General features: G+C 49.5%; 1 protein-coding gene, 2 long non-coding RNA genes and 2 pseudogenes across 4 annotated transcripts; 3 read left to right on the forward strand and 2 right to left on the reverse strand.

The window, feature by feature from the left end:
• Window positions 1-6012: 6012 nt before the first annotated feature.
• LOC120691006 (expansin-A31-like) lies at window positions 6013-7269 on the reverse strand. The gene is made up of 2 exons (XM_039973953.1): window positions 7032-7269; window positions 6013-6909 (listed from the first exon to the last, which is right to left on the reverse strand). Exons 1-2 carry the CDS (start codon window positions 7156-7158, stop codon window positions 6278-6280), a joined length of 759 nt encoding a protein of 252 aa, XP_039829887.1. The 5' UTR covers window positions 7159-7269; the 3' UTR covers window positions 6013-6277.
• A 1921-nt stretch (window positions 7270-9190) lies between these two features.
• LOC120691008 lies at window positions 9191-10067 on the forward strand. The gene is made up of 2 exons (XR_005682071.1): window positions 9191-9632; window positions 9717-10067. It is a non-coding gene; the product is annotated as an uncharacterized LOC120691008 (long non-coding RNA).
• A 656-nt stretch (window positions 10068-10723) lies between these two features.
• On the reverse strand, window positions 10724-34614 carry LOC120691007. Of its 2 annotated transcripts, none has more exons than XR_005682070.1 (3): window positions 34079-34614; window positions 11154-11291; window positions 10724-11073 (listed from the first exon to the last, which is right to left on the reverse strand). It is a non-coding gene; the product is annotated as an uncharacterized LOC120691007 (long non-coding RNA). The 2 variants fall into 2 exon arrangements; XR_005682069.1 differs by lacking the exon at window positions 34079-34614 and adding an exon at window positions 12100-12271.
• A 14146-nt stretch (window positions 34615-48760) lies between these two features.
• Window positions 48761-51911, forward strand: LOC120688915 (annotated as a pseudogene).
• A 3316-nt stretch (window positions 51912-55227) lies between these two features.
• On the forward strand, window positions 55228-55991 carry LOC120691537 (annotated as a pseudogene).
• The last annotated feature ends 11790 nt before the right edge of the window (window positions 55992-67781 follow it).

A 67781-nucleotide genomic window follows, 5' to 3' on the forward strand; every position in this document is an offset into this window, starting at 1 on the left:
ATATCTCCTTACTAATTTGAGTACCGTTAGCGATAACGTTCAAAGGTGACAGCCTGATAGGATTCACTAATTCATTTGTTCAAAAAGATCTGTACTTCAGGATTAAGCTGACAGTGCTATATATTTTTAACACCATATTGACAGGTTGAGAATTAGTTTTAGACATGTGGTCGCCATGTTTGAAAGACTATATATTAAAATTTGAGCAAACTCGAGAACTAACCGTTACCAAAAAAAGAGAAAAAGTATAAAAATGTTCATATATTAGTGGTTAACATGTTGATTACCATGCTCTAATATTCAAAAAAGGAAAAAGAGTTAGTTGTCGTGAATAACTTCGATAACACTAACCTGCTTTCTTTGAAGCTTGGAAAATAGACAATGACCTGTGGATATCTCCTGGGCTAAGTGGAAAATAGAAGCGCAAGAGCAATTACCAAACATAAGTATAACACTAACCTATGATTTGTTCAGCACTTATTAGCTAGATCAATATAATTAAGCTACATACTAGAGCAACAATTCACTACTAGAAAACAACACATTGGTCCAACCCAAGAAAATTGGTATTTTTGGGTGGATAGATGGAAAAGTCTGGGAACCTTTAGTACCCAGCTATGCAACAGGTGCTACTGCCCGAGACTTTGTCTCGGCTGTGCAGTACCATTGCAGAAACTTCTCTAGCCGTGTGTTTGGTTGCGGGATGAATGGGTTGGGTTGGATCCAACCCGGATTTTGGGGACGGAGCCGACCCATTCATTGTTTGATTGTACTTCTAATTTTGGGGACGGAGTGAACCCATTTCATGTTTGGTTGAAGGAATTGGGAATACGGGTTGGATGACATGATAACACCGTTAATGAGGATCCCACTTGCCACCAATGGACCCACCTGTCAATCTCTCACTTTTTTCTTTTTATTTTTATTTTTTTTCTCTCCCTTATCTTCTTCCTCAACCCGACGGGAGGGGGGCGCCTGTCGCGCAGCTCGTCCCCCCCCCCCCCCCGCCTGCTGCGCCCGGCCCCCCGCCGCCGGCCTTCCGCCACCGGCCACGCTGCGCGGCCCCCGACGGCCTGCGCCCGGCCTCCTTCGCCCTCGGCCGCGGCCGGCCCGCCTCCTCTGCTTGCCGTCCCCGCCTCCTCCGCCTTGCCCTGCGGCCGCCGCCGTGGCCGGCCCGGCCTTGGCCTTGGCTCGCTCCGGGAGGGTGCCGGGTGGCCGGCCCGGCTTCCTCCGCCCGCCGCCGCCGCTGCCGGCCCCTCCTCTTTCGCCCTCCGCCGCGGCCGGCCCGCCTCCTCTGCTTGTCGCTGCGGCCCACCCCGCGCACCGTGGCCCCGGCCTCATCCGCCCGTCGACGTCGCCCCGGCCTCCTCCGCCCGTCACCTTCGCCGTCGCCGTGGCCGTCGCCCCGCCCGTCGCCCAGTCGTCCGCCCGTCACGGAACCCAGATGGAGGAAACGGGGTTGGACTCGTCCGCTCGATTTTGGCGGACGAGTCCGACCCGGATCTGAGCCGAATATTCCCCTCCGGGTCGGACCCAACCCCCTCCAACCTCCATCCAAACATCAGAAAAAGGGGTTCAACCCATCCGGGTTGGACCCTACCATTCAACCAAACACACGGTAGTAGTGTTTACATCCAAAAATGTGCATTTTGGATATACAAAGTACTTATGTACAATTTATTCTTGGTTGCTATGCCTCTGGATAGTCTCTTCGTGAATGTGTAAGTGTAAAAACGCAATGTGGGATGTGCGTTGTTCAATACAACAATTATCGCACGCTATCATTGCAATATTCTAGCATTAGCTAATGATTATTCCCGCCACCTCGTTTTGTTCATCTAATAAACTTGGCTTACAACACTTCTGTATCATTCCGCCCAATCCAAATTAAACTACCTTAACTCAAATAGTGGTTGATTACAATAATAGTAGAAATCGTCCAAGTGGAATGATTACCTAGGTATAAGCAGTTGCATATTGTGCTCTATTTTTATTAGAGTAAATGTCTGCATCACTATCCCGATATCTGAATTCATTAAAACTATCTTAATTTCAATGAACATAACCGTCACTATAAAAATAAAAACAGAAAAAGGGGCAAAGTCGTAATTTCAAGCACTATTAAACGCATGTTTGAAGCGGATGATTGGACATCATTCACAAGCTATTTTACTTACTGTTCCTACGAATTACATTTTTAGGGTTCTGGTTTAAAGAATTGTTTTAGGCCAAATTGAAGGGATGGCCTGGCCATGAATGTTCCCTACTACTTAACACATGCATGGCCCTGATTTCTTTGCTAAATATCTCCCATGAGAAGCAAAAACTTATAAACTCATACACCTAGCCTATGTTAGTTTCTTATATCTTGAACTTCTGTCTCCTGTTTCTTTCACTACTATAAAAAAATTTTAGAGGCGGGTAAAAATGTATTTTTAGGAGCGGGTGCAATACTCGTCCCTAGTTTTCATAGCTAAAAATCGATTTGTAGGGGCATGGCCTCACCCGTACAAATTATTTTCCTGAAAATAAAAAATAATTAAAAAACTTGTAAACAACAAAATAAAAGGAAAAACATATCCTAGTAGCTAACAGGCCACCACCACAAATCCCTCTACTATCGAGGTTAAATTTTGTGGTGAAATATGTATACTTGTGTAAGCCGGGGTTCGAACCGCTTACCTCAAGCCTCGCATGTACCCTTCTTTCCAACACACTACTATACACAGTCACTTGTGACTATATGATGTGCTATTCTTTTATATTAATTCTAAAATTGATATGTAGGGGACAGTGAGGCCATGACCTGCTCGTACAAATCCATTTCCAGGGCCGGGTGACGGTATCACCGGCCTCTAAAAATATTTTTCTATTTTATTACTAACAATCATTAATATATTTAATTATAGCTGAACAAAAAAAAAGTGAAATGTCACTATGGTTATTGTGAACTATAGACAAAGAAAAAATATGTCAAATATACTTCAGTGTATATAAGGTTAAAATTGTGGAAACTTGAAAATATGACTGAGTTGTATGAGATGCTATATAGTCATAGCTATATGTAGTACACAACTAGTAAATTATCTTGTGATACTTAACGTTCTTAAATGAATAATGTGTAAACTATAAAGTTTTAAGATGAAACAACTCTACATTCTACATCAGAGATTGTTTGAAAATAAATCAAAATTTATAGATTTTGAAACTATAAAACTTATAATAACTTATGGGACTATTAAATGACCTTAAATGAAAGGGTTATCAACTACAAAGTGTTAGATCTCATCACCCTCTACAATTTTGGCATAATGTTTGTCTTCATTTGAGATCATATGAAAAAGTTATGAAATTTTATGCATAAGAACATTTTTTATTGTCTTAAGTAAATTTCCAGGGGTAGATGATGGCGTCAGCTCTCCCTAAAAGTAAATTTCTAGGGCCGGGTGATGGCGTTACCTTTTGATCCGCCCCTAGGATGTTCCTATAAATTATTTTGTAGTAGTGTTTGAAGGCATTAAAATAATTTGCATGTACATATAATATGTTCCGTAAGAGTGTAGGTACCCCCTCCCCCCCCCAGCCCCCCTTTGTGTTAAGTGGAAAACAGAAGCATGTGATTCTATCAATTAGTCTAAGTAGTTAGTGCGCATGATTGGTTCGGTACTTAGCTAATGTAACACGCTACACTAATCTAAGTTTTTGAGAAAACTCCAGTCTTAGATCTAAAAATGTACTTTGTTCAGTTATGCACTTAGGTACAATGCACTTTATAAAGTAATGCCTCTAGATTGTCTTTGTGATGAAGTAATGCAATATTTAAATGATCGTTGTTCAAATCAACGATGGAAAGCTCAATATCATTGCAACGTTGAGCGTTGACTTGCACATTGGGATGATTGATTCACCAATCATTTATTCCCATCAAGGATGTCCAAAATGATCACGTAGAAAAAGAAAGATCAATCATCGCCTAACAACTGGTACATCGGTCTCCACCCAATCTAACTAGCTAGTTTAACAAAAATTTCAAGTGACGGTGGATTGCAAGAGCACAGGTCATCAAAATCACTACCACAAAAATGATTTTTAGGGATGGGTAAAAACTTATTTTTACCCGCCTCTAGTTTTCGCAGTTAAAAATCAGATTTGTAGGGACGGGTAATATGACCGCCCCTACAAATAATTTGTAGGGACGGGTCATGGGCTCACCCGCGCTTACAAATCGATTTGTAGGGGCGGGTGAGGCCATCACCTACCCCTACAAATCCTTTTCCAGGACATGAAAAAAATAGAAAAAAAACTTGAAAACAACAAAATAAAAAAATAAAAAATATCCATACTAACCAACCACCACCACAAGCTCCTCTCTATTGAATTACAATTTTTTTTGACGAGATATGCACACTTGCGTAAACCGGAATTCGAACCGCCAACCTCAAGCCTCGCGTTTACCTTCCTTACCGCCACACTACACAGTCACTTGTGACTTCAGTGTATACTACTCCCTCCATTCTCTATTGATAGTCCTATTTCACCTTGACACAATGACCAAGGAAAAGTAATCTTGCTTATCATCTAATTAATGTAACACAAGACTTTTTACTAGTCCTCCAATGCCTTTGCTAGAAACTCCTCGTTACTGGTGCTATTTATTGTCATGGTCCTTATCAATAGCAAATAGGACTATCATTTGTGAATATTTGAATTTTGGAAATAGGACTATCAAAAGAGAATGGAGGGAGTATTGTTTTATATTAATTCTAAAATTGATTTGTAGGTGCGGGTGATGCCATCACCCGTCCCTAAAAATCATTTGTAGGGGCGGGTGATGCCACCACTCGTCTCTAAAAATATTTTCTAATTTATCTTAAAATTTATTTAATTGTTTACATATAACAAAACAAATAAAAAAATTGTGAAACTTCTACACTATGGTTCTTATGGTTATTGTGAACTATAAAAATATAAAAAAAATATGCCAAGTATATTTAAGTGTATATAAAGGTTAAGATTGTGGAAACTTCAAAGTATGACTTGAGTTATATGAGATACTATATAATTAGTTATAGCTATTAGAGAACTTGTAATAATTTTTTGGACTATTAGATGACTTTAAATGAAAAAGTTGTCAACTACCAAGTTCTAGATCTCGTAATTCTCTACAATTTTATATAAAGTTTGACTTCATCTGAGATCATATGAAAAAGTTATAATTTTTTTACATGGAACTATGTGTAGGGGCGGGCCATGCCATCTCCCGCCCCTAAAAATGGATTCGTAGGAACGGGTGATGCCATGATCCGCCCCTATAAATGCCACCATTTTTAGGGAAAATGACGCTCATTTTTAAGAGCGGGTGAGGTGGTGACCCGCCTCTAAAAATATTTTTCTAGGAGCGGGTCGGATGCTACAGTAACCCCACTCTATTTGTAGCAACGGATAGAATTTTGGTCCTCCCCTGAAAAAGAATCGGGGCGTTCCTACAAATCGTTTATGTAGTAGTGAATCATGCGTTTTATCATATCTGTTAGAGTGCGCAGCGGAATCCGATCTAGGCCGCTATACCCACGAGCTGGCTCTCTACCAGGTCTCAGGTTCACCGGAGCCCAACTAACCCAGGCCTTAGGCCTAACTCAACCGAAAAAACTAGCCTATTGGGTGAGGACTGCCCCACATTATATGTTGTGCTCACCCACCATCAATTTTGATGTTGGACTAAATCTAACAATATCCAACTAGAAAAACTTGAAGGTAACATTCACCGTAAAGAGATGTGGGATCGTGTTTTGTTCAAAGGGAAAAACATAAAAGCGTAGTCTCCTTTTTGAATTATGACTTGCAGTGTTACTGACTAATTTATTGCCCCTTCTTACTAACTATATCAGAGAACATTGAGAGTTGTAGATCGAGGCTGGAATATTGAAAACTCATACATTGTTGCTTGTAGATCGAGACTAATTGAGTTTTACAAGCAACCCCAGTGCTAGACATATATGGTTGCTTGTAAAACCCAATTTTTCTTGATGAAAACAGAGGTCAGCCTTAATAAGGTCTATGCAACATTCCAAAGACCCTTGCCATTTCCTCCCGCAGTCGGAGCATCACGTAGGAGTCTAGGAGACAAGCCATTCAGGTGGCCAACTAGGATGCAATGGCACAAGTGCATTTAAATGGCTCCATCAAAATCAAGAGCACGCACTCGCCATTCGACACAACAACACCCCGAAATTGGTTGCAAAGGAGATACGAGAACTATGCTGCTTCCACGGTTCAGCTAGCGGACGAAATTCTTGTTGGTGGAGAAGGCCATGCCGAACTGCCACCAGCTCGGCACGACGTTCAGGAACTGAATGTACTGCCCACCGGTGCTGGTCACGGCGAAGCTGAGGCTCTGGCCGACGAGCCCGGAGAGCGCCTGCCAGTTGGCGCCCCAGTTCCTGGACATCTGGATCCACCCCGTCTTGTCGCCCTTGACCCAGGCCGCGGCCACGGAGCCGCTGCCGGCGAGGTTCTGGATGTTGACGAGCAGGAAGTAGTTGGAGCCGGCGATGCTGAAGCGCACGCCGCCGCTGCGCGAGCACTTGACCTGCTGGTAGAGGACGGGGACGACGCCGGCCTGGTAGACGCCGATGTGCTCCCACGCCGGCTGCGCCATGTCGAAGTGGGGGCGCCCCGGGCCGCACCAGCCGCCGTTGGGGAGCGCGTAGTTGGGCGGGCACAGGTTGGTGGCCGTGACGGTGATGCTGTTGCCGGGCTTGCAGTACTGGCCGCCCGAGCGTGACCGGTCGCAGATGATCTTGTAGCACTGCCCGCAAGACGCGCCGTCGTTGAACAGCGCCGTGCTCAGCGCCGCGTTGTTGACGCCGTACCCCGCGTTGTACAGGTTGTCGTAGCCGCACGCGCCGCCTATTCTTTGCCAAACACATGCACACATCAGCAAAGTACAAGAAGTAAAAATGTCCGAAACTGGGATGATGCATGTGTAGATTGCCATTTGAGCCGAAATGCACACAGAAATATCCACTTACCCATTGTGCCGGAGCCATCGGCTCCGCCGTAGAACGTGGCGGTGCCCGGAGACCAGCCAGCTGCGGCGAGCGCGAGGCACGCCGCAAGGACTGTGCATAGTAAGACCAGGGACTTGGTCGTTTCCATGGGCGTCAATGCAGAGCTAGCTCCAGAGAAGAAGGGGATGGAAGCCAAGCAGGTTTGTGTTGGTTAGTTGGCTGGGCAATCGAGGTTAACCGTCTTTGATCTGAGCTTCTGGGACGAGATTCATGGCGTTGCGGATACCCTTGCTGCTTATATAGGGGACGAGGAGGTACGGTAGGTACGGTGCTAACTGCTACCTCGTTTTGTCAAGAGAATTTGCGCGGCAACGAACGATCAACTAACCTAAATTCCTTCCAGATTAGTTGAAACCCTGTCATGTGCATGTTCTGCATGTGGTTGTGAGAATGTGAATGTTGATTGAGCAACCGATCAGAAACGCTGACTTGGTTGGCTCGTTCCGGAATAAGGAACTAGGAATCTGAAGTTTTTTAATAATTATATGTATCATATATAGACACTTAATCTATCATATCCCTCTACCCGAATAGAGGAGACTGCAGAGAAACCATGCGGTTCGCTAATTCGGAGTTAAGCTGCCGGCGCTAACATGCCAGTTGTAACTTCCATGTCGGTTGAGTATTTTAAAATTGCGAGGTGGTCGATGACAAGGAAGTCATGGCTTCTGAAAATTTTGAGGTAACGGCCTAGAAGAAAATTATTTGAGAACTACTTATTGAAAATTATTTAAGAATTACTTATTCTATTAATATCCAAGTCGTAATATTTTCATATGATCTCGGATAAAGTCAAACTTTATATCAAAAATTGTAGAACTTGATGAGACCTAAAATTTTGTAGCTAATATTTTATCATTTAAGGTCATTTAGGAGTTCAAAAAATTATTATAAGTTCTCTAATTTCAAACCTAGAAGTTTTGATTTTTTTTCAAACAACCTTGGATGTAGAGTAGTTCTATAGCAAAGTTCAGTGGTAAGATCTAAAATTTTATAGTTTATACATTATTTATTTAAGAACATTTAGAATCACAAGATCTTATCATAGTTGTGCCATATACTAGCTATGATTGTATAGTATCTCATACAACTCAAATTAGGTTTCCATAATCTTGACTTTTATATACACTAAAAGATATTTGATATATTTTTCAGGTATTTATAGTTCACAACAATCAAGGTGTAGAAGTTTTACATTTTTTATTTACTTCTGCTATACTTAAAGATTTAAATGAATTTTTGGGCTAAAATAGAAAAATATTTTTAGGGGTAGGTGATTGTAACACCCTAATTTTCAATTTAGGAACCCAAATAAATTTAATTTAATTTGCTATAGGTTCGATAAGATTTTATTTAAATTTATCTTGTTCTTAGAGCATTTATCGTGAATCGAATAAATTACTTAGCCATAAAAATAAATATAAGAAAAATAGGTTTTGTGCATTTCATGTTGCCTTTGCATCATTTATTGCTTGTTGTTCAATTTGGATTTGAATTCCCTAAATTTGAATTCAAATTGAATTTATTTGACTCTATTTCAAAAAAATGCAAAACTTTTCTCTCCCCCTCTCTCGTTTCTAGCCCTGCCCAAACTCCCTCACCTCTTTCCCTTTCTTTCTTTTCTTCCTTTTCCACAGCCCAAGTCCCGCCGACCCACTTCTCTTTCCCCTTCTCCCTTCCTTCCCCTTACTAGCCCGTTTTCCCGGCCCGATCCCCGCGCTCGGCCCGCTCCACCGCTCCCCTCTCCCACTCTCGCTGCCAGGTGGGACCCACCTGTCGGATCCGCCTTCTTCGCCGCGCCAGGCTCGAACTCGAGCCCGAGTCCGGCCATGCCTCGCGCCGCCTGAGTCCGCCCCTAGCATGCACGCCTAGGCCCCCTCTTGACCTCTTTAAAAGGAGGAATTTCGATATTTGAAACTCAATCGGATCGCCTCACTATTTTTTGACATTCAATTCGATCAATCTTCGAAATTTGACATCAAGACCATGAATTTCTTCAATCCAGGGGATTCTCCCCATTCTCCATCTTTTCATTTACTTTTCGTATTTCTTAATCCTTATTGCACATGTGACTGGACACATTTGCCCTTGGCTCTATTTACCCTGTACGGATCCGATCGGTCCCTTCCTCACCTCTCTGTTTTCTCAGTCGCCCTCCCCTATTCTCCGCTCTCAACTGGACAGGTCGCCGCTGGCCCCTCGTAAGAACAGCTCACCCCCGCCGCTAGCAAGAGAAGCCCGCTGCCGGCCGTCCACCCCTGCCACCGTCCTCTCCGAGGTGGCGCACCGCTCCCGACGCCGCCCCACACCCCATGTCTCAGGTATCTAGTTTGTCTGCAGGGATGTATAGGAGGGCACCTGCTAGGGTTCGTCCACCTCCTCTGCATGTGCTGTTTGGCGTAGCACCGCAGCCGCTGGAGGTTGTCCCGCCGCCTGTGATGGACGATATCACCGGATTGCCGCTCATGTTGTGTCCAAGCTGCAGGGATTTGAGGCTCGTTCCATTCACCTGTAAGTGGATTGAAAATCGTGGAAAGAGATTTTTCAAGTGCTTGTGATATGGTGAGTTAGTGAGAGTTCTCTGAATTTTCTTTTGATTGCTATTGATTTGTATGTAATATTGATGATTTGTTTAAAATCTTGCAGGGGGAAAAAGATGTGGCATTTACATGTTTCAAGACAAGTATGAATGGCACCTTAGGACCAATGGAGAATGTCGGGGCTGAGCGTGGGATGGATGCTGGCCTTGAGGCGATGGATGGTGGCCCTGATTTGGTGATGGAAGAAATTGAACAAGTGAAGGTCGGATTGCACGACATGCAGGATGAGTTGGCCAAGATAAAGCTGGAATTGGTTGAGTTGAAGAATGAAGGAATCAGAAATATGCTCGTGTTGTGTTGTTTTTATTGGCAGCCATCATTTTCATTGTAATGAAGTAGATGAACTTGTCTATGAATCCATGATGTTGTCTGTGTATCCATGAAATGAGTTGGTCTATGAACTCTTGTCTGTGCTTATTTGTTTTTTTTTGAGGGTCACCGGGGGGGAGAGCATCCCCACCTGAATTTCATTCCATGGGCCTTTTCAAGGCCAAAAGTCTTACAACAAGGATCTTTAGCAGGAAACATAGGGGGAGAAGAAAAACATGCTATAGTTGTCTACATATTGGAGAACACAGCGCACCAGGCATCACACACAATGTAGTCTTCCCTCTTCCATCTATAACTCCATTCCCGTGCCTCGCTCCGGCAGGCGTCCCAGAGCCTTCGATGTGAGGGTGGGAGGCTTCTGAATATCACCTCGTTCCTGTGCTTCCAGAGGTTCCAACAGATCAACAGAACAAAGCTGTCAAAGTGTTTTGATGGAATAGATGTCGGGCGGGGAAAGGCCCAGAGCCTTCGATGCTATAGTTGTCTGTGCTTATTTGTTGAAATGAATAGATGGTTTGTAATCCATGATGTTGTCTGTGTATCCATGAAATGAGTTGGTCTATGAGCCCTTGTATGTGCTTATTTGTTAAAATGAATAGATGGTTTGTAATCCATGATGTTATCTGTGTATCCATGAAATGAGTTGGTCTATGAGACCTTGTCTGTGCTTCTTTTTTGAAATGAATGAATGGGTTCTTAATTTTGACAGGCAATTCTTAAAAATTTGGGAACCAAATTTGTCCAGAAATTCATACGTCATCTAGTAATTGAGCTAAATAAGATTACAGGTTCATAGTTTCCTAACTTCCATCAAAAGCACGCATACATCATCCAGTAGTTAAGCTAAATAAGATTACAGGTTCATAGTTTCCTAACTTCCAACAAAAGCAGGCATACAGTTCCAACAAAAGATTCTAAGAAAGTTCCACCACGGCATCTATTTCTTTCCCTTCCTTGAGTCCAGCTTCTTTTTGATAGATTATTTTTTTGTTGGAGTAGCTACTTCCATATTCGGTGTGGTGCTAACCTCCTGACTTGTCCCTGCTTCAGCTTGCTTGCTTAGGGCCAGTTGCCTAATAAGTAGAATGGAAGAATTAGTTTACCCTCTAGTGTTCATGGATATGAAGGACTATGCATGGCAAAATTAGTTTACCTTCTAGTGTTCATTGCAGGACTAGTGTTCAGTGCAGCATCATCCCTTGCAACTTTCTTCCGTTTGGGTGTACTGGTGCTTGCATCAGCTTTGTTGGAAGCAGAACCCAATGGCCTTCCTGGTTTGGCACGGCTCTTCCTGCAAATGTCACAAGGAGGAGTTGTAATTGAAATGCACAACAAGCAAAATACAAGGCATTGGTGCATTTCAGATTATTATCTCTTTTTAGTTCCACTTAGAGGGCACTTAGATGAAGTAGTTCTATGTCCAAACTGTAAGCAATTACTACACTGCACTTGCCACATGCCTTTGTTCTTAGAGTTGTTTCCCTTCATCTCCAAGCAACTAGCTGTCCGATTCTTTCTATGTCTCTTAACTGGTCTCTTTTGCAAAGGTGGCTTTAGCTTGAACCCCAGCTCCACATGTGCCCAACGAGACTTGTCTGTCAGTGGCTTAATGACACCAGCGTATGCAAGCCTAAAATGGTTCACTGAGTATTAAGGATCCAAATACTCTTCCATTCTAGGACTAGTCCCTTGCGCGCGCGTTGCGCGCGCATAAATTCCTTGTAATTGATTAAATAACTGAAGTTGATGTAGAATACAGGTTAAAGAATATATAGGTACATTTGTAAAGAATATAGGTACATAAATAATTGATGTTGACTTATCTGGATATTATATTATATGATAACTAAAGATACATAAAAAGGCACTAATCTGCTTGTTAGAGATAATCCGTGATTATTTATGGATCCTTGGGTAACACTTGACCTGAATGAGCACACTGGAGTTAAAATATTGGGTTTTTATATTATTCACTTTGCAAATTAGTACATGCTTGGCGTGGGGAAGGTGGACAAACAGTAAAATTGACCTTTGGTGTACGAAGACAAGCAGAAATAGCAGGAGGAGCAGTGAGAAATTTCATGGAAGGAGAGTGATACCTTTTTGACTTATGAGAAACGGGCCGAAGCAGCGGCATTTTTTTCCCCTCGTAGTGGAGGGATGGCAGAGGCGACACAGTATGAGAGCATCTGACTTATGTGGAGGAGCTGGACAAGGAACAGTATGTGAACCAGAGACTCCATGGTCCAAGAGGCGGCCCCCCTTCCTTGCCTGCACCGGACCAATCATCATCGTAGCGAAGGAATAGTAGAAATTGTTTGACTATTTTTGGACATACCGTAATTCCATTTTTTCATTTTGTATTTTCAGTTCAATTCTTTAAAAGCTTGGAGATATTCAATAACATTGTATCAGTAATAAGAATCCAATGGACAAGGTAGGAAACCTGCTTGCTTAGATGTTTAAGGTCTCTTTCATCATAATCAATTTATCTCCAACATAAATGATGTGTCCACTGTTTTTCTTAGTACATGGAAACCATAATTCAGACCGTAAATTTATCAGCTGTGGACATGCTACCCATAGTCCAATCCAATAGGAGGTGCATACGTGAGGCAGCCTATTTAACGTTCAGACTTTTGGACATAAGATAAATATTTAAATATCCAAATGTCATGAATATTTTGAGCACCAATCAGTTCTAAACATGCAGAACTATCAGATCATCGCAAGTAGCATTAAATTTGAACCTTGCTTAACACGGGCAACACATGATAGCAAGAACATAATTTTAGGAGGAAGCTTATCGAAGATTTCAAGTGCAAGTAAAGAATTGCTCTCTCCATCTCAAGTGACAGACAACGAAATTAGCTTGGAACCCATATCTGATTTAGTAGGTTTACCTGCTTCTAGCGTAGGACACCTTGTATCACACTAATTCACTGAAGTCTGAAAATAATAGAAAGCAGGTAGAAGAAAATAAAGGCATATCTTTGTAGTCACAAAACTATTGTAATCAACTTTTTTTTTGCACTTATTCATATTGTAATCATGAAATAGGTAATATGTTTTTTTTGAAAGGAGAAACAGATCATAGTTGCATACCTGCATCAAGCAAATTTGGATATAACAACTCATATAATTTGTAAAAGGTCGAAAGATATTATATATGTCGTGGTACATGACAATGTTTTGACCGGCATAAGAGGAGAATAATGATATTACCGAGGACCTTTCTTCCAGAATCCCTCAATGCTGGGTCGCAAGGAAGACATTTGATTCCAGAAAAAGGAATCGATATAAGGTGAGTATCTAAAACACTAAATTCCGTTGCAAAGGCTCTATAGAATTCTATCTCTAAAGTCACTTGAGTTGTTGTCCTCTCGACACAAATTAGTGAGTCTAAATCAGAAGTGGAACAACTAACAAGACCAACACACAGTTAGGGGCAAGAAAGGAAGAACTCGAATGTATGAAATTGTAGACGAAATAGCAGTAGTGAGCAAATATGCTAACCCAGCTTCAACTTTGCAAACAGAGCTCCAAACATCATGTCGTCACTGGAGCATTCTATCGAGCACCTTGTAGGCAGCAATTATAGCGTGAGTTGAACTGCAAGTAGAAGCAGAAATGGATAAATTTTAGTAGGCTATGAACATGGGGATCAAGGGGGCATGGAGGAGGTCCGTCACTCCCATGGACCAGGTATGGCCGCTGTTGCCTGCTGCTTGGTCCTTAAGCACAACCATAATGGAGGGAAGGAGATGGTCGAGTGGTGGAAAAGGTCTAAATATTATGCAAACCTGAACTGTTGTTTGCTGAGTTGGATGCAGCAGCCGCCGGTGGATGAGCCTGCGGAGGAGAACCACCTCATCCGACCCGTGGGGTGGCGAGGCTGCATGCCTGGCCGCGTGACCATGCCTACGGGCCGCCGTGGAGGCAGCTAACGTGCTGGACGCTTGAGCTGCCCGCTCAGCCGCTGCGCACCGAGCCACCGCCGGAGTTCGACGCTGCATGGCACAGGCTACCAGCTAGGAGCTAGGGAGGGACCGATGCGTGCGGGCGGAGAGGAGATGGGGAGCCATGACCACCTGTGGAGCTGTGCGGTGCCGCCGTCGTTGCTGACTTGCTGTATATGCGCGCGAGGGCCGGCGCGCCGCCGCCACCACCTGCGTGCGCGGGCTTGCGCGCCGCCGCCCCTGTTGCCTAACCTGGCTCCTTGTCTTGCGGGGAGTGGAGCAGGGTGGTGGTGAGCATCAAGCGTCCGCTGGCCGCCAGCTGCTTGAGGGAGTCGAGTTGCGAGACGCCCAAGAAACCACATCTCGAGCTGCAGACACAGTTATTGGGGGACCCGAGCGTGGCGGCGGCGGTGTAGACCTCACTTGAGGCAGTCGAACTCGAGTGACGCTGGATGCGGCGAAGGCCGCGCAGTGAGACATTACCAGAGTCGGGTGCCGCCGAGGCCTCCGCGTCGCCGCCGCATCGGGCCGTGCCGACGGCCTTGATCTAACGCCAGTTATGGATGAGTGACGGCGACCGAATCTCGGCCATGGAGCTGCGAGACCACTAGGATGGATCGGCGTTTGGAGATCCGCAGGAAGCAGGAAGATGAAGACGCGGTGGGGAGGAGCGGAAGGTGCGAGAGTAAGGGGGCTTTTAGTTCTCAAAAACAAAAAATTTTGGGTGTCACATCAGCGTTTGACCAGATGTCGAGAGGGCTTTTCGAACACTAATTAAAAAACTAATTTCAGAACTCACTTGAAAACCGCAAGACGAATCTTTTGAGGTCTTTGACCGCATCATTAGCACATATGGGTTACTGTAGCACTTATGTCTAATGATGCCCTAATTAGGCTCAAAAGATTCGTCTCGTCGTGTACATCCAAACTGTGTAATTAGTTTTGTTATTTAATTACATTTAGTGCTTCATACATGTGTTTAAAAGGGAGTTGAAAATTTTTGGGAACTAAACGAGCTGCTTTTCTTTGACTTCCGTGGTACTGGAACACTGGTAGAGTATGAACGCTAGAAATCGTCTGCTAGTGTGACCGTTGAGACATCCTCAAGATATCATGCATCAGGAATGGTGAACATAAACAAAATCACAGCTGTTTATACCGGATCGAAGGGCCGCAACTTTTTTAAACCACGTGGCCATACCGAGAGGCTGCCGAGCCCAGCTGCTCTAAAGATTAGAAAATTTCTAATTGTTACTATAAGAACCAAAGCATGAGCACATGGTTTCCCTGAAATCTGACACTCTATGCATGTGCATGTATGGTTCCTAATATTGACCACATGTCTGATGACCTTATGGGTAGTTGTAACCTCTGTGACCTCTGCTTCATCTCTTCCACCTTCTTTCAGATTGAGGTGTCCCAATTACCTACTCATTGCATTGAGCTGGGGTACTACAATAGGCAGCATTACATATCCTTCTAATTTCTCACCAATTTTCCTTCTTTTTGCATACAGTTCCATGAACTTTGACCTTAAAGTGTCAGCCAGCTCTGCTATGGGAAGGTCCTTAATCTCCTTCACCCATTGTTCCAAACCTCAGCAACATTATTGGTAATATGATCACACTTGATATGTTCTGAAAACTTGCTCCTCATGCACAGTAGTTTGTGATATTTATCTAGATAAGGCTTAACCCTTCTATTTGCTTCATACATCTTGTTCATGCAATACTCATAATATTCAGGCTGGAAAGTCCTAGCTGCTGGATACATTCTTCCATACACAGGACCTTGAAACCTCTTGACAAAATTCCTCATCAAGTGAAAGAACACTCTCCATGCTCTGCCCAAGGGTACACTGCCTTCACAGCATTCTCCAAACCCTTGCAAGCATATGAACTAACTGCAAAATATGGTGGGTTTCCAATGGCCTTTTGCAACTGCTGCATAAACCATGTCCAATTATCAGTTGTCTCATTGTCAAAAAATCCAAAGGCAACTGGAAACATCCAATTGTGCTCATCCAAACCAGTAGCTAATGCAAGGTGTCCATTCCACCTTCCATTCAGAGCTGTAGAATCTATGCTCAAATATGGCCTACAACCATTTAAAAAACCATCTATATTGGCTTTGGAGCAACAAAAGAATCTATGAAAATACACTCCATCTTCTTTCTGTATGACATCTACTTCTACAACACTTCCAGGCCTCTGGAGTCAACCTCAGCCTTGAAATTAAATAAATATGCAAAACTTTCTACCCATGAACCAAATATCTGTTCAGCTGCTTTCTGCCTACCAAGCCACACTGTTGAGTATCCAATTGTGTCGGGTACCACGATTAGGGACACCCTAATCGGGGTACTAATATCGCCTTAAAACGCAAACACATGTTAAAGCAACTGGGCCCACGAAGGCCCACGACCTCCTTCCAATCTGAAAGAAAGGAAAGGACTCAAAGAAGCCCAGCGTGCGGCCCATTCGCATCCCTCTCGAACCCGCGGGACGATCCCCGCCTCGCTCGAGGGTCCCCGTCGAGACCCCTCGACTGCGCCCCGCATCTCCGATTCGATCGAGGGTAGGTCACCTACCCTTGAGCGGGCAAAACATCTCCGCCTCACTCGAGGGTGGCAAACCTACCCTCGAGGGTGTAACTCATCTCCACCTCGCTCGAGGCCACCTCTCGGCATAAGGGACAAACGGCCCTGCCGCTCACCCGCCCGTCGTACGAAGGCATTAAAGGCCAGCCACTCCACCACGCCACCCAGGACAGGCGGCGTCGGGCCGCCATTCCCACAGTGGATGTGACCGGGGTCCCACCCGCTGACTCCGGTCACCGCTCTGCCATCCCGGATGCTGTAGCAGCACTGTTGGACCTGCGACGCGAGACAAGACAGGCTCTGCACTGCTCCCGTTACTATTCTGCCTACACCGACCAACCGGACCCGCCTCCCGCTGAGGAAGGGGTCCGGCAACGTCACGTGTCCTTCAGAGAGGGGCGTTCAGCACACATGGACGGGGTCCCAGACTTCCCCCCTCGATGAGTCCGGGACCTCCACGTGTCCCCCGGACCTCCTAGTGTGCACGCCTGCACTCCGACCAGGGGGTCCGGGGCCGTCGCGCGCCCCGCTGTCGCTGGTGCATACAGGACTCTAGTCCGCAGGGCCCACTGAACGCCACCGCGCCGTATATAGAAGACCATACACCAGCGACGACCACGCCGCCTGAAGGGGCTGGCAGGACAACCGGCGCGATCTTCGCAGGACCAAGGACGATATCCAGGACGCCTGCCACGCCTGACGCCATGCCCCACAGTGTACTTCCTACAGTATTCGGTCACTGTACCCCGCGATTCGGGGAAAACTACGACTTCCACGCCCCCACCCATGTGCGCCGCCCCTCCTTGTGACTATAAAAGAAGGAGGCGGGCATTCTCTGCCCTCGGTGGACGCTCTCTCTCGGAGGACACTCAGACGCTTCCAGACGAGATCCATCATCACTTACGCTCCGGCATCCCTATTCGCCCCATTCAACCCCTCTTCTAGCAGAGACTTGGGAGCCTTCCTCCCTCTCTCGCCTCGCTTGTACCCCCTACTACAAGCACATTGGGTGCAAGATAGTACAGTGCCCTCGCACACCTCCTTTGCTGGACGTACGGCCCCGCGGCCGGAACCAGGATAAACCGTGCATTACTGTGTTGCCTCTTGCATCATCATCTGGGACGAGGAAACACGCAGCATTTACTAGTTGGGATCCAGGCCCCCGGGTCGGGACACCGACAGTTGGCGCGCCAGGTAGGGGCTATGCGTGACATTTTCTCTCTTGTTCCCATTTTGATCTCCAGGGATGGCAGGCAGATCCAACCCATACCCTATGGGTGTTTCGGATCCGCTCCCAGCGGGATTCATGATCTGGTTCGGGAGTCTCGAGTTCAGAGCGACCGGCAACGGTTACCTCATGCAGCTCCTCTCGCCCAGACGCGACCTCGTCGCTTCGACACCACCAGCCCAGCGCAACAGGCGTTCGGGCCACCGTTCGCGACAAGCACGCGCGGAGCGGCACCATGCGGCACGCCATAGCTCCCCCACGTGGGTTGAGGCTGGCATGTCGCAACCCAGCATTGCGCCCAACGGGGCCATCGCCTCATCATCACGTGTCTTGGCGTCATCTGCGCCGGCACTGTTATCTGCTGCAGCACTAGTGCCTCCCAGGGGGGCTCGACCTCGCCTTCGTCTTTCCCCTTTGGGATGCGCAGCACTGCCGCTCGCACCTACACCTCTTCGATCAACACTATCTTCACCAAGCATGAGGATCTGTCGGGTCCTCATCTTCTGTTCATCCGCAGCCTCATCGCATCGTCTCCCGACGAATCTTACTCCGAGACGGCGAGCTCAATCGCCGACGACATCAACTTCTTCATGAACAACTTCATGGCCGAGGAGGCCGAGGACTACTCCGGGGTCTGCGACCCCGACGCTCTCCGCTCATTCCAGCTGGCGACGGCTTACTGCCTCACCTGCTCCGAAGACTCCAGCGAGGGGGATTTCGATCCTTCCCGGGAGTGCTTCATGGTCCAACTCGCAGACGGGTGAGACGACAACACCCTGGGTAACGACGGGAATGGCGGGGCGGACGCGCAGGCGAACCCACCGGTGGTGCCACCTGCAGCCCCTTCTTCTTCGTCAAGCTCGGCGGCGCGGCAAGCACAGCTCAAGGAGCTTCAAGCCAAGCTTGACGAGCAGCGTCAGCAAACTCAGGAGCTGCGCACCGCACTCGAGCAGCAGCATACCGCGCGTGGCGCACATGCCCAGGCGGCGGGATGTGTTGCCCGGGAGCGCATCCTGGCCGATGACAACGTCGACAAACCCCCGGAACTGAAGACGGCCGTTGAAAAACTCGTCGCTGTGGCCTATCTACTCCAAGCTATGCCCGAGCCATCGACACCTTCGGGCCGCAACCTGCGCCGCGAGGCACAGGAGCTCATCGAGCAAGCTGCCGTGCAGCAGGCCGAGAGTTCTGCGTCTCGTATGCGCTCGAAAGCCCCGGAGCAGCCTGGTGGGATTGCGCACCAGGACCGCGAGGTTTCTGTGCACACACCACCAGCAGGGAAGGGCAAGGCAACCGTAGCGCCCGGTGCGAAGGCACCCTAAGTGCACGAGCGCGTCGGCAGAGTTCCTGTAAGGGAGCGAATCCGTGACACGCGCGGGCATGTCGGTGACGGCGACGCCCGCAACATCATCGATGACAGGAGGTACACCCCTCGACGGGGTGGACGCTTCGACCCTGATGACGATAGGGGTGAGTCACTGGAGCCTCCGGGCACCCGGGTGTTCAGCCGGGAAATCCGAACATCATCTTTTTCCCCGCGCTTTCGACAACCCAACACCCTCATCAAGTACTCGGGCGAGACTGACCCTGCAGTCTGGCTCAACGACTACCGCCTAGCGTGCCAGCTAGGCGGTGCGACGGAGGATGCGGTCATTATCCGCAACCTTGCTCTTCACCTTGCTGACGCCACACGAACGTGGCTCGAGCATCTGCCTGCGGATCAGATCCACAACTGGGCCGACTTGGTCCAGATCTTCGTGGGCAATTTCCAGGGCACATACGTGCGCCCTGGGAACTCCTGGGACCTCAAAGGGTGTCGCCAAAAGTCCAACGAGTCCCTGCGCAACTACGTGCGGCGCTTCTCCAAGCGATGCATCGAGCTCCCCAGCGTCACCCACGTCGAGGTCATCAACGCCTTCCTCGAGGGTACGACGTGCAGGAACCTGGTGCATGAGCTCGCGAGAAGCCGTCCGACCAACACCAACGAGCTGTTCGACGCTGCCACCAACTACGCCGCCGGCGAGGAGGCTGTTGGTGCCATCTTCGATGACAAGTCGAGCAAGCGCAAGGACGATGCGCCCGCGGAGGGCAGCAACGTCAAACCCAGGGCCCCCGCCAAGAAACAGAAGCGGGGGAGGAAGGGAAAGAAGCCGGTCCCACCGAACCAGTGCGGGTCGGGGCAGGCAGAGGACTCCGAGGAGGCTTTCGCTGCCGCCCCGGACCGCAAAGGACCTCGAGGCCCCCCTCGGGGCGGTGGTGGCTAGTTCGACGACATGCTTAAGAAGCCATGCCCTTACCACAAGGGCCCAGTCAACCACACTCTTGAGCAGTGTGAGATGCTCAAGAAATACTACAACCGCGTCGCGCATCGCGATGAAGATAAGAAGAAGGATGCGGACGACAAAGGTGGAGATGACGAGTTCCCCCCAGTGGAGAACGCTTTCTTCATCTTTGGAGGAGCAACGACAAACATGACATCTCGGCAACACAAGCGTGAGCGCCGGGAAGTTTTCTCCGTCACCAAGGCCACGCCATCCTACCTCGACTGGTCGAAGGACACCATTTCCTTTGGCCGCGAGGACCACCCCAACTACGTCCCGCATCCGGGATGGTATCCGCTCGTTGTCGATCCCATCATCGGCAACACCCGTTTCTCCAAGGTGCTCATGGACGGAGGTAGCAACCTCAACATCATGTACGCCCACACCTTGGAGCACATGGGGATCGGACTGGACAAGCTTCGCCCCAGCAAGTCGCCATTCCATGGCGTTGCGCCGGGGAAGCACGTCCAACCCCTCGGCCAGATCGATCTGCATGTATGCTTCGGTACGGCAGCCAACTTCTGCAAGGAGTTACTCACTTTTGAGGTGGTGGGGTTTCGAGGATCCTATCATGCCAACCTTGGCCGTCCTTGCTACGCCAAGTTCATGGCCGTCCCCAACTACACCTACCTCAAGCTCAAGATGCTGGGTCCAAAGGGCGTCATCACCATCGGCTCTTTGTTCGAACACGCCTACGAGTGCGACGTCGAGTGTTTTGAGCGCGCGGAGGCTCAAGCAGAGGACGAGGCCCTCGCAGCCACCCTCGACAAAATGGCGAGCGAGGCCTTGGACTCCACGCACCGACACGCCGGGAGCTTCGAACCCGCCGAGGGTATCAAGAAGGTGCCCCTTGACCCGAGCCATCCCTACGACAAGGCGTTGCAGATCAGCGCCACCCTCGACGGCAAATAGGAAGTGGTGCTCGTCGATTTTCTTCGCGCCAATGCTGACATCTTCGCGTGGAGCCCCTCGGATATGCCTGGCATACCGAGGGTGTTCACCGAGCAATCCCTTGATGTCCGACCCAACTCCAAGCCGGTGAAGCAGCGCCTGCGATGCTTCGACGAGCTCAAGCGCCGGGCGATCGGCGAGGAGTTGCAGAAACTTCTGGCGGCTGGATTCATCAAGGAGGTATTCCATCCCGAGTGGCTAGCTAATCAAGTATTAGTGAAGAAAAAGAGTGGAAACTGGAGGATGTGTGTAGATTACACTAGTTTAAATAAGACATGTCCGAAGGTTCCCTTTCTTTTGCCACGAATTGATCAGATTGTAGATTCTACTGCGGGATGCAAACTTCTATCCTTTCTTGATGCTTACTCCGGTTACCACCAAATCAAGATGAAAGAGTCCGACCAGCTCGCGACTTCTTTTATCACACCTTTCGGCATGTACTGCTACGTTACGATGCCCTTTGGCCTCAGAAACGCCGGAGCCACATACCAGCGGTGTATGCTCCACGTTTTCGAAGATCATCTCGGGCACAGCGTAGAGGCATATGTCGATGATATCATTGTAAAAATCAGGAAGGCGGACGACCTGGTTGCTGACCTCAGGGTCGCATTCGATTGCCTACGGGACAAGGGGGTAACACTCAACCCCGAGAAGTGCGTGTTCGGGGTGCCTCGAGGTATGCTTTTGGGTTTCATTGTCTCCCAACGGGGCATCGAGCCCAACCCTGAAAAAGTCTCGGCCATCACTCGGATGGGACCAATCCGAGACCTAAAGGGGGTACAGAGGGTCATGGGATGCCTAGCGTCCCTTAGCCGGTTCATCTCGCGTCTCGGTGAGAAAGGCTTACCCCTGTACCGACTCTTGAGGAAAACCGAACGCTTCACGTGGACCCCCGAAGCCCAAGAAGCCCTTGAAAGGCTGAAGGCGTCGCTCACTCGCGCCCCCATTCTCACGCCACCCACGGACGGCGAGCCCCTCTATTTGTACGTAGCTGCAACGACCCAAGTGGTCAGCGCGGTGATCGTGGTCGAAAGACAAGAGGAGGGCCATGCTCTGCCCATCCAACGGCCAGTGTACTACATCAGCGAGATGTTGTCTGAAACTAAGACACGCTATCCGTAGATTCAGAAGCTGCTCTACGCAGTGGTTTTGGCTCGGCGTAAGTTACGCCACTACTTCAAGGCCCATCCCATCACTGTGGTCTCGTCTTTCCCTTTGGGAGAGATAGTCCGCAACCGGGAAGCTGAGGGTAGGATTGCCAAATGGTCTGTGGAGCTGATGGGAGAAACTCTTACCTACGCTCCCCGCAAAGCAATCATGTCCCAAATCTTGGCCGACTTCGTGGCTGAATGGATGGACATTCAGCGACCCCCACCACAAATCCAGGGCGAATGCTGGACTATGTACTTCGACGGGTCGGTGATGAAAACCGGCGCCGGTGCTGGCCTCCTCTTCATCTCACCCCTCGGAGAACACATGCGGTACGTAATACGCTTGCATTTCCCTGCTTCGAACAACATGGCGGAGTATGAGGCCCTCCTCAGTGGCCTCCGCATCGCCATCGAGCTCGGCGTCAAATGCCTCGACGTGCACGGCGACTCTCAACTCGTCATCGACCAAGTGATGAAGGAATCTAGCTGCCACGACCCAAAGATGGAGGCGTACTGCAATGCAGTGCGCCGCCTCGAAGACAAATTCGATGGCCTAGAGCTCAATCATGTCCCGCGCAAGTACAACGAGGACGCCGACGAACTGGCCAAGATTGCTTCGGGGCGGACCACCGTCCCTCCGAATATCTTCGCCCGCGACATCACCAAGCCCTCCGTTGAATTCAAGGATCCGACGGAGACGGGCCCCTCGTCCGCCGGACCCTCCAACTAGAACCCCCCGGCGGACGAGGCCGAGGCCATGGACATTGACTTCGGGATCACCTCCGCGGACGAGGCCGAAGCAATGGAAGTTGATGAGGCCCCCACTTCGCATGATTGGCGCGTCCAGTATCTCGACTGGATGATTCGAGGGACCCTACCCTCGAACCGTGCTCAGGCGCGGCACCTTGCCAGGAGGGCCAAGTCCTTTGTTCTAATCGACGACGTGCTATACAAGCGCAGTCCCTCGGACGTCATGCAGCGATGCATCCCCGTCCCCGAGGGCAAGGAGCTGATCCACGACATCCACACCGGCATCTGTGGCCATCACGCTGCACCGCGCACCCTCGTGGGTAACGCATTTCGGCAAGGTTTCTATTGGCCCACTGCAGTCGCCGACGCCACTAACGTCGTGCGGACCTGCGGGGGTTGCCAGTTCTACGCTCGAAAGATATACCTCCCGGCCCATGCTCTGCAGACCATCCCCATCACGTGGCCGTTCGCCGTGTGGGGACTGGACCTCGTCGGTCCGCTGCAGAAGGCGCCCGGGGGCTTCACCCACTTGCTGGTGGCAGTCGACAAATTCTCCAAGTGGATCGAGGTTCGACCCATCGGCAAGATCAAATCCGAGGAAGCAGTCCTATTCTTCACTGACATCGTCTTCAGGTTCGGGGTCCCGAACTCGATCATCACCGACAACGGCACCCAGTTCACAGGCAAGAAGTTCTTGGCATTCTGCGACAGCTTCCACATACGTGTGGACTGGTCGGCTGTGGCGCACCCACAGACGAACGGGCAAGTGGAGCGTGCCAATGGCATGATCCTCCAAGGATTGAAGCCGAGAATCTTCAACAAGCTGAACAAATTTGGCCGCAGGTGGCCCACGGAGCTACCCTCGGTCATCTGGAGCCTGAGGATGACCCCAAGCAGAGCCACAGGCTTTTCCCCGAGAATTCTTCCTCATCTATGGCGCCGAGGCCATACTCCCCACTGACTTGCAGTACGGATCGCCAAGGCTCAAGGCATACAAGAGCAACAAAACCAGCGAGCTCGCGAAGACTCGCTGGACCAAGTGGACGAGGCTCGAGACATGGCGCTCCTCCACTCTGCGCGCTACCAGCAGTCCTTACGAAGGTATCAAGCATAGATGGTCTAGCGCCGAGACCTCAACGAAGGGGACTTGGTGCTGAGGCTTCGACAGGACAACAGGGGCCGCCACAAGCTCTCACCTCCATGGGAAGGACCGTACATAATCGCTGAGGTGCTCAAACCCGGCACGTACAAGCTAGCGAACGACAAAGGCGAAGTCCTCACCAATGCTTGGAACATACAATAGCTACGTCGCTTCTATCCTTAGAATTTCGAGCTCTTTGTACCTTGTTTGCGCTCGCATTTTCAATTTCCTGAAATAATAGAGAAGTACACATTACTTGTTTATTTTTGGGAACCTTCCGGACCCTAGAAGGCTCGGATGCGCGCTAACACTGAGGTACGCTCGGCTTTACCCTCGGCAAAGCCGAGCCTCCCTCGGGGGCTACTACGGGGGGAACCCCCGAACGTCCCCAAAAAGTCGCCAATGTTTTTTGAAATATTTCCATCTCGCCTCTAAGCTTCTCGTATCCTCGAAAAAAACAGACGCGAGGCGTAAGCAACTACGGTACGGGGCCGGTCGAGTCGTGGGGCCACCTACGCCTCCGGGATATGGCAACCCCCTCACCACCCTACGCCTACATTGCTTATGAACGCGAAATTCCTCGCAGACGTTTATCTAAGTCGCATACGAGAACACGGAAATAAAGTAAAGAAACATAGGCTCGAATGCACAAGGCCTCGATGGGCCACACAGTTGATTTAACAAAAATAAATCTCTTATATTCATAAGATGCGATTACAAAGGCGCGACTATGACATGTTCACTAATCTATTACACGGGCTTCGAGGCCCAGATTTCCTACGGGCTACCATCCCCCCTTGCGGGTCTTCAGTGGCATCGAATTCGGCGATGGGAGGGATGTCTGCCTCGAGCTTCTCGGCGAGGACGGCGGCGAACTCCTCCGCGGCTGCGTCGGCTTCGTCCATGATGGCCGACGAGGCGTCCGCATCAGCATCATCGGGAACGACGTACCGCGACAACACCCTCTGGAGATCCATGAGGTAGTGTGTCGAGGCCACGAAGAGGGCCCGCAGGACACCGAGACGGAAGGTGCTCTTGGCGTCTTCGGCAATCCGACCGCCCAGCGCGCGCAGGCGGCTGATCACCGAACTGCCCGAGACAGCACCCTCCCCATCGAGCTCTTGACACACGCTCACGACGGTTTGCTCCAGCTCAGCAAACTCCATTTGCGCCACCGTGAGCGCCGTGTAGACTGCTTCCTTCTCCGCAGACTCGTCCGCCACCTTCTGCCTCAGCTCTGGGCAAAGGAAATCAACGTAAGCTATGAAAGGAAACAAATCGACGAAAACTCGAAGGTACTCACCTGTGATGTTCCTCTGTGCCTCCTCCCTCTGGGCTCGGGCGGCCTCTGCGAGCAAGGACAAGGAGGCTTCCTTCTCTTTGAGGGCGGCCCCCACATTCTGGAGGGCCACCTCCTTCTCCTCGAGGGCCTCACCCTTTTCCCGTAGGGTCCCGGTGAGCGCAACCACGACCACCTCCTTGTGGAGGAGCTCGGCCTTCTACTGCTCGAGCGCTGTCCCGAGGCGCTGCAGCTCGGCACTCTGTGCCTCGGCTTCCCGAGCCTTCTCCTCGAGCGCCGCCCGGAGGCGCTGCAGCTCGGCAGCCTGCGCCTCGGCGTCCCGAGCTTTCTGCTTCGCCGCGGCCCTCTGGACATCCCGATCACCGGTTACCCGCGCCAAGTCCTCCTCAAGCGCCTGCTGACACGCTCCCAGATTCGCCATTTTAGTATTGGCCTTGATGTTCTTGAGCACTAGCTCGGCATTGTGCTGCCCAAGCTGGCTCATCTGGGAGTACATCCGGGTCATCTCGGCGCTCTTCTCGCGCGAGAATTCCCTCAACCGCTGCAAGAGGAAAGATGTGGGTGAAGACACATTAAAGTTAACAGAATCCGAGCAATTTTCGGGGGAAATATTTACCTGGCTGACCTGGTAATCCGTATTCTGGTGGAGCTGGAAGGCACGGTCGAGGGCTTGCAAGATCTCGCGACCAACGCTCATCTGCGTGTTCCAGGCCTCCTCCTCCTCTTGCTCCTTGCAGAGAAACTCCGAGAGGGGCCCAGACGGGACGATCGCCCCGTGATGGGGACCCTCGGACGTCCCCGCCTCGAGCACACCCGCGCTGGTCGATGTGAACTCGGCAATGTGCGCGGCGGCGCTCGCCGCAGTAGCGGGGTCGATGTCCATCGAGTCCCCGTACTCCTCGCTGCTGTCCGGCAGCCCCACCACCACTGCCGCGCTCCCTTGCGCCGTTGGCGCGGGCACCACCGTGACGATGCCCTCGTCCTGGGCCTCGGTGCGCTCCGAAATGGGGGCTCCCTCTGCCCCCGGCGCCCTCAATGCCGCCTCCTCCTCTGCGACGCCCTCGCCCTCGGCCCTCGGGGGCTCGAGGACGAGGGTCTTCTCCTCTGCTTGGTCAGCAGGGCGCTCCTGTGCGCTCCCGCCGGTCTCTCCTCCTGTGTCCGATCGGCCGGCACTAACCGCATTGCCCTGACCGGCCTCGACTTACGTGACTGCCAGGACGGCGCCATCCACGCCGCCCCGACCGGTCTCCTCGGCATCGGCAGCCTGAGCGGCTGCTTCGGCACCGCTCTGGCCGACGTCACCCTCCTCCTCCTGTGCCCGAGCTTGCTGCGCCGCCTGGGCCCCTCGAGCCATGGCCTCCCGTAGCTTCGCGGCCGCCGCCTCGAGGTCCACGGCAGGCAGGGGCTGTGACGCCGTGTGCGGCGTGCTGCGTGCCCCGGTCTTGAGGGCCTTAGCTGGGCAAGCTGCACCGCATCCTTGGCGATGGCCCCAGGGCTAAAAAATCGAGGAACACAAGTTGAGGACAACAAGATCGAGAAATCGACCAAACACACAATAAAAACAAAACCCAAGTTTACTTACCCGGATCGAGCACTCATGCTCCGCTTCCTCGTGGCGCTTCTTCGGGCCCGAGTCACCGTACCGCCCCTCGAAGACTGCCCCGAGGGCGCCCCCCTCGTGTCGGCCTGCTGAATTGAGGCTGCCAGCACGGACGACTCCTCGCCCGCCACAGCCTCGTCGCCACGGACGACTCCTGGGGTACGGGCGTCTCCTCACCGGTCGCCGGCGGGGACGACTCCCGCTCCGCACCCTCGAGGGAGGGATTCGCTGATAACTCCATCACGGCCCTCATCTCTTCTGGCGCCACGGGTGCCCCCTCGTCATCTTCCCACTGGTAGGTCGGCGGGGGGCTCGCACCCACTGCTGTCCCGTCGCCCCCCAGAGCGTGGTCCTCGGCATCCGAGGCCTCCTCCTCGTCCTCCTCCGAGGACTCGGGCGTGGTGGGCCGTGGCTTCCCCTCCGCGCGAGCGAGCTTGCACGCCTTGTCGTGCTTCGTTTTCCTTTTCCTCTTCCTCTCAACCTTCGCCTCTGCCGCATCCTTCCGCCTTTTCATCTTCTCCGCACGGAGGCGGTTGATCAGGCGTTGTTCCGGGACCGGGGGCTTCGAGGTACCGCACCTCAACCCCTGCAAAGCACGACGGAGATGGAGTCTGGAAAAGGGGGCTACACAACCCACACCAGATTCGAAGTCAAAACTTACCAGAGAAATGTACCCCGTCTCGGGGCGCATCTTGATCCTCCAAAGATCCTCGGGATTTTGGGGGAACTCCGCCACTGCGTACTTTGCCCTCCGGGCGGCGGTGGTGCGGGAGAGCAGCTTGTACGATGTCCTTGAGCCCTCAACCTAGCTCCCGGGGGTGAGCTGGAAGATCGGCAGGGCCTTTTCCATGACAGGGATCACCCTCTGCCGGTGGAAGTTTGCGATGACGGCCGCCGCCGTCAACCCCTTCCTCGCCAGATGCGCCAGCGCGTCGGTGAGGACTTCGAGTTTGTCTTGTTGTGCTTTGGGCGACACCCCCCAATCCCACTTCGGTGGCCGCTCCCGGAGCACCCTGTTGGTGAATGCCGGGAGCGCGCCGTCGTAGTTCCGAAGATAGAACCACCCTCGGCTCCACCCGGCGTTGTTTGTGGTTATCTTGCTGTGGATGTAGAGGTTCCTCCGGGAGTGACGCACGTGGAACGTCAGGCCGCCGGTGTTATCGCCATAAATTAACAGGATTAATTTATGGGCCGAAAGCAATATGGGCTTGAAGCAAGAGAATAAGAAGGCTTGTAAATCGGCTCCTGCATAAGCATTTGGGCCACATGGGCCATGTATCTTTAGATTTAGTCCAAGATTAGAGATAGAGTCCAATCGGGACAAGATTAGTTTAGATTGTTTCCCAAGTCTCCGGACTATAATGTACCCTATGTTATTCATGAAGGAAGAATGTCATCACGTCTCACAAATAACAACTCTCGACACATCGCCATCCCTAATCTTAGGGTTTTCATCCAAGTAAGCGCCATCCTGCCCTGATCGCTTCTCGCGATCAGGGCAGCGTTGTTCTTGCTTTTACCTTGGTGTTACTCGTACTGAAGCATTTTTTATGGCGAGTAGTACTAGTTATCTCGATGTTCGTAGCATGGTTTTAGTAGATCTGTTGTATTTTGTTGCTTATCATCTATGAACATCATGTTGTCTTTACGCGATCATGCCATCATCTTATACTAACTCTTGTTGCATAGAGTTAGCTGCGTAAAGGCAACACCCTGCTTCTTTTATGTTTGGTAGATCTAATCTGTTATGGTTTGCTCTTATTCTTAAGAGTTGGCGTAATATCTGCTAGGTTAGGCCTTGCAAACGGGTTGGATGATCCGGTGGCGTCTTAGATGCTCTGCTCTAGTCTTAACAGGGAATTGATCCGGGAATCGGCTCTTGCTAGTTCTTAGGCCTCTGTTTTGGTTATGGTTTAGTTATCTGTTACGTTTATTAGGCACAATCATGTGTAGGATGTTCCGATCTAACAGTGAAGCTCTTACCATCGTGGATTAGATTAATTAGATTTAATTGAAGCAGCTTTACAGTTATTTGCTTTATTTATCGATATCCGGATGCAAACAGATCCAATCTGACACCGGAACTCGATTGGCTCTTTAAAGCCGATGCAAGAGTCGTCCCGGGGAGCCGACTACGGCTCGGACTTATGTTTCCACGTGTTTGTGTATGCAAGTAAACCATTGCAAGCACGTCCGCACCTTCTTGATCGGGTATAGGTCAGGTGGCACGCCCTGCGTCTTCATAAGCCGCGGCGTGTGCTGGAATTGTGGGCCGTCGACGAGAGAGCAGTGCCTGCCAGCGCCCCGGCAACCTCCCGGCTCTTCGTGTTGCCTGTCGCTGCTCGCCGGTGGGTTTCGACCGACAACAGCCGGCGCACGCGAACCCCCTCGGTTGGCCCCGCCTGCTCTCGATGAAGAGTTCGCCGTGGAACAGGTGGATCCAGAGATCCCAGTGCACTTCTATCCCGAGGTACCCCTCACAGATGACGAGGAAGACTGCCGCCTGCGAGATGGAGTTGGGGATGAAGTTGTGAAGCTCCGCTCCATAATAGTCGCACAGCGCCCGCATGAATCTGCTGACGGGGACGCCGGAGCCTCGCTCATGAAGGCGCACGAAGCTCATGACGTAGCCTTGTGGGGGCTTCGGCTCGGTCTCGTCTGGATGCGGGGAAATCCACGCGGCACCCCCGAGTCGGTGATCCGCGGCAGCAGCCGGTCGGCGACCAACTGCTCCAGAACCGCCACGGTGGCGGAGGATTTCCCCCATGGCAATGGCTCCTGGATGTCCGACATCTCTCCAAGTCAAGGGGGACAGGGGAATGAATGCTCCGGGATGGCTAAGGTGCTCTCTCTCTCCCTCTTTTCTTCACCACCTTCTTCCTCCATTTCGCTCTTGGCTACGGGCTCAGGATGCAGGGGAGGCGGAGAAGGCAAAGTGAGATGAAGGCAAATAGCCATGTGAGCCCAAACATCCCCCTTCTTTTTGTTTTTATTCACCACGATGAGCGGGTCCGCCACCTCAACCCGAATCTGCCGCATTGAATGCAGTAAAATTCGCTATCACTGATGGCTAGGCCCCGCGTCCACGGAGTCTCCCACGCGCACACGCAGCAATAACTGCGGCACGGTAACCGGCGGGCACGGCACGATTGTTGCACTATCCCATCCACTAGCCGCCACCCACGCCGCTTCATCTACCCGAGGCTGCCGCCTGAAAAGACGCGCCCACACCGCACCGCACGAATTGGGCCATGTCGCCCACCACCAGCGGAAGACCCGCGCGCGTGACTCTCGACTCTGCGTCGTTTTCAAATCAAGACGGAATACTCCTTCAGGGGTCCCTTTACCCTCGAAGGAACCGTATTTTGAGGCCTTACAGATCAGGGGTTCGAAGCCTGGCCCTTCGGAGGTTCGACTGGCGCCCTAGATCTCCAGAGTCAGGGACTGCAGGGATGTGCCGTACAAGCCACCCTCGAACGCGGAGTTCGAGACACCCTACGCAGTGTTCAAGGCCAGTCGAGGGTGCCTAGAAGGGGGATCCCATCGAGGGAGAGCATCGAGCCCTCGGACCCTATCGAACGGGTCCGAGCCCCGCCTAGCGAACCCTCGCGAGCGCTCTATGAGACGTGTCCATGGACCACGAGCTGACCCCTATCGAACGGGGCATGGACGTCCGCTTGAACTACCCGATAATAGCTCACCGAAGCAACCATTGCTCGCGGCCCGGGCATGGGTAGCATGGTGCGCTTCACCCCTCCTCCCTGCGGAAGGGCGACGAGGGTCGTAATCAAAGTCGAGGGTTCCCCTGAACGCCTTCACACGGGCCTAGGCACGGGGGCTCCTCGCACACCACGGTTCAAACGCACCCTCGAATAAATCGACGACCGTCAATTATGAAGATCCACGTGTATAATCAAACCCCCCGCTATTGATGTACGCTCCCCCGATAGTTAAGCTGAACACCGGGTCGCTGTACCGGCACAGAGAATGCCGAGGGCGGCTGAAAGAGTGCCGTTGCCGGCTAAAAAAAGATGCTGGATGGCCACCCCGGTGAGGCAACCCTGTGGGACAACGTTTATAGCCCTTGGACGAGCACAAACTCTCCTCCAAGGTCTCGGGGGCTACACCCGCGGGTGCGCTGACGCGCCCCCGCGAAGGAGACTTCACGCATATTCGAGGGTCGCAACTCTCTGTACACCCCTATACCCTCGGTCATCCTCCCCGTAGGGGAGAAAGGGAACTTTATTGCTCAAATGCAAATAAAGATTACAAAGGGTTACCGGCGCGAAGCCGTCGCAAAATACAAACACATTGCCACCTATGTGGCAATTTTCCCTGTCTTGGGGAGGAACGAGTGACGAAGAAAGGCACCGAGCCCCTGGCTGATGCAACGGCCAGGCTGCTAGGGATGCGAGGAGCGGCCCCCAGGCCGCACGGGTCCACCAGGGGAATGCTCTCCTCGCATGCCTTCTTCTAGCGTCTCCTCCACCGAAGACTACGTGGGGGGTCCAGCTGGCGGACAACACCCTCCGCACCGTCTCCCCGAGAGTAACCTTGTTGCCAGGGGGACGATACGAAGAACAGCCACCCAACCTGGCACTAACGCCATGGTTAGGCGTCTCCATCCCCCTTCATGCTAGGGGACATCGCAGGAGCAGGACCCCACAGGCCCAATGCTCTTCTGCGGATCCCACTTAAGCTAAGGGATGGTGCACACACCCACTCCGGTCTTCCCCCACCGCTCGCAAGCATTCTTCTGGCGCCAAGGCCTAAAAAAGCCAGGCCACCCCATCTGGGGGCCGGCCACGAATGGCAAAGGAAAACATTAAGACTTGGATAATGCTAGAAGACAGAGCTGGGAGGTTGGAGAGGAAAGGGAGTCCCACGACCCCTATTTATAGCTGCGCCGGGCGCCAAGCTTCGGCCCTGCCGAAGGGCGGAGGCTTGGACTACCCGTGACAACGCGATCCTCCACGAAAGAAAGATGCCTTCAGTCACCACGCCAAGATGCGACCAAACGAAATAAAGTGGAGCTGAGCCCCTGGACGCTAAGTGGAGCAGCATCGGCCCAGGCCGACCGCCCTCGAACGGCGTGCCGCCAGGCAACTAGGGAAGGTAGGGCCAAGGCCCTGAGTGCGGGACAGTGCGACGGAAGCGCCTCCTGCCGAGTAGCGGACGCCGTCGTCACCCTGGCCTCCCTCAGCACGCGGACATATCTGGTCCTTGAAACAAACAAACAAAGAGGTGCGCGCCTCGAAGTACTCCTCCCGCGGGCGCACTACCCCGACCGGCGTGTTGTCACATCCGCCGGGCTGGCGCTCAGGCGCGTCTGGCGGGTGCATGACCTTGACTGATCACGTCAAGGGGGAAATCACCGAATCACCCTTTGGCCGAATCCCCTGACTCGACCAAAGCCTTGGGGGCTACTGTCGGGTACCACGATTAGGGACACCCTAATCGGGGTACTAAGATCGCCTTAAAACACAAACACATGTTAAAGCAATTGGGCCCACGAAGGCCCACGACCTCCTTCCAATCTGAAAGAAAGGAAAGGACTCAAAGAAGCCCAGCGTGTGGCCCATTCGCATCCCTCTCGAACCCGCGGGACGATCCCCGCCTCGCTCGAGGGTCCCCGTCGAGACCCCTCGACTGCGCCCCGCATCTCCGATTCGCTCGAGGGTAGGTCACCTACCCTCGAGCGGGCAAAACATCTCCGCCTCGCTCGAGGGTGGCAAACCTACCCTCGAGGGAGTAACTCATCTCCGCCTCGCTCGAGGCCACCTCTCGGCATAAGGGACAAATGGCCCTGCCGCTCACCCGCCCGTCGTACGAAGGCATTAAAGGCCAGCCACTCCACCACGGCACCCAGGACAGGCGGCGTCGGGCCGCCATTCCCATAGTGGATGTGACCGGGGTCCCATCCGCTGACTCCGGTCCAATGATATAATGTCATTTTTGTCCTGAATTTACAAGTTGATGCATAAAAATGCTCCCCTTTATTAAGAGTAACCTGCCAAAATAGAAACAGGACTAGTGTTTCACAAAACAAATCAAGTTGAAGGTAAAAAAGATGGAAAAAAGTATACCCTGACTTGCTTTTCATCAGACATCAACCTTGCAACAATAGACCACTCACACCCATTTGCTTTGCAATATCCTCTAAACAAACGCTTAGTAGATTTTTCTGTCCCAAGTTCAAACTAGCCCTTTATGGCATTGTGTCTCACTGCTACCCTAAATTCATTCATACAAGGATATATGGTACCAACATCCATTGGAGGGTCTTCCTTATCATAACCTATAACATCATCCACAGGGATTAGATCATCAACTGGCAGCTCTGCACCTTGTAGGTCTATATCTTCATCACCTTCCTGTTCAGCATCCATTTTTTCTTGCTGTGCTCTCTCATCCTTTGTTGCAAGACCAAGAAACTCATACATAGCATCCACATCCATTAGTGTAACTGTTGAACCAATATGCTCCTCTAGGATAGGAATGACATCTAGGCTGTCCCAATCAATTACGCCATGTTCTTCCATGCTTGAATGTGCTTGTGCACTACCAATATCTGTGACACTGCTCATGACAATCTTTGTAACACCAGAATTTCCAAGCAAATCTGAAGGTTTGTCCACAACATCTACAAATAGAACCATCCTTCTAGATGTCTGCTTTTCAGAGAACGCAAGTCAAAGAGTTTTATCATCCACCAGTTATCTTTCATCACTACTGCTAGGGTCAAATTCATAAATTTTCAGTTCCTGGCACTTCCCCCAAGTTATCCATTTTGCCAGTTCTACCTCTAGCATCTCTAAGGTAAAAGAACTATAGTTCACAACCGATTCAACACATTTTCGAGGCACATCGACAGAGCTACCATCATCTAGCTTTGCTGAGAACTGTGGAGTCCGAACACACAACCTAAAAGCCACATCTGGATCGATCCTAACCAGTGCAACAAAAAAGAAAAGAAGACACATCAGTCAGCATGCTGCTCGATTCGATCTCTGATGCGTCTTCCCCAAATCAAATTAAATTCACGGCAGAGAGGTTAGGGTTAGGGTTGTGGGCTTACCTGGGAGGAACCTCAAAGGGGATCATGGCAATTCACGGCACCGTTGTGCCCAAAATCAGCCATCAAGGTTTGGGGGCTCCAACTCCTACGATGGATGGGGAGCGGCGGCAGCTGGGCCGGTGGCCTGTTCTTGCAAGAGAGGGAACACGAGGGAGAGGAGAACAGTCTGGGCTCAACTTCACGACATAGGAAGAAGAGATAGATAAGGCTAGGGGCAAATGTGTCCAGTATCATGTGAAATAAAGATTAAGAAATAAGAAAAGTAAATGAAAAGATGGAAAAAGGGGAAAATCCCCTGGATTGAAGAAATTTGTGGTCTTGATGTCAAATTTCAAAGATCGATCGAATTGAATGTCAAAAACAGTGAGGCAATCGGATTGAGTGTCAAATATCGAAATTCCTCCTTTAAAAGGCACCCGTGACCCCCTTGACTCCTCTTTCAAAGTCGCAGCCGCCACCGTCGCCTAAACCCTAGCAGTGCTGCCGCCTTTGCTTGAGCTCAGAGCCGCCACTGACACACCGCCGCTCCACCACCGTTCCTCGATGACTTTCCTGCCTCGGAGTTTCACGTTGTGGTAAAGACACTCGCCGGTCCCTCCTTTCCCTCCCCGCACCTCTGTCCCATGCGGGGTGGCTCACCGGAGCAAGCTCCGACGGCCCGTGCTGCCCTTCACCACCGCTCGTCTTTGCCTGCCTCCGCCTCGCCGAGCTGATACCCTAGATAGCTTGGCGGCCTCGCAATCGTCCTTCTCAGCTAGACCCAAACCAAAACCCCGGCCGGATTCGCGTGCTCGCGAATCGCCGGCGAACCACTAGCTAAAAAAAATAAAAGGGCCCCTTTCATCCCAGCCGTCCGATCCGGATCCAACGGGTCAGATTGGATCTGACCCGAGTCAACCGAACCAAACACCAGTCAACTCCGGCTCCTTTTGCAAAAGACCTTCCTCTGTTTTCTTGAAATCAACCCGTGGTCCATCTCAGTTCAAAAATAACTACAAAACAACCATTTTATTTTTAATTTAGGCCCCTGGACTTTTCTAAAATGGAACCCGCCATACTTAACCTATAGTTTTTCATGCTAGGCCCTGAGAATTAGGTTTAATTACATTTTAGACCCTAATTTCTTTAGTCAGAGCCCCTATTCATTCAAAATTTTAGCAAATAAGCCCCTAGAACCATGTTTTGGCCATAACTTTCTCATTTTAACTCCGTTTTAAGCGATTCTTGCACTCACACGATCCTTGCAATGTGTAAACAGTTTTGTCATGTTATTTTGTACTATTTATACTGATTGGTGTATTGTTTCTTATTTATTGCACTTGTTTGTTTATATGTACATGTGTGATAGACAGTACGCAATTCGAGCAGCAGCCCGCGCAAGGATTTGAGGATGCGGAGCAGCAGCAGTAGTTTGAGGAAGGCAATTGGTCCTTGATCATGCTTGTTATCCCATATAATTCACCGACTATTCATATTTATTTTTATTGCATGCATGTGTCTATAATCTGATGAAATCCCAATTAAGGATATGCCTAGTTTACTTTACCCATCCTTGATCAAACTTGGGTTACTTTAATTATGTTGGGTAGCATTGCTACTTGCTTTTACCTTGGGTCATGGTTCGATACATATGAAATACTTGTTATATCTATGTTACTTCATGTTCACTGATTAATATTGTTAAATAAGATCATATGCTTTAATTGGAACATGGAGAACCACCTAGGAAAATAGTACAACCACAATACTACATGGCTCTGGTCTTGGCTGATTAATTAGAAACTAATACTTGATGGTCTTACCGAAAGGGAAATAGGGGATGCATCGATTGGGTATAGCCCGATCCTCTTGGGGCAGCAGCCTTTGCTAAGGTGCTGACCATTAGGGAGGTTTATGCTCTGCTTTGACTTGAAACCTTAGCGGGTTGTCAATTGTTAGGGAATCTTTGTAAAGGCCTCGTAGTGAACCTCTCGCCACTCACCAAAGAAAATGTTTAAGGGCCTTGCAAACCCGGGCGACACAGGAGAACACAAATTGTGGGGAAAGTGTACAATCTCTGCAGAGTGTAAAACTGATATATTAGTCGTGCTCACGGTCATAAGCGGCTTGGATCCTCACATGATAATTGAACTTGAAGATGATCTAAATCGATGGTTTACTTATGATATTGTTGTAATTACTCTTTACTTACTTGGGTTAATAGTATAAACTTACCCTTAGTTAATGCTTGCTAATAAAACTTGACCAACTAAAATTGCTTATCGCAGTAAAATCATATCAGCCTTATCCTTGATTTAGCCTTGCATGTAATATAGTTATTCCCTACCACTTGTTGAGTACCAACCATAAGTGTACTCACCTTTGCATAAACGTTGTTCAAACCAAGATAATTGCCCAGATTATCCTGAAGACTTCGAAGATTTTTAGTCGTATGTCTCCCAGTCAACTGCCTGTGCTGATGAAGATTCCGTTGTTTACTCCGAAATGTTTATTATTCGCTTAAGATAAGACAGTCGGTCATGTAATAAAGTTTTTATATACTCTCTTTCATTATGGCACTGTAATGGTATTTCACTTTATTTTTCTACCGTATGTATGGAACTTGATCCTGACATACATATGAGATGCATTCAGTTTCTTTCATAAACCAAGTGTGACAATGATGGCCTCACCCGCCCCTGAAAATAGATTTCTATATTATGGGCGGGTGATGGCATCACCCGCTCCTACAAATCTATTTCGAAGTTAATAAAAAATATAGCATACCCATAGAGTTATAAGTGGCCATGTAATTTAGTGGAGAGGAGGGTACAAGCAAGGCTTGATGTAAGCGAATCCCAGTTGATGCAAGTTAGTATATTTTGTCAAAAAAGTTGTACCGGGGCTTGCAGTGGTGGATGGTTGGTTAGGATTATTTTTTATTTTCTATTTTATTATTTTTGATTCTTTTCTAAAATTTGATTAGTACAAAAGGTTACGATCCGATCCTAGAAATCAATTAGAAACAGGTCACATCGTCACCTATCCCTAGAAATGCATTTCTAGAGATGGGTGATGACATGATCCGTACCTAGAAATCGATTTGCAGGGACGGACATATTACCCGTCCCTTCAAACAGTTATTTGTAGCTGCAAAAAGTAAGAACAGATACCACATCTATCTATACAAATGGTGTTTTACCCGTCCCTAAAAATTATTTTGTTAGCAATGTTGTTTTTTATTTTACATGCTACTTCCACCTCATATTGTTTGCAGACAGCATCTTTCACTGTTACCAGGAATGGATTGATGTTTGTGTTGACGCTAAAACGCGCCGTCACACGAGCATGTCACGTGCACCTCATCGAGGGCTCCTTGCAGCACCTCCACGAGATTCGGTCAGACCGGTTTGGTAGGCCGGTCAGACCGGTTTCGTCGGGTAGCCCGACAAAGGTCTAATGAACGCTCGCCCGGGAGGGACCCCATCAGGGCAAGCGCACGCTGGATTGCCCTAGGCTCGGCAGGCCATCTAGGACGCCCCCTCACGCCATGGAGACGATAGACAAATAGCACATAGGGTTGGAAAAGATTAGGGCAAAGAAAAGATAAAAAAGATAAAAGTGTTTGATAGATTCAATTGGATAACCCTCAATCGGCCGTGGCCCTTTATATTTATAGGGAGGGGAGGTCGTACCCCATTAGGAGTCTAATTTTGTACAAATCACATGTCAAAATACAACTCTAAATCCGGATTGTGCAGTTTGGACCGGTCTGACTGGTCCACCGGACCGGTCCGATCCTGTGTCAAGTCTTCCAGAAGCCATAACTCTCTTATCTGAACTCCAAATTGGACATTCTACAAATGCATTTCGATCGTCTCAACGAGAGCTATGCAATGGTGATGTCCAATTTGCATTTTCACAAAGTAATCTTGACCGGTCAGACCGGTTTGTGCATACCAGTCCGACCAGTCTGCACAGTTTGCCAATTTTGGTCATCAACATATGCCCCTCTGTTTTTTGGTAATGCTTGCATGCCAAAAAACAAGCCTCTGGACCAAAATTGTCTAATGACGATAATAAACATACATCGGCCATATTTTATTCTAAGGGCGATAAACTTTACCAGCCGTATCTTGCTTCTTCTTCAAGCTGATGATGAAACAACTTGCTTAGGCCTCCATACCTGCTTCATGGTCGCCGACCTTGCTGGTACAACCTCCGCTTGTTGTTCCATAGACTCTTTCTTGCGCATTCGTTGCAACCTCCTCTTTTTGGTGTGAGATAAGCCTGAGGGACACCACCTCGGCTTGTGTATACCTAGAACCTTGTTTGCCATTATTCTCACACTGTTTAGCACATGCACCGATCTTGGCCAAATTACCATTAGCAGTAATCGGTCATTGTGATGAACTATACTTTGAATATGAAATACGATATTGTATACCATATGGTTGCATGTGCATCATGTTATAATCCAAAAGGCGTAAAATAATAAGGATTCGGCCAAAACCATGGAGCAATCGGTCCTGAGTATGGCATAGTGGCACAGTTATCTTGAGATGAATGAGGATCCACTTGCTCGCAAGATCTTGATGATGCCTTCTCACCTCTAGCTTTGTTTGGCCGTCTCCTTTGCTTCTGGGTGGCTCCCATCTTCTCATATTTGGCCAGAAGCTCCTTGAAGCTTGGCCTTATCTAATTCTTGGCTTTGGAAGAATTCCTAGATTCACTGGATGCACCGGTCAGACAAGTGTTGGCGCCGGTCAGACCGGTTGTACCGGTCAGACCGGTCGGGACACCGGTTAGGCCGATTCCATCAGAACCAGTCGCTTTGAGATCATCTTGCCCCCCAGCCGAACTTGATTTTTGCTCAGGTATATTATTTGAAACATATTCAACATCTGGGGCAATTTGTTCAATAGAACTAGCCGATGTTTCTTCAACAGTCGCTTTTTTATCCTTTGTGTCAAATCTGAATTTTTGCCTAACCTCCCATCTTTTTTGACATGATAGACTTGTTTAGTCACCTTATGTGTCCTTTTCTGCACAGACCAATTTTTATGATTAACATGGTCATTGCTGGTAGGTGGTGACTTTTTAATTGCTGATTCCTTATATGTAATATAATCTTAACAAAAATATCTAGGAGGAAACGACATATACGAATTATAAGACCACGGAGGATAAGAATAATGCATAATAAAACAAAATTCCCATGGCACATGTAATGATGATCCATATGATGGAAATAGCATTGACATGTGAGGATTACTCAATTGCCGATTTCGATCATAGAATTTCTGTTTTGGAACAGATTTGGCTTGCTTGTAATTTTTAGACCGACTAGCATTATTATTTTATTTTTTGGATTTAGCCGGAAGCTCTCCAAGAACGGGCTTCGGCTTTTCCTTCTAATACTTTCTACGGCCTTTGGCTTCAACAGTTTTCAAAACGGCAATCTCTGGTTTTTTTGGGTTTAACCATCTTAGGTTTTGCTTTGTTCTGCAAAACTCCAGATGAGCCGGTTAGACCGGTCTTAAGACTGATCAAACTGGTCGCGGTACAACTAGAACCTTTGCCTTTATTCTGTTGCCCCCCGAGCATTGAGGTACTAGATATAGTTTCTATGCTCTTGCTAGAGGATTTCGAGTTGACAAATTCGGCTTGAAACGAATAAATTGTATCTTGATTAGCAGCATCAGGCAAACTTATGCAAGGATTATTAGCCGGCTTTTCTATAGCCGACTTTTGAATAACAAAAATTGGAATTGCACTATTTTCTTTATCAATCAAATACTCGACATAATTGGATAGAGCATCGGACAATGTACCTGACGATTGCATCTCCATCAATATATCTATGGTGGATGGTGTCTGCAACTCCTTTATCTTGATGACACCTTGTTCTGTTTTACGGAAACATGACAAAAGTAAACATTCAATTGCTTTGTCGAATTCTCGTCTATACTCCTTCCGTAGCTCCTCATAAAACGTCATGTTGCTAGGGGTTGACGGATCGACCATGATATCCTGATTCTCATTCTCCAGTGGAGTCGGCAAAAAGTGTGTTGACGCTAAAACGCGCCGTCACACGAGCACGTCACGTGCACCTCGCTGAGGGCTCCTTGCAGCACCTCCACGAGATCCGATCAGACCGGTTTCGTCGGGTAGCCCGACAAAGGTCCAATGAACGCTCGCCCGGGAGGGACCCCGTTAGGGCAGCGCACGCTGAATTGCCCTAGGCTTGGCAGGCCATCTAGGGCGCCCCCTCACGCCATGGAGACGAGAGACGAACAGCACATAGTGTTGGAAAAGATTAGCACAAAGAAAAGGTAAAAAAGATAAAAGTGTTTGATAGATTCAATTGGATAACCCTCAATCGGCCGTGGCCCTTTATATTTATAGGGAGGGGAGGTCGTACCCCATTAGGAGTAAAATTTTATTCAAATCCCGTGTCAAAATACAACTCCAAATCCGGACTGTGCAGTTTGGACCGGTCTGACCGGTCCGACCCTGTATCAAGTCTTCCAGAAGCCATAACTCTCTCATCCGCAACTCTAAATTGGGCATTCTACATATGCATTTCGATCGTCTCGACGAGAGCTACGCAATGGTGAAGTCCAATTTGCATTTTGGCAAAGTCACCTTGACCGGTCAGACCGGTTTGTGCATACCGGTCTGACCGGTCTGCACAGTCTGCCGATTTTGGTCATCAACAGATTGGTCCGAGTTCATATATATCCGATTCAAAATTACTACTCTTTTATGTTATTCTCTCTTTATATACACGCATATATCTATTTTCATTGTATTTTTTACAACATAATATCATTTTAATTTTAATTTTATCTCTTGCTAGACCTGATGAGCAAATTTGGCCAGGCCTGCCCGCAACCTGGACCGAAAAAAAACCATAAAAATAAAACCCCTGATTGTTATTGGATGGGGCTTCCTTGGATAGAGATAAGAGCATCTCCAGTAACAACCTTTAAATTAGACACTCTGAGTGCTAAATAGGAGTTTTCTCTATTTTTTTGAGACCCTTCAAATTTGGATCAACTCCAGCAAAAGTCTTCAATTCTAACACATAATGGAGAGCTCCTAAAGACCCTCTAGGAATAGATGGTAGAGGGATAAGTTGGAGGCCTACCAAAAATATAGAGTCAAGTAAAGAGTCTGCTGAAGTGCATTTTTTTATCTTAGCCATCTAAATTTGAGATTGGGAGCTGTTTAGAGGGTACTGGAGTTGCTCAAAGATGCCCATATGAATTTGCCCCGATTGCTCAAAGAGTGCTGGAGTGCATTTTTTTTTATCTTGGCCATCTTGGGCTTCCGGACGTACTACTTGTGCTTGCATTGCCCTGCCCAAAAATCAATTTTACTCTTTTTATTTTTGCCTAGTGGTGTTATTGGACTAGTTAGTATATTCGGCAACCATTATATTCAATTTAGGCCCAAAACGACCAAGCCTTCCATCGGCCAAGCTCAAAAAGTGCTCAAGTCTATCTTAAATACATGCATTGTGCGATAAAACTTCCATATTATTTATGCTGTATTGCCTATTTTGCTGGCCCTTGCTTTATTCTTTTATTTTAATATATATCAAGGTAGAGTTGGTTATGGAGAAGCATACATGGATTTGCAATGGTTGTAGTACGTAGTCAATTAATTTACCAATAATTATTGTTACTTTATTTTGGGAAAATCAAAATTAAAATGGTGTGTAATTTTGCATTCATTTTTTCTTCAATGTACGTTAAAACTTCTACACCATGAGAGATACTCAACTCAACAGTTTCTAAAGGAAATAAAAAAAGTTCAAGGTTAAACTATCCAAGGTACAAATTTGACATGATTAATAAGGTGTTTATCATTAATTAGTTCCTTTGAATTCCATACTCGGTAACAGAATGCGCCCACATTTTCGTTCCTGTGTGAACCTCTTCTTTGCAATGTACACAGAGATTCAATGTCCTTCTATTTCCATTTGGGCTAACAGTGGAAAGCAAATTAAGAGCACATGATCTTACCGGTTAGTTTAATACTCTAATTGGTAATCATATTAAGCACATGTCTCGCTCGTCAGCAAAAAAAAAACAATGTGATAAAACACCATCCCTTACGTACGTAACTGCAGGCCGTGATGTACGGCCTCTAGATTGTCTTTGTGATGTAATGGGATTTGTCATCCCCTATTCAATGAGGCCAATGATCAGAAGCGATCGTTGCAACATCTTGGCTCTGTTTAATCCAAAAATCTAAAATGCAAAATTTTTATAAATCGTTTGCATGGTGTACTAAATATAGTCGAAAAATATTTCGCATTACACAAATGGACTGTAAATCGCGAGGCGAATCTAATGAGCCTAATTAGGTCGTGTTTGGACACTAAATTGATACAGTAAAACTACAGTAACATGTGCTAACGATGGATTAATTGGGCTCATTAGATTCGTCTCGTAGTTTACAGATGAGATCTGTAATTAGTTTTGTTATTAGTCTACATTTAATACTTCAAATATTGAAAAAAATTCTGCCAAAATTCCAAAATCCAAAATGCAAAGTGAACTAAACAGACCCCTTAGCATAGACTTGCACATTGTAATTATTGATTCACCAACCCGAGTGTTCTCATTTGGTTATATCATGCAATGCCTAACTAACTATTAACGTATTAGCTGAAATCATCAAAGAGCGGTGGATTATAAAGTGTAAAGTCATCCAAATTATGCAGCTAGTCCACTTCATCAGTTCAAGTTCTACTCCTAGCTAACTGGAGAAAATTGTCAGCACTAGCTAAATTCATAGAAACTATCTTTTTTGAAACGGAACTGGTAGGAGACCTGTCTGTCATATTAATAAGAAGAAGGAAAGCCAGAAGGCTTCAACGCTGTACAGAAGTTAGCACAAAGCAAATTCATAGGAACTATCACTGCACTAAACGATCAACCTTAACTATCTAAGTATCTAACAAACAAACAAAAAATACAGATGGATTACAAATTTTATTTAGTTATAGTAAGAAAAATTCTGGCCAAATGGATGACAAAAACACCGTGCTTACTTTTTTAACACTAGTCCCATATTTTTTGCACTAAACACATCTGTGCTAATTCTTAGCAATGTACGCTTTCATTAAGGTGTGAAATGCACAATCATTGTACATAACCTGCTGTCTCATATGGTCAACATCCACTAATTTCTCGTGGGCTACTAGGTGGAAAACACAATACCACACATGGTCTTATTAATTGTTTATTAGTATAACTTTGGTAAATGACGAACCAGATGACTTGTTCAGCATTGATCTAAAGTTCCGAATTAACATTCTACACGTGGAGCACAGATCTCAACTCAAACCTAAAGACTGTAGAAGTATTTGATTCGAGAGAACAGGTCCCCCGTGTCACCCCCAAGGACGACACGGAAGAACCGCCAGCGCCGCCCCATAGCTCGCCCCCTCTGCTCCTCGCCCCACACCACCGCTGGAGAGCTTCGCCAGAAGCCCGCGCAGGCTGGACGAAGGTGGCGGCCGGGCGATTTTGCTTCCATCCCTCCTCCCTGGCTCCAGCCATCTGGGGTGAAGCTCTAGCGTCACCACCTATGCTTCTAGCGGAGCTGGCCGGCGGAGGCCATGTGGTAGATGGGAGGCCAACGGCGGGGCAATCTCGCTCGATTCTCGATTCTACCATGCGGTCTGTGAGGAGAGGAGGTGCCGAAGGCCTCGGCATGGCCGAGATGGTGCGGTGGCGCACAACAGCGAGAGGGGGTAGCGCGGTGATCGCGCGGTGCATGGCGGTGGCCACGTTTGGGCTCAGCGCACGGATGAGAGTTGCGCTGACCAGCGCCGCCCCTCCCACCCTTGCCGCGGCCACTCGGCGGTAGGCCGACAGCGAAGGCTCCCTTCACCAACTCCTCCGCTCCCTTCCCATGCGGCCTAATTAAGCACCGCTACGCGGCGAGCCTGCATCGAGGCGGGAGAGGTGGCGTCGCATCCTAGGATGGTGAGGCCAGGTCCGCTCTCGCCCGAGGTGCAAGCGTTGGCAGGATGGAGGCGGCAGCTACGTCTCGCGAGAGGAGGCGGTGCTGAGGCTCATTGGCCCTTTGGAAGTGAACTACTACTGGTGGGCGCACCGCTCGTGTCTAGTCGGTGAAGTGCAAGGTGAAGACCTCATCGAGGTTCGGCCGGCTAGCGCAGGCATGCGGATATAGCTTCGAAGAGTATAGGGAGAAATCCCAGTCCAGCCTCACACCGACCGGCAATGGCGTTGCTTTCCTTCGTGTAGTTTTTGTCGATGCACTACCCTACTTACAGGTCCATGTTAAGCCGAGTGCAACAGGAAATTGTTTGAGGGAATCCTAGTCAGCATTACGCCGGCGTCGACATTGGCGACACCTTTTGGTGCCATTCCGCTTCCTAGAGGTGATGTTGATTTCTCCTCACAACCATGTGTTAGGAGGAGGTTTACGTTAAGAGACATTGCATTCAACATATGATCCGAGCATCAAGTTTCTAAGCAGACGAGAGATGTGATTGGATTGATATTGTGTGAAGACATTGCAAGGTTGAAGCGAGAAAGAAGAAGAAGATTTAAGCTTAACCTTGTAGCTTTATTTCTTGTAAGGAAAATGGCCTCATTAATCCATTGTTTTGTGATTTTGGTGATTGAGTAACAACGCAATCAATGTGACTAATGCGTTTGTCAAGTGAATAATAATAGATCCCAGGGATGAAGCAAAAAGGCCAAGCAAAGCAAAACACGAAGAAAAAACTCAAAAAAATATCGAACTGGACGAGTTCTACACGAACCAGTAGGACCGGATACACCGGTGATGCCACACCGGTCTAACCGGTTGGCATCGGATGCACCGGTGCCCTATGACCGGTGCATTAGGGCCGAGCAGTGCCCAGGCCACGAGGGAAGGTGCAAGCAGCACCGGATGCACCGGTGGTGCCAAAAGAGCCGTCGGTGCAAGCACCGGAGGAGTGTTCAGAGAGCCTGTCAGAGTGGTCGCCAAGGACGCTTCTGCACCGGATACACCGGTACCCAACCGGAGCATTGGACAGGTGTAAGGCTGTGACAGTTGCAAGGAGAAGAGTTGCACCGGTTGCACCGGTGACTAGGCACCGGTCTATCCGATGGCACCACGTCAGCTGTCAGAGCCCCAACGGATACCCTGAAGCTCAGAGTGACCGGATGCACCGGTGCTATACCTTCGGATACACCGGTGCATGCGCAGAAAGTTGGGCAATAGCTCTAAACGGCTAGTTCGACTTGGATGCCTATATATATGCCATCCCCCAGCCATTTGAAGATTGCTGGAGTTACTACAACCCTCATATAGCTAAGCTCACAACTTGGACATTTATTGCCCAAGTCCCCCATAAGGTAATGGTAGGTAAAGTTCAATTCAAGCATCATATAGCTCCATTGCTTTTTGCTAGGATAGTTGCATTGCATTTCCTAGTGTTATATATATGGTGGGTTGTTTGTGTCATGACTCTAACCCATGAGCAACCTACATGATTTGATAAGTGTGTAGAAAGCTACACAAGATTACTCTTCATGGTACACGGACTTCATAAGGTATGTTTTTCATATGTGTACCATGAGCACAAGCTATAGGGTAAACTTCCCATTGTTGTCAAAAACTTTGTGCATACTTTTGCTTGGTGATTCAAACACTAAATGCACACTTTTAGGGGGAGCTCATCCTATAGGTTGTGATTTTTGAGACTAACATGTTTTCTAGCTTATCTTTTGTAGTCTCACGTGGAGTTAACACTCTAAGAGAATGTTTCTCACGATCAATGTGAATAAACAACTCTACAAGAGTGATTAGATAAATTGTGCTTCATGCATATTGAGTCATGCTCTATTGAACTTAAATGCTCATATCTAAGTTCATAGGCTATGTACTCATACATTTGCTTAACCTTGGTGTACCAAGTGCTTCTTGTTTAAAGACTTTCAATTGATTGCAAGTCACTTTCTTTTAGTACATGCAAGGTAAACAAAGAAACCCCCGGAGGTATGTAAGGTTCTAAACTAATTAAATTGGTATCTTTGTCATATCCTATTTACTTTAGAGCTACCTCCGTGCATGATATGATCTAAGCTTTCTAATTATTACTTCTAGTTGTGCACTTGATTTTCACATTATCATTTTGTGCACATACTTATGGAAAGCTTAGCTCATGTCATGCTAGTTTCGTGATTTTGTGATCCACCATAGTATAGTTTTCAATTGGTATCTTCATTGATATCATACAATTGGATCATGAATCATGAACTAACTCCCTAGGCTACTAATCTTCTCTTGAGCTATATTGTTTTGCAAGACCTTGTTTTTAGGAACAAGACCTTTTAGGTGATTTGATTCCAAAGGGGGAGAAATGTGGATCAAAGCAAGGTATTTTTCTCAAGGAAAAGAAGTATATCCCAAAGGGGGAGAAATACCTAAGTGAATCAAGTCATGAGGGAGAAGTAGCAACATAGGGGGAGGTTAAAAGGGGGAATCATGGTTTTAGGGGGAGGCCAAGTCGTCATTGGATGGTGGTAAACATCCAAGCAAGCGTAAGCGGTTTTCAATTAATTTCAATTGGTATCAAGTTGTTAAATTTGTCAATTTTATGCAAATTATGCTTGCTTTGATTGTGTTGTCATCAATCACCAAAAAGGGGGAGATTGTAACGAACATGGCACCATTGATGCCATTTCGAGTGATTTTGGTGATCGAATGACAACACAACACTTGGACTAATATGATTGTTAAGATAATCATTCTCAGGCTTTTAGGTTCAAGTGATGACAAAGAGAAAGAGAAGATAGGCGTAGCAAGGCCCGATGGACTGCCCCTACGGGGGTTCCGCTACCCGGTTAGCGGACGGGGGTCGAGGGGGAGCCGCCCCTCGCGGGTCTCAGGGCAGCGCCCTGAAAGCTCTTCGATTCAGGAGCACCGGAAGAACCGACGCCAGGGCATCGGAGCATCCGATGGTAGTCGGAAGAACCGACGCCTTGATACTTTGGTGCAGAAGGGAATCGAAGCCAAGTCAGCCTATAGGCACCGGTTGAACCGACGGTCTAAAATAGGGCATCGGTGCAATGGCCGTCCTTTGTACCAGAGACGATGTCAAGTGCCCAGAAGAAGTTTCTTCAGCACCGGTTCAACCGACGGTGCATCGGTGCATACCACCGGTGTAATGACGTCAGCGTCCAGGAGAAGATTCCTTCAGCACCGGTTGAACCGGTGAGGCATCGGTGCAAAGCATCGGTTCAACCGGTGGTCTCTGCGTCAGCCATCAGGAGTCCAACGGCTACTTCGTGTTATGAGTGACCGGATGAACCGACGCTACCCTGCCAAGAGGCATCGGTTCTTCCGGTGGTACGCAGATTTTCAGCTAACCGTTGGAGCAACGGCTACAAGACTTGGTGGCCTATATATACGCCTCACCCCGGCCATTTGAAGATTGCTGGAGTTGCTGGACATCCCACACACACCCAAGAACATCTCCAAGCCATACAAAAGCATCAAGATCATATCCTTAGCCCTTAGCACACTTTGAGAGTGTTGTGTAAAGGATTAGCTCTTAGTGAGTGAGTTTGCAAGGCTTAGAGCCTTTGTGCTGTGGTTCATTAGTGAACCAAAACAAGAGCTTGGTGCGCCGGCACCTTGGAGCGTGGAGCTCGCCGGCAACGTCATCGACCCTCCGACTTGGTGTGGAGCGGCGACGACACCTTTGTGCGGGGGACGTGGAGACCCCCATCCTTTGTGGAGAAGCTCCTTAGTGGAACCCGGGGCCAAGGTGACCGTGATTGTGTTCACGGAAGAGACTTGGTGGCCGAGTAGCAATACTCTTAGTGAGTGCTACAACAACGTGGATGTAGGTGTGCCTTTGTGGCTAACCGAACCACGGGATAAACACCCGCGTCAAGAGTTTGCTATCTCCTATCCCGCTCTTTAAGCTTCCGCATTTCATTCTAGTAATTTGTATGCCTTTACTTTCATAGAATAGTTTCTTGATAGGAAAGGCTATAGGTTGCTAAACTCTTTTGGGATAGGGGTTTTACACTAGAACAACCTAGTTGCACATCTAGATAGCTTGTTTTAGTTTAAGCTTTGTGCAAACTAGTTGGAGCCATAGGTCTAAGTTTTTATTAGAGCCTAATTCACCCCCTCCCCCTCTTAGGCTAGAGCACCCGATCACTTTCACTAGCTTATTAGTGGACATTGTCAATAAATGGTGGATTATATATACGAGTAGGTACTCTACAACTTCCGCGGTTAATTAAAACCACCAGAAATGATTGTTAGTCATAGTGGAGCATCCATTACTAGGTCATGATCTTCATGGACCCGTAAGGTAAGGCCGTAAGCTGAAGTTGGTTACGTGATAGATTAAGCAATTCTAACAGTCTAGAGGCGACGAAAAAGACCTAGCAGTCAATCAGCTCATGCAAGTCAAAGGCGTATGTACTGATGGTCTGATGCGTTAAGGTCGTTGCAGCTGGTATATACATTACACATTTCCTGTGTGTCAAATAGTATGGGACGAGCAGATCCAGTTTCATTCAGGTTAATTAATTAGACGATCATTCATCGCAATGCGCATTAGTAATGTTCTCAAAGGATTAAGCTAATCAGGTATATAAATTAAGGTAATTAGAATCTGAACTTATATAATTAATGCCAGCATCCATGATTAATTCTATCTCCAAAAGTCAGGCCCCGGAGCTTAGCCTCGCAGCCAGTCCGGTGGTGGATTATGCAGCTGAACCCATGTGCTTGCTTCGATGGAAGTGGAACACGGATGTCTTGAGGTCTGACTGACTAGGTTCTGACGCAAGGCTCGACCATCATCATTCTCCCAATCCCGAACCTAACGCGAGTACGGAATTCTCGTCAGTTTCTTCCTTGGTTAATTAGTAGCCTCGACACCTCCTCCTCAACACAATATAAGCATATCGGCGCCCCTATCTCCATGCATCTCATTCCAAAATCTCAAAAATTGTTAGCCTTATTCCATTACGTACATTGCCCGGCCGGCCACACCTCGCCCTCATCACGAACACACCTTCCCTTCCATCTCCGGTGGGTATGGCCAGTAAGTCCCTGACCTTGTCTACGCTCATTCTTGCGGCGTGCCTCGAGCTCACCGCCGCGCAGGGGTCTCCGGGCACCGCCACGTTCTACGGCGAAGCCGACGGCTCCGGCACCATGGGTAAGCTTGGTGGAAGCCCCGCACTTCGGTTGACAATCCATCTCACATTTTGCTAGCATCGCGCGTACTAATGGACTGCACGATGAAACGCAATGCAGGTGGCGCGTGCGGGTACGGCAACCTCTACGACGCCGGGTACGGCGTGCTCAACGCGGCGCTGAGCCAGACGCTCTTCAACGACGGCGCGTCCTGCGGCCAGTGCTACCTCATCACCTGCGACGGGTCGCGCCCGGGCGGCGAGTACTGCAAGCCCAGCACGTCGATCACCGTGTCGGCCACCAACCTGTGCCCGGCCAACTACGCGCTGCCAACGGCGGCTGGTGCGGCCCGGGGCGCCCCCACTTTTTTTTTTCGAACAAACTCGGAGGGATTCCCACCTACTATTTCATTGATCGAAAGGCACTTACAAAGATTATCTCGGCAAGCCGAGGGAGAACAACGTGAGGTCGGCTAGGCCGGAAAGAGAGAAAATACAGGAGAGGTTACATGGACACATCACAAATTCTAATACAGCTCAAGAGTACACCAAATATATTCTACCAATCGTCCATGGGACCAGCGCCGAACAACTTGCTTGCCAGATTCACCGCAGTCAAAGTGCTACGACAACACCCCTCACAGCTACGCCGCTCTGTGGTCACCCTCCAACGATTTGGGAAGGTTTACCGACCGAATGGGGGCTAAGGGTAAGCGGGGGCATCTTGACCCAAATGTCACCGGAAACGACGACCTCCCTTCAAACTGACGGTACTACCAAATGAGGCACATCCAGACGCCGCATACCGCCATCCAACGCCCTTCGAGTGGAGGAAGCCCCAAAGGAGGGAAGGCCGGTAGAGGTGACGACCAGCATTTGATTTTGATATCCCGTCAACAAGGAGAGCACCGACGAAGTAGAGGCGCCAGCAGCTGGTACTTGTGGAGCAACAGCAGAATCCAAAGGAACACAACAGGCTTGTAAAATGATTGCAGACGCGAAGGGGGAGTGGTGGTCTTCCGAGGGAGCCACTGCCAAGATACTTACTTGCCAAGTTCACCATAACCAAAGTGCCACCACCACACCCGTCGCGGCTACGCTGTCCTGTGGCCACCCTCCAACGAACTGGGAGGGCTTGCCAACAGAATGGGGCTAAGGGTGGGGAGGATCAGCCTGACCAAGACGTCACAGGAAACGACGATCTCCCTTCGAGCTGATATTAATACTAGTGGAGCACATCCGAACGCCGCATACCGCCATCCAACGCCCTTCGGGGGGAGGAAGCCCCAAAGGAGGGAGGGCCGGTAATGGCGATGCCCGGCATTTGATATGGTATCTCCAACAACAAGGAGAGCATCGACGAAGTAGAGGCAGCAACAACAGACACTTGTGGAAGACGGCGGTGGAGTAGTGGTCACCAGTGGCAATGGCGCAAGGAAGAGGAGGCCCTTTGATGACGCCTTCAAGAAGGCACCGGTGTGCGTGCCTGTAGGTAAGGGAGCGCTGCGACAAAGCCTCCAACAAGGAACACGACACTGCAGTGTCGCCATTGCCGGCCGGCAGAACGCCAGGTAGGGATTTCTCCCAATGCTCCCGCACTAGCAGGCAAGCTCAACGCAGGAGCTCTGAAATGGCTGACACAAGTACTGGCTCCCCACGGCACAGGCGGCCAGAAAGTGGCCACATCTAGCCGCCGGCGACCAGCAAAACTGGATCCACTGGCAGAGCACAACAGGCCACCGGAGCCCCGCCCAGCGCCCCACCTAGGCGTCGGCACAGGGGATGCGAGATCCGGCCGGGATGGTGCTGGATCTACCCGCCGGTGACCTGCAGGACTGGCTCCACCGGCAGAGCCCCGCCCGGACACCAAAGCCCCGCCCAGCACCCCACCTGGGTACCGGCACAGGGGACGCGAGATCCGGCCGTGAAGGGGCTGGATCTGCGCGCCGGCGACCTGTGGGACCTGCGCCACGTGTGGAGCACGCCCAGCCATGGTGACCTAGAGTTTGGGGGAGGGCAACTCAGGAGAGGGAGATGCGTGGATGGAGGCCTCGCCGCCGCCATCCCTGCGCCCGCGCGGACTTCCGGCGGCACGCTCCGGCGGTGGCAAGGTGGAGGGGCAGCGACGGGAGGGGCTCTGGGGAGGCGGCGGCGGTCCGCCCGAGCCGCCCGGGGCGACGCGAGCGGTCGAGAGCGACGCTTCCCCGCTCTCCGGGGCGCCCCCACTTCGACATGGCGCAGCTGGCGTGGGAGCACATCGGCGTGTACCAGGCCGGCATCATCCCCGTCGTGTACCAGCAGGTCGAGTGCTCGCGCAGCGGCGGCGTGCGCTTCAGCATCGCCGGGTGCAACTACTTCCTGCTCGTCAACATCCAGAACCTGGGTGCAACTACTTCCTGCTCGTCAACATCCAGAACCTCGGCGGCAGCGGCTCCGTCGGCGCCGCGTGGATCAAGGGCGACAGCACGGGGTGGATCCAGATGTCCAGGAACTAGGGAGCCAACTGGCAGGCGCTCGCCGGGCTCGCCGGCCAGGGGCTCAGCTTCGCCGTGACCAGCACCGGCGGGCAGTACATCCAGTTCCTCAACGTCGTGCCGGCGTGGTGGCAGTTCGGCGAGACCTACACCACGAATCAGAACTTCTACTACTAAAACTAGTCCGGCTGGACTTGCCATGGCTTCCTTGGCGACCGCCGGCCTGACCGTGCCATCATCTCCCCTTAACTGCAGGAGAAAATGGCAAGGGAAGTAGAGTTTTCCAATGGGCCACATATACCCCAAGTCCCACTACATTTTTTTTTCAATGCTGTAGATATTTTTACACTTTATGTGTTCCGAGACGTGTACTGCACATATTTCATTAAAAATAGAATTTACAAAGGGACAAGAAAAAAACAGAGTATTCCAATTCAGATCACCGCAGTACGATGAACAATACCTCTCCGGCGAACACACATAGTAATTCATATCCCAAAAGAAAAGGTGCAAGGGTCTCTTTTTCATGGCTGTCAAAAAATCTTGCATTGGTTATGTTGTCTGATTTTTACGACTTAACGATCAGAATTAGAGGTCCTGGTTCTACAATTCTAATAATCCAATATTTTTTATGTTTACGACCTTATGATTGTGATCTTATCTAAAGACCTCCAAGTGGACCTAGAATGTACAATTTTGACAACCTCTGCTCTTTAGTTGCAAAGATGTGCTTTTTGGTTATATACGATTTCTGATGTGATGCAATCCAATATAGGATCACAGTCGACAATTGCAACATCTTAGCATTGATTTCTACATTATAGCGATTTATTCGTAAATTCAAACTCTTTGGTTTTGTTCTTTAAACCAAAATGATCAAGCACGATACGCATCTCCACCCAATCCAAACTAGCTTCATTGAAAACGTCAACAAAAGATCCATTTTAAAAGTACTCCTATATGTTACACAACTACGCGGTTTAAACGGACCGAAAGATGCATGATTAAGCATGTGGGGAATTCATCGCCAACATGATTTGCTTGGACGAGGGGACGAACTGAGGCTATTTTCTATTGAGGAAATTCTAACGGCCGGCGGGAGCCGGAGAGCTAGAGCAATCAAAACGGATGCCTGGGACTCAATCATTAGCTCGAGGAAGTCAAAGTTTGGAAATTCCGGGCATGTGCTGATGCGCTTAAGGTCCTTACAACAGGTACCTTTGACATAATTCGTCGTCGGTAGAAAGCATGGCTGTGTTTAGTTCCGCGAAAAGTTCCCAAAATTTTTCACTGACGCACATCACATCGAATCTTACGATACATGCATGGAATATTAAATATAGTTAAAAAATATAACGAATTGTACAGTTTGGTTGTAAATGACGAGACGAATCTTTTAAGACTAATTACTCCATGGTTGGACAATAGTTGCCAAATAAAACCGAAACGTGCTACGGCAACTTTTTCGCAAACTTTTCACGAACTAAACACACCCCATAAAACACTTGCAAAGAAAAAAAAAACCCTCGTGTCCCAGTTGGCAAAATGGCTTCAAATCTTGACAAAATGGAGCCTTAAAATTACTAATATATACTCCAGTGACATTGTCAAAATTCATAATTTGAGCCGGCAAGACGCTCAAGAACAAAAGCATGATCGGTTATCTATCAGTACAGTATAAGGTTCGAGAACAACCTGGCCCGTCATTCTCGCATGTCTCTCACCATCGTAAACACCTAGCACTGCTGTATTGAAGAACAAAAAGCATTGCCACTCTCCGTTCACGGGCACAAATGGGGTGCTCCAAACGTTGGGGCTTTACTCTTTGCTCAAGTCGATGCAAAGCCAATCTGGGAGCATTGCCACAAGTTTCTGGAAGTGCTGCGCGCCGCCCAGGGTTCAATTCTTTGCCTGGTTGCTTCAAAATGACCGAATCCAATGTAAGGCCAATCTCCACCGCCGTAAGTTTTTGGAGGACAATATCTGTGAACTCTGCAGCACGGAACCTGAAACTGCTTCCCACCTGCTCTTTCACTGCACCTTTGCTTCATCCTTCTGGCGCTCCCTGGGATTTGAGTTACCTGCACTGCACAACTGACGGTCACTGATGTACACTGCCTGCCGCGGCCGGCGAATATACCAGCTGCCCACTTCGACACCTTCACTTTGTTGTGCTGCTGGCAGTTGTGGAAGCGACGGAATGGCTTCACCTTCCGTGGTGAGACAATGGGGCTTCGACAGACCCTGCAAACGTGCAGGTCCACAGCAGCTGCTTGGAGCTGCAGGCTCCCTAGTGCTGATCGCCACATAAGTGATCAATGGTGTAATCTCTTCTCTTTGGCAATATAAGCCCTTAGCAAAAATGTAAAATGAACCTTTACTCGACCTGGCCTTTCAGGGCCACCTTCGTGAATGAAATTCAGGTGGGACCCCCTGACACCTAAAAAAAAGAACAAAAAGCACACCACCTGTTGTATCCCCATTGCTGGCCGGGGAATCGAAGAATACCGGCTTTTGGCCAAACCTGGACCGGCTGCTAGCCTGCATAACAGTATATCTATATTGATATCTATATCTATTACTAAAACGAGTAAGGTCTACACCTCAAATTTTGGTTTGGTTTGTCTTATGTCATTGGCAGGTGGGTCTTAGTTCATCTCGTATATGAGTCTCTAGCTTTTCATCAATCGAAATCCTAATTGGAACCCGAACAAATCAGTCGGAATCATAATCAGAATCCGGACACAGAAACCCAATCAGATCTCGGACAATAAATGTCTCGTACGATCACAACACGATTTATACACGGAGTGAACGAACACAAAGTTGATGATATTATTTAGATCTATTATATTAACCGTAGCAATACACGAGTACTATACTAGTAAACATAAATTCAACATATATAGCTACACATTCTTCCTACTAGCTCCAATAATCATCTATCCAAACGCACATGCTCGCCGCTCGTTCGTTCATTCCATCGACTGGGATACCGTCAACACCCAACGTGCGACGGCCCTAATCTAAGCCGGAATCCTCCCACAAACGCATCACTAATCCCTCCACAAATAAACGCTTCTGATTGGATCCAATCCACGCCCACTAAACTAAGCGCCGCGCCTACGTGTGGAAGGAATGAGTTGGTTGCCTAAACAAAATCAGCAGCACGCATGTGCTTCCAGTTCGTACCGAGCGAGCATTACGTGTTCCATGACATGAGAATCATCGATCGATTGGCACCGACATTAACGCTGCTGATCTGAATCTGATCTTCTTCGCCTACTTGACAAGCTTCAGCTCCAGCTCCCTTAATCTCTCCTGACTGCTAGTTCCTCATCCTATTTAAGCACTGTACCTGCTTCAGGTAGATCACCCACCAACTACGGTAGCAGCAGCTCGAAGCCGATCACCAGACACAACAAGACAATCCATTCCTTTTCTGATTATTTACGTGGTACGTGCTCGTACTCGTTGCAAGCAGCTCGTCGCAGTCATGGCGCCGAGTTGGTTGGCCTTGTGGGGCGTCGTGGCGGCTTGCGCCGCAGCCGGCGTGGCGGCCTGGTCCCCGGGCACGGCGACCTTCTACGGCGGCGCCGACGGGTCCGGGACTATGGGCGGCGCGTGCGGCTACGGCAACCTCTACAACGCCGGGTACGGCATCAACAACGCGGCGCTGAGCACGGCGCTGTTCAACGACGGCGCGTCGTGCGGGCAGTGCTACACCATCACCTGCGACGGCTCGCGCCCGGGCGGCCAGTACTGCAAGCCCGGCAACAGCGTCACCGTCACGGCCACCAACCTCTGCCCGCCCAACTACGCGCTGCCCAACGGCGGCTGGTGCGGCCCGGGGCGGCCCCACTTCGACATGGCGCAGCCGGCGTGGGAGCAAATCGGCATCGCCCAGGCCGGCATCATCCCGGTCATGTACCAGCAGGTCAAGTGCTCGCGCAGCGGCGGCGTGGGCTTCAGCATCGCCGGCTCCAACTACTTCCTGCTCGTCAACATCCAGAACCTCGCCGGCAGCGGCTCCGTGGCAGCCTCCTGGGTCAAGGGTGACAAGACTGGCTGGATCCAGATGTCCAGGAAGGCAGGAACTGGGGCGCCAACTGGCAAGCGCTGGCCGGGCTCGTCGGCCAGGGGCTCAGCTTTGCCGTGACCAGCACCGGCGGGCAGTACATCCAGTTCCTAAACATGGCGCCGGCGTGGTGGCAGTTCGGCCAGACCTACACCACCTACCAACAGTTCGTCTACTGATCCACCGATTGATCGGAGAAGAGTTTTGCGATCTGTTTCGTGTGGCCTTCGTCGTATCCTCCACCGTCTCTTGGTTCTGGCCTATAGTTTCAGCGCCGATGGATGCACCGTGGCCGAGGCATGCTTGCCGTCCGATCCGTAGCTCAGTGCTTATCCGTAACTTATGTTTATTCCAAATTGGTTTAGAGCTCTGTTTGTTCATAGTTATTTTAAAACAATTATGAATCTTGTACCAACGAAAAACAAAAAATCAAATAAAAAGGAGAAAAACGCACTAATAAGCCTCGTCGACCACTGGCGAAGCTCGGTTGCACAGTCCCTGCCCGCAGAAAAGCACCGCCGGATACGTGGAAAACAGAAAACGTACACATGGTAACTAAAAGTCCAGATATGTAGAGGGTCCCAATAAACAAAAGAGGTTAAGATCCCATCTAATCTAATAAACCAGAGGAAGAGGACAGCAGAGCCGGCGCTCATGGAGACCCGCGGAAACGTCGGGGCTTCTCCGACTTCGACCCTGACACCGGCCGGCTTGCCGTGACACCTAGAAGCCGACTCCAACTGCAACTCTCGTTCAACAAAACCCAAGCTCTGTGATGGCGCTGCTTCTGGTGTAACGGATCGTCAAGACCCTGCCGCGCGCACATCGCCGAGTTTCCATCGCCCACGAGATGGCTCCTGATCATGCCGACGATGAAGCTGCAGCGCCAGTAAAGACCTGTGCAGACGCCGCCGCAGCATCAGCCAAGATGGACGACGCATTTGTTCCATCCCCCTGGAGAGATGCGCCCCGTGCGTCAGATGCCTGCATGCCCATCTTGGGCGCCGCCGAGCTGTGGCCTGAACTGTCGTGCAGCGTGGCGGCGTCCAAAGGGAACAAGGCGCCGGCAGCCTCTTCCTCCACCACTGCCGCTGCTCTAATACCCATGGTTGCGCTCCGTGAACAGGTACTGGTGCGTTTGTTTTCTATGGGTCCATGTACTTTGTTTTGAAGGTACAACTGCTCCAAAACCATGACTGCTAGGTGTTTCTTCTCTTTTGAACTTTGTCTGTTCGACAGCATTACCATGTGTCCTCGTCCATGTACTTTCAACCTATTGTCAGATGGGGTTTTAATCTTTCTATGGTTCTCGTGTCTTTGGTTATATATCAGCAGGGAACAACCAGCAATAATCAAATCCGCGGCGCTCCGACTGCTGCCGTGGAACCGTCGTCCACAAATGCGCCAAACAACAGGGAGAGGCGCGCTGCTGCGCCGGAGCAGCCGCCGATGCACGCGTCGAGCCACAGGATCAGCAATGCCGGTGTGCGAGGCCACCACCACCAGAGTGGCCGTTTCGTGCCGCACACCCACGGCCGAGGCGGCGAAGGGTTCAACGGAGGACGAGGGAGCAGGAGGCCGGCGGCCGGCGGCGCTAACGGCAGAGGCAACGCCAATGCCAATGGCAGCCCCACCTACCTCAACAGAGGCGGCGGCCGGCACGGGCAAGAGCACCGTGGAGGGTTCAACAGGCAACCGCGTGGGAGGGATCACGAGGACGGGCACACGCCCTTGGGTCCTCCAGCGGGATATGTCGAAGCACCGCATCACATGCATCCACCACCATTGCCGCCGCCGTTCATGCCCATGGTTCCACCACCATACCCCTTCTACTATGGACCGCCGGTATCCTATGGATATGGATATCCTGGTAGGTTTCGGGTTTGAACAGTCATTATGTAAAATAGGGCCTAAGGCCCCTACGACCAGTTGGCCGGCTGGGGCTGGCGGCACCCCCGCGGCGCGGGTTTGAGTCCTGGGGGACGCGAATTTCCGATGCCGCGGGGTAAAAAATCCCCCTCGCTGGTGGGCCAGGGTTCGGGGGGTTTCTCGGTCGGGTTAAGAGCCGAGGCAGTCGCTTCCTCTTAATGAAACACGGGTGGGGACCGTTTCAACCCCCCGATCGAGTTTTTTTTATTATGTAAAATAGGGTTTTTATTAAGCAATCTTGATTTCATCTTGTTTTTTAGAATTTGTCACAGGGTTCTTCGCTGCACACGTTCCAGAAGCTCTACCACCATTCATGCCAGAAGTTCTACCGTCATTCATGCAGTACGCTGCACTGGAGAACCACATGATGCATTTAAATTTGGATAAGGAAGCAGCAGGCCCCTCACAAACGGAGCCGCAACATGCTCCACAGCAGCAACCTATGCAAGGTCAACAAGCTCATCAAAATCAGGTACAACAGCAAGATCCAGAGCAGATGCGACATGAGATCCGCCAACAGATCGAATACTATTTTAGGTGATCCCTACAAACTCTTTAAGCAATTTATAGTATGTTGTAACTATCGTTGGGTCAATTTATTGATTTTTTTTGTACGTTTGCTAGTGCTAAAAACTTGGAGAACGATGCATTTCTAAGGGAGAGAATGAATCAGCAGGGTTGGGTCCCATTGACGCATATTGCTGGTTTTAAAAAAGTAAGATTACATGCTCAACTTGATCAATAGTTTTCTTTCTTATTAAGGGATGTGACTATTTTGTTATTAGATTCATGAAAAATCTCCGTCTCTTCTTATTCCGTTTGTGTTTTTCAGGTTTTCTCTAAAACTACTGATATGAAATTTATATTGGACTCTATACTACCTTCAAATGAGGTTGAAGTATTGGTAGGTTTTCTCCCTAAATGCTTCCAAATTCTTGGTTAACATTCCATACTTAAATATCTTCTACTTCCATGTTGTATGTAGGATGGGAAAATCCGAAAGCGCATAGGGTGGGAGGTATACCTACCTCTAAAACAACTGAAGTGAAGACACTATACGCCAATGGTTTTTAGTCATGATTTACTTACTATGAAAAATTTTATGCGCTAGCTTGTGATTTTTGAGATACAAAAACTGGCAAAAAAGTATTTTATGCTATTATTCGAAGAACCAGAATTTATCTGTTAGAGACAACTCTCTCAAATGTAATCTGGTGATGATTTTTTGGATGCTTAATGTTTGTTTTGGGGTTCAAAGTTTATTTTCTCTTAACCATGCATATTCATTATGATTGGTTTCATAATCTTCATCTGAGTGATGCTGTTGTAAAATTCATGTGGAATGACTGTGCCGCAGCACAGGCTTTGTGGTGTCTGGTTTGAGTAATATGCTCCTATGAAATCTTCTGATGTTCTGAAGCTTGGTTCTGTAAAACTTGCTCGTTCTATCAGTACAGGATTAGGTAAAATTCTTTACGGCAAGCAGATGCGTGGACGAAACTCGACAAAAATTACGCAAATGGTAGAGCTCCAGCCCTATTTTCTTCGCATGACAAACACGTGCCACTTAACTCAAACAACATTTTTTTTAAAAAAAAACGGAGGCTCTGGCAGCAACAGCCTTTACGGATAATTCGCGTGCACCCTGCAGCTCGTTTCAGTACGTTCTGACGCCCCATCAGTACGTTCTGACTCTCGATCGAGGGTAACAACTCAGGATGCAAGTGGGTTGGTTTTGGATCAACCAGTACCCAACCCATTCAACCCAGTGGGAACTGTTGGGTTAGTGGGTTGACCCAAAAATTAAGCACTGGGTTACCCAAAACCCATTGGGTTACCCAGAAATTAAATTAATAAGCTTATTTCAGACCGAGATTCATGAGCAAGTTCACCAGCAGTCCTGCTAGGATGACTACGACAAAGTTTGCCGTGAAACCTGACCAGAACAACATGCCTAAGACGGATGCAACGATCGCTCCTGTCCATGCCCCTGTTCCTGGAAACGGAACAACAACAAACAACATCAGTCTAAGCCACTGAAATTCCTCAACATCGCTCTCTGAACAACAACAAACAACATCAGCCTAAGCCACTGAAATTCCTCAACATCGCTCTCTGGTAGTAACATTTCAAAGCAGAATCTAGTTAGATTAGGTGACTTTCTGATCATTTCAAACAGCCTTCACTCAGGAGCGAGCATTTTATTTGAGCATTTTATTTCGTAAATGAGCAACAAATGCAGAGAGTAGTAACTGAAATTATCTTGCCTCTGTTAATTCAGGCTAACGTATTCAACTAAAACAGAAACTAGGAATTGGCATCACCTGCGGACGATGACGACGCAGCCTGGATCGAGGAAGGATGTTCTTGGGATGGGAGAAGAGCGGACGCTGGTACATGCACGTACCCCTTCATCAGCAAGCCGGCGCAGCCCCCGCCGCCGAGCTTGAGGGCACGGCCGCGAGCTCGGGCACGGCCATCGTGGTTTGGGACGGGGGAGGAGGGGTCGGACCTGGCATCCCCGGCCGCCGCGCTCGTGGCGGACCTGCTCGCGGCCGCTGCGCCCATGGCCGACTTGCTCGCAACCACCGCCAGTGAACTCACGGGCGTGGGCGCGGGCGCGACCGCCATAGTCTGGGATGGGGAGGAGGGGTCGGATCTGGCGTCCCCGGCCGCAGCACTCCAAGCCGATCGGCTCGCGGCCGCCACGCCGCCGCCACCGCATCCAAGTCCAGGAGGTTTCGATCTCATCGTGTGGGTACCCGATAGACCCAGTGAGATTGGCACTGCTAGACACTAAATTTGTTTGGGCCGACCCAACGGGTATTTACACTAGTTTTTACATTTTGGGTAATGGCTTATTGGATCAACCCATTGAAACCTGCATCTGAGGGACCGAAGCCGGTGACCAGAGGGGGGTGAATGGGAGCCGATCAAAATTTCTTCGAAATTCGAATCGTCGGCCTATATCCCGAAAATCTCCCAAGCCCTCAAGCGTTCTGACCAGAGTTTGGAATAGCTATAGAAAATCTAAACCAACACAAAAGGCCTCGAACGAGCGAGCGAAACCACGAAACAAATCGGAAGCGAATTAGGAAAACTGCAGAACTGATCTGCCTGGACCGGTCTGATCGGTGCACTGGACCGGTCTGACCGGTCGAGTCTGTGCAAAAACTAGCAGACCGGTCTGACCGGTCTTTCCTACCGGTCTGACCGGTGTCACCCAGAAAACCCCGAAAAACTCTGATTCAAACGACAAATCTCGACCAAACGACCACGAAACTCGATGAAACTTGGGAGATTGCTTCGCCCCTACCCCGTGAACATATCCCCAAGAGATCTCGTCCTAAAGATCAAAAAATATTGAGAATTCGAGGGGAGATTAAGAAGGATTGGGGTTTTCTCAAGAACTCAAGAAATCCAATTCAAAAGAGCTCGTGATTCCAGAGGGTTTGGGACAGGATTAGAACCACGTGAATCACAACAAAGAGCTCGTAGAATCCTCGCAATCATGTGCACCAAAAACGAAATTGAAATCCATCACACAAGGGCACAAAAACGAGGGGATTGGATTGATTCAAAAAGCCCAGAGGGCACAAGGAGGATGGGGCCTCCTTTCCCAATCAAATTCAATACAAAGTCTCACAAAACCATAATCAAATTCTACTCTAAAAAGAAGAACAGAGAGAGGGAGACACAGGGGCGGCGGCCTAGAGAACAGAGGAGTCCATGAATGGATTACAAAAGCTGCAATTAACCTAACACAAGTGAAGGGGTATTTATACCCGCGGGACCGGTCAGACCGGTACGCTGGACCGGTCAGACCTGTTGGTTAGACCGGTCAGACCGGTGCCAGTGACCGATCAGACCGGTTGGCCTGCAGCACCCCCTGTACATGATCTCATCCGATGGCCGAGGTTCTTTCTTCGAAACGAAGTCTTCTCCGCGATGCCGCCATCTTGATGAAGATCAGGCCTGCGGTTTTGGAGGGTCCGCGAAACCCGGGTAGGTGGCCGGTTTTGAGAAAACCGCCAAAACCTCACGCGCGGGAAGATTCCCGCCTCCACGCCGTGGCCCTAGACACCGTTCCCGCCTCGGCCTTCTGACGGCCCTAGACGCCGCCCGACGCCCGTCACCTCCTCGCCCGCAGCGAGGCCCTAGACGCCGTCGACGCCTGTCGCCTCCGTCAGTCCCGAGACCGACGCCCGTGCCTCCACGACTTGGCGTCTTCGCCCGCCGTCCGCCTCCTTGGTTTTGTGGCGCAAATCAAGAAACCCGCCTTCCGTCGCCGCTTGCGCCCTCGATCCAGGAGTGGACGCCACAGCTGCCGCCCGGTCCGAGCTCCGATCCCGGCTGCCCTTCACCGCCGTCCACCGCACGGTCCATCGGTCACAGCACCTCCACGGCAGCTCCCCGTCGACACTCGACGCCCGTGTACCTGCAATCCAAAGACCAAGCGCACGATCACACCGCACTGTTGACAATTCACTCATCACAAGTAGGATAGAGTACTCAACATTCCTCAATCTCCCCCTTGATGAGTGCATTGTCAACACACCACCTGAAACCAGAGAAGTGATAAAAAGAGAAACAAGAAAGTGAAGAACTCAAGTAAGTGACACAAAGCTCAGAAAAGCAGAAACAGTCACTTACTCAAGCAGAGATCGATCCCCTAAGACAAGGGCAACGGCTTGACGCAATCGATCAAAAGCCAAAACATGACTCCTCAAAGACAGAGGTAACGCTCAACGCAGTCATGCAAGAAGCAGAGGGAAAATGAGGAAACCAGGAGCCAAAACCAAAGCAAAAACTCCCAAACCAAAGCTTTTCCCTCTCACAAGTGCAATTCTCCCAAAATGATGCACTCCCAAAAATCAAACAAGTCTCCCCCTTGTTCGATCACTTCTCTCAAATTCTCCCCCTTGTTGGCACATGCACACATCAAGTCTAAAAAGACCTAAAGCTCCCCCTGAAGCTGAGACTCCCCCTGAACAGATGTTATGCAATGAATGCGATGCAGGAGGTGTAAGTGAAAGCATTCAGGGATACAATGATATGAGCAACATCTAGTCACAAGCACGTGTGCATCCATAAACAAGACCTGCATCTAGCTCAACAGGGTATATCAAATCAGTCTAGAGCTAGGTACGTTCAGTTTAGGAGAAATAAAAGCATCACCCATGATCTAGCACTAACAAGTAGAGAATGGAAAGCGGTGCTAATCAAACTCATACAGGTGAGCCAAAGCAGCCAAAACAAGTTGCCAACATTCATTTTACAATTAAATTTATAGCAATCAATTCCTAATGCCAGGGGTTGAAAGCTTGTCATGTTTTACTTAGCAACAAGGCCAAGCCTATGCCAAAAGACAATCAGAAGCTTAAAGCACTCGTTTCAGTCATGCACAGCCTTGTCCGGGTTCTCACAAGTGCAAAGTGAGCCGTCCCGAAAACTCGATCAGTGCGACAAGCAATCCGACCTGGATCTTTTCAATCCATTTCAAGAACAGTTCAAGCAATTTTATCAGATTTAGATCATTTCAAGTATGTATTGCTGAACGAAAAGCTACACTAGCATGAATAAGATTGCAAAGCATATCAACACGCCCTAATATGCTAGTAGCCAAGACAGGGTGATCATATTTTCAGATTTTCAAATCAAAATAGTTTAACTCAGATGATGTCATATACACAATGGAGCAAGCTATACATGATCAAATTTATCAACTCACACTAGCAGGCACTAGAAGATCATAGCAATGTATACAAGAATGCTAGTGCAAGTGAGACAATGCAAAATGCAAACATGTACAATGCATATGCACAATGCAACTACCAAACCTAGAAAACAAAGAGAAGCAAATAAAATCTACAAAGCTAACCAAAGAAAAGTCAGCAAATACAACGGCTCAAAGACACACAGGACTAGACCAAATGGATCCAACTGAGTACCATGGAAAAGGCAACAATCAGAAAACCACAAGTCCATCCTGAGAGGAAAACGTACAAGCCGAACGCTCACATACCTCGATGAAGATCCCACTGGACCTAGAGCATAGCAAGCTCGAGGTCACCTCCCCTGCGTCCTCAGCGGGTCCACCTTCTACTCGAACAGGTTCTTGTAGAGGTGAACGATCGAAGTGGAAGTAGTGGTACTGGATCGTCCTCCTGAGCTGAGGTAGTCGAAACAGAAGGGGCCGGAGCCTGCAGCCGGCGCAGTAACTCCGATCATCATCGGCACCTGAGGTAGAGCTCCCCCTCAACAAGTGATACCTAGCACAAGAGAAGCTAGGACACAAGAAAATAGCAAACACCAAAAAACCAGAGCAAAACTCAAGCAAACGATTAGGTGTTAGTCAAGCTACATGCAAAGGTATACCAAAAGACACTCTAGAACATATCAAGACAAAAGATATTCCTAGAAAAGTCTAAGGGCACTCAACAACACGAACCAAGGCAGCAAGACTATATGAAGAAGATACTTGAGCTAGCAACCAGACCTAAGGAGCACAAGCTACACAAGCATGAGGGGAACTGAACAAAGCACACACCCTGAGCTAGCAAGAGTCATGACAATATGAAAACCACAAAAACTAGCATACAAAGTGACTAGTCCACCATAGCACAAGTACAGGCCTAGCAAGCAAAGCAAGTATGAGATAAAGAATCTACAACAAGTCACAAGCAGAAAGTGTACAAAGAACTCAAAGAGCAAACTCAAATGTACAAATGATACACAAACCACCACAGGCTATCCATCAGCCTTGGAGAACCATCAAGTCTTGATCAAACCTGCATAAGACCAAGATCCATTGAGCACTTGTTCTCCAAGCCACCAACCTGCATCACCAACGAGACATAGGGGGAGCAAACGTCTCGACACTGGGGTTAGCAAAGTGAGAAGCAAACCAGTGACGAGCCATTTGCTCTACAGAAGGGTAACCAAAGTCAGGCAAAGCGTATCCCCTGTCCCGTCTACCGCGAGGCTGGCGATCACCACCGCGAGGAAAGCGTGGAGCCTCAAAACCTCCTCCAAAGCCTCGGTCTCGTGGTCCATAGCCGTATTGAAAACGACCAGGAGCACGACTGGCAAAGCGACCACCTGCTGGAGCACGGTAACCACCACCGTCTCCCTGACCTCCACCTACACGGCGCGCCCTAGCATCTTGCCTATCACCACGCCGAGAAGGACCATGCACCCGAGCAGAGTACATGTCCGCGTTTCGTCTCTCCTGCTATCTCCTCACAGCCCGCTTCCTCCTGAAGCAAAACTCCTCTAGGTGACCTTCCCTGTCACAGAACTCGCAGTGGTACCTCACCTCACGCTTGGGAGGTGGAGACCTAGCCTGCGGACGGGGAGGAGCAGCCCTCTTCTTCTGGGCAACCTGGGCTGTGGCAGCAGGGAGCATGTCGAGGGGATTCCTCAGCTCATTGGGCTTTGGAACCCAAACCTGCTTCTGCGGAGGTGCTTTCGGTGGTTCTTTAAGCACACCATCCGCAGGGTCAACAAGCGAAGGCTGCGTGCTCATGCTAGCAGTGTTTCCAGCAGCCTTGCCAATCTTACCATACAACCTGTCAAAGTCTGACTTCGTGTATGTGTAACCAACTCCAAACCCATCACCACGCTTGAACTGCTTAATCATCATGCCCAACTGCGGCTCACTGCTAGAAACCCAACTCAGAATCGCCCTAAGGTATGTGTTCTCATTCTCCAAGTTGGCTTTCTCTACCGCAAGATTATCCAAATCAGAGATCAAATCAGGGCAAACAGAGCAGTCAATAGGTGGGCTAGACTCTACGACCTTAGTCTTTCCAAAAGACTTGATCAAAGCGTTCTTCTCCTCTAGCTCCAACCTAAGCGTGGGACAAAGCTTACAAGCGCCAAGCAAAGCAGGCCTAGATCTAAGCTCCTCTAGTTCACAAACAACAGTAGCAAACTTGGACTGCAAATAAGCTATATCAGACTTGAAGATAGGACACTCATCGCATTCAAGCACATCACCAACAATGGGAGTGTCCTTGACAAGTTCAAGCTCATGCTTGGCCTTGGCTAGCTCGTGAGACAAGTCAGAAAGCGAAGTCTTAGCAACATCTAAGTTCGCGATGTTCTCATCATGCTTGGTACGGAGAGCAACAAGATCATTCATGTGAGATATGTAGCCAGCGCACTCATCCTCACTAGATTTCTCCCTAGCACAAGCCAGCTCAGCCCTAAGCTTTCTACGCTCTCTAGCTGCTTCCTTAAGCAGCCTCTTCTGGTTGTTGAGAGCGGCGTACAACTCCCTAACCTCTATATCAAGCAGGTCGATTGTGGAGTTTACCTCTGAATCGCTCTCGGATCCAGGAGAAGAGTCGGAGTGCGTCGGTGTAGCATGTCCACCTGAAGACGCATGAGCACCATCGGCTTCGCCCGCCATGGTGCAGAAGCTCTTGCGCCGACCGGCCACCAAGCAAAGGCCGATGAAGCCGGTGGCTTCCTTGTCCCGCTTCTTCTTCTTCTTCTTGTCGTCGTCGTCGGAGGTCGGTGAAGAAGAGCGGTCAGTGTCGGAGCTCTTGTCGAGGTCGCTGAGCTGCGCCAGGAAGGCCTTCTCCCGCTTCTTGGCCTTGTACTGGAAGCGTGGAGCGACTCCTTGTCGAAGCGTCCACCCTAGTCACGACTGCGGTGCTTGTGGCGCCGACGCTCCTTGTTGGAGCCTCCCTCATCGCTGTCGCGGTGGTGGTAGTAGTCGAAGGAGTTGTTTTGGCCACCGCCAGACTTCTTGGGGCAATCGGCGATGAAGTGGTTCAGATCGCCGCAGTTGTAGCACCCGGGGTTCTTCTTCCTCTGCATGTTGTGGTAGACGCGCTGGAACTTGCTGATGAGGAGGCACAAGTCGTCGTCGCCCAGCGTCTCCAGCTGCTCATCTGAAACAGAAGGCAAAGAGGCAAGAGAAAAGCCAAGAGCAGAGTTAGCGTTAGAGCTCGATCCACCGCCTGGGCCAGTCACAAGAGCGATGCTCTTGGAAGGAGGGGCACCATTGAGCTTGGCTCGTGTCTGGTTATCCACCTCCGTGGCCTTGAGCTTGCTGAAAAGCTCGTTCACGGTCAGAGTCTCATAGCATGCAGACTCAATGATCGTGTTCACCTTGAGATCCCACACAGAGCAGTCAAGTGCGTAAAGCAACTTGAGAGCCTTCTCGTGCTCTGTGTACTCAAGGGCTCAAGTAGATCTGTTCGCATTGACTTTGTTCACAATCGACTGAAAATAACTGAATATCAAGTCAATGCTCTCACCCTGCTCCTGTGTGAAGTTCTCGTACTCATGCCGGTGAGTCTCGAACAGTCTGGCCTTCACCTGAGGTGTACCCTCGTGATAGTTCTCAAGGCACGTCCAAATTTTGTGGGCTTCCTGAAAACCCTGGACGCGTGAGAACTCCGCACGAGAAACGCCAGCGAATAAGGCATTGACGGCCTTGGCGTTAGCCTCGTGCTGGGTCACCTGGAGAGGTGTGGTCCGAACAGCAAGCATCTCGTAAAGCTGGTTCGTGGTAATCTCCCAGACATCGGCTCCCATGCTCTGCAAGAAGGCTCTCATGCGAACCTTCCAGTAGGCATAATCCTCGCCGGAAAACACCGGGATCTTACCAAGACTCGCCATGGTCACCGAGTGGTTTTCGAACCGGTTAAGGTACTGAAAACCTCAACCGAGCTCTAATACCAATTGAGGGACCGAAGCCGGCGACCAGCGGGGGGTGAATGGGAGCCGATCAAAATTTCTTCGAAATTCGAATCGTCGGCCTATATCCCAAAAATCACCCAAGCCATCAAGCGTTATGACCAGAGTTTGGAATAGCTATAGAAAAGCTAAACCAACACAAAAGGCCTCGAACGAGTGAGCGAAACCACGAAACAAATCGGAAGCGAATTGGGAAAACTGCAGAACTGATCTGCCTGGACCGGTCTGACCAGTCGAGTCTGTGCAAAAACTAGCAGACCAGTCTGACCGGTCTTTCCTACCGGTCTGACCGGTGGCACCCAGAAAACCCCGAAAAACTCTGATTC

This window comes from Panicum virgatum, chromosome 9N (genome assembly GCF_016808335.1).
Source record: "Panicum virgatum strain AP13 chromosome 9N, P.virgatum_v5, whole genome shotgun sequence".
In the NCBI taxonomy this organism is placed as follows: Eukaryota; Viridiplantae; Streptophyta; class Magnoliopsida; order Poales; family Poaceae; genus Panicum; species Panicum virgatum.

Coding starts and splice junctions, on each gene's coding strand:
- LOC120691006 (XM_039973953.1), bottom strand. CDS start 7,158: ATGGAAACGACCAAGTCCCTGGTCTTACTATGCACAGTCCTTGCGGCG. Junction 6,910..7,031: donor CGATGGCTCCGGCACAATGG/GTAAGTGGATAT, acceptor GGCAAAGAATAG/GCGGCGCGTGCGGCTACGAC.